The 60,948-nt window shown below is 41.5% G+C and overlaps 2 protein-coding genes across 2 annotated transcripts in view; both read left to right on the top strand.

Annotated features, from left to right (window-relative positions):
• The first annotated feature begins 852 nt into the window (after positions 1-852).
• Positions 853-54,983, top strand: fndc7b (fibronectin type III domain containing 7b). The gene is made up of 58 exons (XM_085775025.1): positions 853-915; positions 1,142-1,439; positions 1,967-2,230; positions 3,306-3,575; positions 3,965-4,228; positions 6,484-6,602; positions 7,771-7,912; positions 8,747-9,013; positions 9,636-9,896; positions 10,002-10,262; positions 10,977-11,231; positions 11,929-12,189; positions 12,980-13,243; positions 14,262-14,522; positions 15,140-15,400; positions 16,447-16,704; positions 16,810-17,073; positions 17,922-18,179; positions 18,268-18,528; positions 19,582-19,836; positions 20,336-20,599; positions 21,065-21,322; positions 21,423-21,686; positions 22,729-22,989; positions 23,082-23,342; positions 24,041-24,304; positions 25,244-25,504; positions 26,464-26,724; positions 27,517-27,780; positions 28,270-28,539; positions 29,574-29,834; positions 30,464-30,727; positions 31,249-31,512; positions 32,431-32,691; positions 33,788-34,048; positions 34,825-35,085; positions 35,672-35,932; positions 36,636-36,896; positions 37,544-37,801; positions 38,541-38,801; positions 39,300-39,349; positions 39,446-39,656; positions 40,429-40,689; positions 41,450-41,710; positions 42,734-42,994; positions 43,978-44,238; positions 44,529-44,789; positions 45,699-45,956; positions 46,629-46,892; positions 47,575-47,835; positions 48,328-48,588; positions 49,375-49,635; positions 50,253-50,510; positions 51,238-51,498; positions 51,998-52,285; positions 52,914-53,150; positions 53,417-53,482; positions 54,092-54,983. Exons 1-58 carry the CDS (start codon positions 853-855, stop codon positions 54,361-54,363), a joined length of 14,301 nt encoding a protein of 4,766 aa, XP_085631151.1. The 3' UTR covers positions 54,364-54,983.
• A 3,140-nt stretch (positions 54,984-58,123) lies between these two features.
• Positions 58,124-60,948, top strand: part of LOC146989078 (retinal Mueller cells isomerohydrolase-like) — an 8,206-nt gene continuing 5,381 nt past the window's right edge. The window contains exons 1-4 of the mRNA XM_085775024.1: positions 58,124-58,282; positions 58,827-58,909; positions 59,462-59,612; positions 60,290-60,397. Coding sequence (XP_085631150.1) covers positions 58,272-58,282; positions 58,827-58,909; positions 59,462-59,612; positions 60,290-60,397 — 353 coding nt within the window. The 5' untranslated portion in view covers positions 58,124-58,271. The remainder of the gene's footprint in view (positions 58,283-58,826; positions 58,910-59,461; positions 59,613-60,289; positions 60,398-60,948) is intronic.

The raw sequence follows: 60,948 nt of genomic DNA, 5'->3' as shown, positions 1-60,948 counted from the left end.
ATAATGTCTCAACTTACTGACTTGAAAGTTGAAAGGCCTGGAGATACTGTAGGCGGTGACTTAATTATGAGGGTTATACAAAATTATCTATAATTCTTCATTATTTTTGGTTAATCAAATTTTGATTGTTTCACCTCTTGACCTGTAAAGGACATGAGCAACATACAGCGTTTTGAAGGAATGGATAAACAATGACAAAGTAACAGAAATCTGAACTGAGATTATTGACACAAAGCACAGTGCGTGTTCTTTGGATATGGGTGACATAGAATAAAATAACTGACTGAAATCATCATAATAATGATGATAACAATATCATTATTTACTCTGTGAGAGCCAAAGTGACAAAATAAGATATAATTTTGTATAGTGGCCCTTTCGAAGAAGTTTTAAACTGATCGATCAATCAGAAGGATAGGAATAGGTTTAATAATGTTTTCTGAATTCTAATAGAAAGTTAAAAGTTATAAATAAGAGTAACACAGAAACATATTAGTGCTATTGTCAGGCAGACTGATCAGTGATGAGACAAAACGCTTTGATAGAGATGTAGACAGATGTATGAGAGAGAGAGAGAGAGAGAGAGAGAGAGAGAGAGAGAGAGAGAGAGAGATCATCTTCATCCTCAGGACAGGTAGATTCACCATCCATCCCTTCATCCCGCCTCCATCCCTCCCTCTTGTTGTGTTCTCAGGGCAGCTCTGATGCCCCGGGCTAGTGTGGGACAGCCTGCCCCCATTTGGGAAATACTGATTGGTTCCCACAGACGCTGGGCTGAAGCTAAAAAAAAACAAAGAGCACCTTTTGTATTTGAAACCCTTTTTTACTAAACTAAATGTAACCCTGCAGTCAATGTCAAAGATGGGATTGTTAGGAGCCATAGGCTTTTCTTTAGCACTAGTATCTCTAACGCAGGTAAATATCATCCTTGTGTGAAAACCTGTGATTCTGACTGGATTTAATGCAGTGTGTGTTGATTACATTATTATTATTTTTGTCATTTACAGATACCTAATGGTGCAGAGGGTGAGTATAGAGGATGTTATATTTCAGGCCTCATACAGGCTGGATTTACTTACTACTATTTTACTCATTATTTCATCAATATGTCAGTGTCAAAGTTTACTTCCTCGAGGCAAAGCTGCAGTTTTCAGCGCCATGTCTCTCCATCCTCTCAGGGTGCAGACTCCAGTCAGCCACCCCCTCAGGCCCCTCGTCCATTCTGGTGAAATGGGAAGAACACGTCGGTGCCACGAGTTACTTTTTGGATCTTCGGGTGAAAAACAATACAAACTTTGCACCGGTCGTGGTGACGCTGCCATCGACCGCGAGAGAGCGGGAGGTCAACGGCCTGAGACCGGGCACCGAGTACAGTGTGACTCTCAAAGTTTTCCAGTACTTCTTTGTGGTGTGTGCGGATACAATCACAGCGTCCACAGGTAAAGAAACACGAGTCAACACGACATCCACGCGAAATATTATTTTGGATTGTGCAGCATTATCACGTTATTTGTCTTCAGACGTCAAATTCTGACATTTATTAATATGTATTTAGTAAAACAGAGTATTAATTTATAGATATAACCATCTGCCATGCATTCGTGATGTTACTTGTATGAAGTTATTGTCGTTTCATTCTGAGCCTTCGTGCGTAAAAACGCGCCATTACGCACAGACACAGCAGCACTTCTCTGTGATATGTGCGGATACAATCACGTTGTTCACGGGTAAAGAAGACGAGTCAACACGACATGAAACGTGAAATATTATTTTGGTTTGTGCAGCATTATCACCTTATTTGTCCTCGGATTCAGAAATATAGATTTAACCAGCTGCCATGTATTCGTGATGTTACTTGTATGAAGTCACTGTCCATTCACTCTGAGCCTTTGTGCGTAAAATGCGCCATTACGCACAGACACAGCGCAGCTATGCAGCATCTCTAACCTCTGCTCTTTCCTCTCAGTCCCCGACACAGCGCAGATACTCCTCGGCCGGCCGCTGTCCAGCTCCTCCATCCTCATAGTATGGACCCCGGTGCCCTCGGCGGACTACTACCGCCTGCTGGTGCGCGTTCAGGCCACCGGAGAGACGCTCAATGTCACCACCACCACCAACAGCAGCGCGGTAGTGGGGAACTTGCAGCCCACCACCATCTACGACTGCTACGTGTACACGGTGAACCAGGCCGGGTCTGGGAGTCCCAGCAAAGTGCAGACCGTCACCACCCGTGAGTTAACAGTTAATCTGAGTCCGTGCTTGTGGAGGCTGAGAGTTTAAAGGATGTTACAGCTTCTTTAGACAGACAGGCTTTGTTGAATGAATCTGTGGTTGAACCAGCTCCATGTGGTCAGGTTACTAAATCAAAAACAAGTAAAGGTTTGTAAGTTTCATATTATATATGTTCAGAAAAGCTGATAACAGAAATGTAAAGTGCCACAATTTTGCATCCAGCTCTGTTGATTGAGATTAATGCTACTTGAACTTGGCAAAACTGCTCCACAACACATATAGGCTTTGATTTGAGCGTCATAAATATAATATATACATATTGATTTTATGCCACATATAGAGTCTCTCCTTATTTATCAAAAGGCCAGTAAAACAAATCAAATATAAACACATTATCTTTAGCTTCTATACATGTGTGTCTATAAGTGCAGTGTTTTGGATTAACTTTGGCGCTGGTACTGAGAGATATGTGGATGTCTGATTATGATAGCGGAATTTATATCCTTATAACAAATGAGTGGGATTATGTTGCTCAACAGACTGATAGAAACACATAAGTAAATTTAAGTAAGTAAGTAAATTTAATTTAGATATAGCACTTTTCATAGATAAAATCACAAAGTGCTTTACAACAAGGATAAAATGCAATAAAAGACAGAGATCACAACACAATACATATAACGGCACAAATACGGGTAACTTCACAGAGGCCCCACAACATCAGCATCAGTTGACATACGATAACAATATCCAAATCGATCTCTTATAGAGCTTCTAATGACTGTAGAACAAACTTTTTCTTGAGCTGTAATAATTCCTTAAAATGTAAATTGAAAGCAGCAGCTATTTCAAAACAACCAGCACATAAACCTAAAGCTGTAGTCTGATGCCTTCAGGGACACACTTCCTGCGTTTTTAGTTGAATGGATCCATATGATCGGATTTTCAAACTGGATTGTGACTTTTTCCTCAATGTTCCTCAACAGTAGTTAATTAAAAGTGAATCAGTAATGTTCATTGTTAGATTTTATGATATGATATATTATTTATGATACAATATGTTCTGCTTTTAGTGATGCAGCCTCCAAGCGACGTGACAGCAGAACAGATGAGCCGCAGCACATCCAGGGTGACGTGGCAGCCGGTGGAGGACGTCCTGATGTACCAGGTCGTCATCCAGAACCTGGACGAGCCCGGCGAAGCTCCCTTTGTGCGGAACATCTCGGAGCCCATGGTGGATATGGACGGCATCCTCCCCTGCTCCACCTATCTGATATCAGTGTCCTCATTCAACAAATTCCTTTTGCTGGGCGAATCCACAGACTACACATACTCCACCAACAGTGAGTCGGCAGAGCCAAACCAATATCAATAACTTTGTGATTAGGATCTAGGTCAGCTATTCTCTCTTCAGGCGTTCCTTTCAGACATGCAAGAATATGATCCTCAGGGGAAACTGGTTCGGATGCCCTGACAACCTACTTGTTGTGCAGGGCTGTCATGTAAACATAAACCTGGGAAAAGACAGAAATCAAAGGTGCTGTCAGGTCATTTTACAAGTGTTGGATGCGTTGTTACTTTACGACAGGATTTATAGTGTGCGTGTCCATTATGTCCCCAATAAGAGACAATGTGATACCTCTGAAAAACAACTTACAAGCCAAGTCAGTGCACTATGAATATAAAAAAAAAAAGAAGTAAACACCTAACGCACTGTGTCTGTCCCCTGCAGAGCTGACGCCAGTCTCCACAGTCATGGTGGACTACACCTGCACCAATCAGTCCGCCCAGGTGCGTTGGTCGCCCGTGTTCGGGGCCGACTCCTACAAGGCGACGGCGATGTGTGAAAACGGCACGGCGCTGACGTGCACCAGCCAGAGCACCAGCTGTGACATCATGGGACTGAGCTGCGGTCAGACGTACCTGGTGCACGTGACGCCCATGTCGGAGAACTGCAAGAACACGGTGAACAACACCTGGGCCAGCTTTCAGACAGGTGAGACAATAATAGAGCCACCGAGAGATTAATATTTATAAAAACACAGACACACACACACACACACACACAGACACAGGCATCCTTCCCACAGTCCACTCTGACCAAGCTTGTTCAATAGAGACAATGCGACCTTCTCATAACCAGCCAGCTCGGCCATTGTTGTACAGTCGACCCTTCTTCACAAAGAAGTGGATGTTGTTGTTTTTTTCCCCCGCAATGACTCAGCAAGATCTGTTCAGCTGCCTCTCTTCAACTCTTCCTGAGATCAGCTCAGTATCTAAAACAAGACATAAGAGACAGGAACAGCTGGAAACCGCTGGGTGATGCCGCTTCACTACATCAGAAAGCTTGGTACAGGCAAAATCAAAGCTATGACGATAAATCCTTCAACTTCCACATCACCACACAACATCATCTTTCATTGCACCATCATCGATCACATCTTTAAACCATCGCCCTTCTTTACATCGATCAGAGGGTTAATGTTATAAATGTGTCGTCTTCAAGCCCAAACACTACAAGTTACAACATCTGAGTTTTTGAGACACAGAAGACACTTTAACAGCTTTCACATATAAAAGGCAGATAAAGTTCATATGTAAAATCTGCTGTTCACCTTAAATCTGAGGTTGGCACATTACAAGACTCAACTCTTGATAAAGCTTTGGTAATTATTCTCTTTGATTGCAATGTATTACTCATGTAGAGGGAAAAACATACCAAAAATGTTGCTTCAGGTTTTACATTTACTTTAGGTTCCTCCAATTCAATCATCTTGTTTCTTAATTCTTCTCTTATACAATTTGATCATTCACAAGTAATATCTGACTAATTATCCACTACTTAAATGCCAGTTCTCTTCAAGTGAAGTCAGAAGAACAACTTATAATACCATAAGTGTGCAAAAACCTGGTCTATGCTCTCTGTAAACTAATAAATCCAACAATCACAGCCCCGAGTGCAAGTAAGTAAACTATACTGTAACTAAATGAAATTGGTCTACTAACACTGTGGTTGATGACCACGTCTTAACCGCTCCACCCTGACATCTATTTTGTGCAGGCAGTTAATCCTTTCATCTCACATATCACACATCTTTTCTGTTTGAGAGCCTGGTTGAGATTTTCTGTCCAACCACACACCCCCCAGGCGGTGGCGGCCGCATTGTGCACCGTTAAGCTGCTGTTTCCACTGCGACTTGAATGATGCTCAATATGATTTTATGACAAACAACCTTTGCACGTCAACGAACACTTAATATATGAGACTCAATCTGGTGATATAAAACCTTTTTGGGAAAAGGCCTGAAGGCAAAAGAAGGTGATTATGACGCGTCTGTGTAATAATACAGCTCCCATTGAACTTTTATAGTCTTGGAATGAAGTGTATGCCGATTACAATTACACAAAGCTGATTAAATGTCATTAAACATTAGGGCCAGGGGTTATAAAAATGGGTCATAAGGTCACACTCTTATGTCGCATTTCTTTTAATATATTCCACCTTGTTTTCTTTTACCTCGGGACAAGAATTACTGAGGTCATATCAATCTTAAATCATTTGGGAATAGCTGTTTACAACTCACCCCCCCACCGCTTTTGTTTGGCGTCTAAGTTCACACGTTTATTTGAGTGCATCGCCTTTGAAAACTGGGTCTCCTATTGAGCACTACTGTCTATATCATATTGTGTTGTGTTCAGGGACGCTCAGAATGAAACCTGTGTTTGTGTTAAACCTGAAACCTCATACAGTGAAAAGCCACAGTGGAGCGTAATCTTCAGTATCAGGGCGTTTTAAACCTGAAACGGGATTTGAGACGCTCACCTTTGATGTTGATATTTAACCCCATTTACTTGTTTTCTGTTGCCTCTCTTATCTCTTAAAGTACTATCTATCTATCTATCTATAGACTTGATTGACAATAAATAACTGATTTAGTTACGGAAAAAACGTATTGAACGGCCTTTAGTTTTGACTCAAATCCTATGAAATAAAAACAACACATCAGACATTGCATAACCACACAGCTGGAATATTTCAGCATTAGGCTCATGTAAATATGTAAAATCTTAAATATGTAAAGGACAAAATTACACTTTCAGAGTTATCTTAAGTGTTAGTACTAAAAAAAGGTGACATCTATCTATCTATCTATCTATCTATCTATCTATCTATCTATCTATCTATCTATCTATCTATCTATCTATCTATTGGGTAGTGTGTGAAATATAATGTGTTATTTTTCCTTCTAGTCCCCTGTCCTCCCAAGAACCTGGAGCTGGTGCGAGAATGTGCCAACGATGTTATCATCTTTTCTTGGGACCACACAAACAACACAGATTATTACCTGGCCAAAGCAGTGGACTCCAAGGTACTGACTGTATTATTTATTTTAATTAAATATATTGTTGTATGTTTTTAATTGTGTTTTCTCTATGACTCTATCTCAGTATTAAGAAACAGTTGTTTGTTGAGAGCTGGACCATGGATCATTGTATCTGTGTGTACAATTTAAAGCTACAACCAACCAATAGTTGGATTAGGTTAGAATATTTTTAGCATTACTGAAAGGGGAGTGGGGGGGTAAACACCATCCTGGCTCTTTAGAAAAGGTTAAAAACTTAACACACTTTAAATATTGCTCATTTAGAAGATTGATACCTTCATTTTATCCACAAAATGAGTATGAAGCTACAACCAGACTAGTAGCTAGATAGGCTAGCTTAGTTTAGTTTAGCTTAGCACAGAGACTGAAAATGGAGGGAAACATTTAGCTTGTCTGTGTGAAAAAGGTTTAAAATTGCACACTCTGAATATGAGAAGACTGATAATGATGAGAATAATGAGAAGATGGATACCATTATTGCGTCGGCAAAATGAGTATGAAGCCACAACCAGCATCTAGTTAGCTTAGCTTATTTTAGCTTAGCATTAAGGGAAAAAATGAGGGAAACACTAACCTGGCTCTGTAGAAAAGGTTAAAAACTGTACACTATGCTATATTGCTCATAATGAGAAGATTATACCATCATAAGTGAAGAATATCAAGCCACAACCAGCAGCTACTGTAGTTAGCTTAGCTTAACACTGAGACCTGAATGGAGGGAAACATTTAGCCTGTCTCTGTGAAAAACATCAGCTAGTTAGCTTAGCTTAGCATAAAGACTGGATACATCCTGTCAGTAAAAAAGGTTAAAACTTTACTCACTCTATTTAGCTTATTCAATCTGTACAAAACATTGTACAAGTGCTTATTGTTAGTGAGAATTTGAGGTGCTGCTTGGTTAGTTAGTGTTATATCTAACTTATCGCTCTGGTTAGTGCCAAAGGGATCTTAAACAAACATACAAAGTTAGCTGGAAAGCACAGCACAGAAAGGAAAAAGAAACAACTTAAGTAATTTCTCAGTTATTATCGCGCTGAGGATATCTTAGGGCTGAAATGCGTCCGTTTTGCTGCTGCTGTGTGAAATTAAAACAAGTAGCTATCTACACAGTCTTAAGTGCTGACTACTTTACTTGTGGTTTCTCTGTTCCCAGGGAACGGTGCGAGAATGTCTGACGGAGGACAACACCTGTTTCTTCACTCACACGGTGTGTGGACGACATTATTACTTCACCGTCGTGTCGCTGTCCGGGGAGTGCAGGAGCGAGGTCAGCTACACCGTGGACGTCCGCACAGGTATGACCACATAACCACAGTGCATCCTCTCTGTAGCTGTACTGTATCAAAACTTTATGTCTGACTGTACCAAGATGAATACTAAAGTTGACATCAAACAATATCTATACTGTACATTGAAGTTGCTGCAACCTTTTGTACAACACACTCTGGTGGAAGCTTTTATAGTCTTAACCAGGTGCTTTGAATCTGTATTTATCAAACAAAAGGTGAAACACCCTCACTGTGACTCCTATTCACAAAGAGTAAGACTAGGAATAAATTTAAGAATAAAAGCTACTTATTATAACATTTCCTATGATATGAAAATATCGTTCAACTAGCTGCAGAGTCTCTTTATGGTTAGATGAGCACAACTCCTGTAACAGGCGATGAATAATGACATGACTGGACGTGGGATAAAGCAACATGTTTAAGTCAGAACAGGGATGAAGTTTTACTGGAATTCCTATTTATCTGAGATATTGTGGATTTTACATAAATAAAATTGACCTTCAGTAGAATAAAACTACATTTGTTTTTGCAAATAAGACTTCACTAAGTAAAATTTAAGGATTTCAAAGAAATGACAGATGAGGGATAAAGCCTTGTTTCTTGATTTTTAATGTTCTGTAGAAATAAGTTGCTTCACAAATATGTTCTTCACTTTGAATTGTTTCAAATGTACAGGCCCAGTACTGACAAGATAGATTTTTGACAATGTGATGAAAGGCATCTTATATTTTCAGCAGCTTCTACAGTATAATTATACCTCTTTTGCCAACACTTTTGCAAACTGCAAATAAAAAAAACATTAAAGTAACACAATCTTTGGACTCGTCCGCCTCTCTCCAGCTCCCTGCATCCCTCAGAATCTACAGACATCGTCCGACTGTAAAACAGATTCTCTGCTCAGCAAGTGGGACCTGGCAGAGGGGGCGCTGCGCTACACTGTGGAGGCCTTTGGCAACAAGGGACACAACGCCTATTACAACTGCTCCTCGATGTCCAACAGCTGCTCTATAGAGGGCATCCACTGCGGAGAGTATCTGAGTGTCTACATCACAGCTTTTGACGATGAGTGCGCCAGTCCGAGGACGCTGGGGCCTGTGGCTGAAACAGGTGAGGTCACGCTGCTGGTGTCTGGTTATTAGATGAAGTATCCAAATCCTGGGAAAGTGTCTGTTCACTTCACACCAAGAGCTTTAAGGGGTTTTTATTTTGAAGCTGAAACAATGACTGTTTTCTTCATGAGCAGCTGTTAAAGAGGAACTATGCAAGATTTTTTACCTTAAATAAACAGCTTCAGAGTCATTGTGATGATTAAAAACTACACAAATATACACATTGTAACGAGTAGCCTATAACGTTATCCAGCGCTTCATGGATCACTTTCTTGCCGGCTTCTCTGAAAACAAATGCACATGGCCGGGAGGAGGGTTAGCAAAACAGCAGAAAAGCGACCAGACTTGCATAGTTCACCTTGAAAGTTTTATTTTTTAAACAAACTTGCTTGTGAAATGTGAGGGATTTGCTGCTTTTGACTCTTTTATATTAATATTATGTATCTATCTTCCTGTTGTTTGGATAAAACAGAAAATATAAATGATGATGATGATGATACAGAAAATTGGCAGATAAAGAGAATTAATATAATTTTACTTTAAGGAGAATCAGGTTGATTGTGAGTGTTAACCACTAAATAAACTGTCAAAATGTTTTTGATTGGTCTCGTCTCTTTCAGTCCCGTGTGCTCCTCGTAACGTATCGGCGGTGAAGGAATGTGGAGCAGACTCCATCACCGCCACCTGGGGGCTGTCCGGTGGTGCAGCTTTCTTCGTCGCCATGGCGAGGGACAGCGACGGCGTCGTTCACAGCTGCAACTCCATGCTTCTGACTTGTAGGATCGAGGGCTTGAAGTGCAGCACCAACTACACAGTCTACGTCATTGCCTCCAACTTCATGTGCAACAGCACTGAGAGTGATGCGGTCACCATAGAGACAGGTACTGAAAAGGATGCTTGTTCTCCTTTTGGGTTAATATCGCTGTAAGGCTTTTAACGACAAAATAACAAGTTTAATATTTTGTTTTTGGTTCTGTTGCTTGCAGCTGCTTGCCCTCCGGACAACATCAGCGCCCTCCTGGACTGTGCTGCCAACGAGGCTCTGATTTCATGGCGCGGTCAGCCGCAAATGAACTCCTACACCGCCACCATCGTGGACGAAGACCAGGGGCTGCTCAGCTGCAGCTCCACTAACACAAGCTGCAGGGTACAAAACCTGAAATGTGGCATGCTCTACACCATCACTGTCTGCCACCACGACGGCATCTGCCCCAGCATGCCCTCTGACGCCATCTACTTGGACTCTGGTAAGAACGTATTCTGCTCTAAATACATCTTACACCGTTACTTTCATGTCACTGTAGCTTTAATTGCCATAATTGCCATAATACTATCTCTCATTTACTGAATAAAATAAAATTATGAGCAGTTTTAGGTCAACGTTCAAACAAATCGCAATACATGAAATATACGTGTACGGTACTAGACACCAAGAAAAAACTAATTACGTAAAGAGTTTATGTGTAGAGTTAAGATCAAACTACTAGAGCTAAAATCATTAAGACCGAGCCCTGCATCATCATCCAGTCTCTCTATTGCCTGTATAAAAATTCAGTTTGTTGCAGCAGGAGTTAACAAAGTGCAGCTCTGATGAAAAATGGTCCTGAAATAGATAAGATAGATCCCATTACTGCAACAATATGTCCTTTCCTTGGGCGCCACCCTCAGGCCGAAATGCTAATTAATCACAACAGTGGAGGTGAGGATCTAACAACTGCAATGATCTGCAGGTATTTTTACATCCATACTGTGTTTTCTAATTCATGTGTAAGGACCATTAAATCCTGGATACATGCAGCCCTGCACTAAAGGAACTTGACTTCACATCTCTGCATGTCCCTATTTTTTCAGTACAATGTCTGGAAGATCAAACTGCAAAATTAGACTCTAAAATGCCATTTTTCATGGTACAATAATAACCAACGAATTCATTTTGTTCCACCTTTCTTCCTGATGACCAGTTCCCTGTGGGCCGGACAACGTGCAGGCCGATGTGAACTGTGTGTCAGGTGGAGTGACCATCGGCTGGAACGCATCCAGAAACGCAGAGGGCTACATGACCATGATCTCAGACGGCAGCACGTACACGTCTCACAACACCACACAGCCGATGCTGAGCCTCAACACGCTGGGGTGTGGGATGGATTACACAGTGAAGGTGATGTCCTTCAACCGCACCTGTGTCAGTTTCCCCTCAGTCATACCTGTCCAAGAAGGTAAGAGAAGTTCAGTCCTGTATGTTGTCAGTAAAATGGGTAATATAGTTCAACATCCTGGCATATTGGCCCATTGCCATAATCCCTCTAGTTTTAAGAGTAGATTTGTTACCTTTAATTGTCGGTGCAAACTATTTTTAGATTTCTTAGTTTCCCTCATCAAACTCATCAAATACACAATCCAACAACTCCAAAACGTTCTGGTGGACAAGTTGTGACCTGCACATTCACCAATAACAGAACGTTAAGAGACAGAGTTGTTTTCGAGGTAAATTCATGCAAAACCGCTGATGCATGTTCCCGTCGGGGGCAGTTTTTCGGCAAGCAGTCTCTGTATTTACCTCAAACACAACTCTGTCTGGTAACGTTCTGTTATTATCTCATAGCGTGGTGAATGTGCAGGTCACAACTTGTCCACCAGAGAGTTTTGGAGTTGTTGGATTGTGTATTTGATGAGTTTGATGAGAGAAACCAAGAAATCCCATGAGCCTCCGTAGCGTAGCCCTGAGCAGCTCACGGCTCTGCTCTTAAAAATAGCATGCACCGACAATTAAAGGTAACAAACCTACTCCTAAGACTATAGGGATTATGGCAATGGGCCAATTTGCCAAAATGTTGAACCATCCCTTTAAGAGGCAATATGTCTACTCGGATGCAAGTAAGTGTATTGACTAAAGTGATTTTTCCGTTCTCCCAGCACCATGTGTGCCTACTAATGTGATGGCGAAGAAAAACTGTGGCCAGAGTTTCATGGAAGTGACGTGGCAGGCGAGTCGTGGCGCCAAAAACTACACTGCAGTCGCCGTGGGTAGAAATGCCAGTCGCTTGGAGTGTGTATCCAACGGGACGTCGTGCAGGCTGCAGGGCGTGATGTGTGGTCAACTCTATAACATCACTGTGGTTGCTGTGAGTGAGACCTGCACCAGCGCACCAAGCCTTGTGGTGGAGGGGCCGACAGGTAAAGATCAGCAGAAAAAATCTGCGTTTTGAAACTCTGAAATACGCAGAGATGGACAGAGTACTCGACCCCGGTACTTGAGTAAGAGTACAAATACTACTGGTCAAAATTTACTCCGTTACAAGTAAAAGTAGCTCAGTCGACATGTTACTCGAGTAAGAGTAAAAAAGTACTTGCTTTTAAAGGTACTTAAGTGTCCAAAAGTACATGCTTTTAAATTTACTTTAAGTAAAAGTAAAAGTAAGAGTAAATTTCTTATTTTTCACATCAATAAATTACTATAATTTTTTCTAAATGAATTTAAGGACCTTTTAACTCTTGTTTCTGAGAATTAACTCTTTGAAACCAGCTGCACTGATGTGCTGCTTTTAGGGGTTAGGGTTTCCTTCTTTGACAAACACAGCTTGTTCAATAGTATTTTAGAAAAAAAAAAAGAGCAGACCTGAAAGTACTTTTCAGCCTTGCTAGAAATTAACTCAAGTAAAAGTAAAAATATTTGTCTTTGGAAATGTATTCAAGTAAGAGTAATAAGTACCAAAGAAATCTAATACTCAAGTAAAGTACAAATCCTCTCTGGATAGTACTTAAGTACAGTACTCAAGTAGTTGTTGAAGTCGTTTATTTATAGTAGGATAAGCCCCTTGAGTTGTAACAACTCGTTTACGAGAGAAAGTAAGTGAAAGTAAAGAAAGTAGAGAAAGTAAATTTACTCCGTTACTGTCCACCACTGGAAATACGTAATATAACGGTCTAACGGACGTCATCCATGTTGTTTCGTATCCTTCCTCAGCACCGTGCCCTCCCACGCAGCTCAGCGTCTCCGTGAACTGCACCACCGACTCTGCAATGTTGTACTGGAACAGGAGCCCCAATGCCGTGTCCTACACCGGCAAGGCTGTGTGCAGAGACGGGCGTAATGTGACTTGTGATGCAGGAGCGGGGCTCAGCTGCCAGCTGGACGGTCTGCAGTGTGGCAGAGAGTACAGCTTCACTGTGTCATCCTCAGACGGCGACTGTCAGAGTCCCGACAGCGAGCCCGTCATACGCACAACTGGTGAGAGGAAGTGCCACCTCTGCTCTCTCTCCATTTACTCTCATCCTGTCACTCACTGTCCTGTTTTTACCCTCTGTTTCCTTTTTCCTGAACCTGACTTAAGAAGATTTAAAAACACATTCCTCTTCCTCAAACACCCCAATAAAAAAAAAACAACATTTGACAAAAAGCAGTATGATCCATGTAGTTCCTGCTCCTGAGCATCCATCTGCTGATTGGGAAGATCATCTAGACATTGTTTTATATGTATTGTTTTGTCAAGCTGCTGGTTCCAAAGTCAAGATTATTCATTATTACATTTATTTATATATTAATTTCCTGTACTGTTGGAAAAAAGACAAGACACTTGACCTAAAACTGACTTATCTGGAAACCTGACAGGATGTTATAACAAATAAACATAGAGAAGAGCATTTATTTTATATTTTATCTCCATTATGTGGTGCATACTTATTTTACAGTTGAGTAAGTCTGATCTTTTTATTTATTTATTTATTTATTTGATTAGGACAACGCACATTAATCAACATATCAGCAAAAGCATCAATATAAATATGCTGGAGTTAGCACAATTGCTAAATTCCATCTGTTGTCCTAAGGCAGGTATCATAAAAAACATACAGACAATACACCATGACAAATTCATAAAACATGTAGAAATCTTACAGAAAAAATAAGTCCCGATTCACATCAAGGATATATTTATTATCCCCTTAGGGCAATTCGTTTTACAGCTAGCAGCAAAGACAACAACAATAACAGAGACAACAGCGATAACAACAACAAATAAAAAGTGCAAAACGAAGAGAAGTGCCGTTCATGAGTCCAATAGCAACAAGACCAAATGATTTTTTCGCTGCTGTCACTGTGTGTGTATGAGTGTGTTGTGGTATTCTTCTGCCCTCAAGTGGCCAATAATCAAAATCAGTTATTGCAGTTTTTCAATTCAACAACTTCAGTTCGTTTCATACAATGCTAATCAAACTACCACTGACTTTAACTCTGCGTCCTGTGTCAGCTCCGTGTGCCGTGGAGGATGTGGTCACCGCCCTGAACTGCAGCACCAACGTGTTAACCATCAGCTGGACTCCCGGATCAGAGCCGGTGAACTACACCGCCACCGCCGTGGATAGGAACGGAAACACACTCAGCTGCACCACAGAGGGATCCAGCTGCATGCTGACAGAGTTAGTGTGTGGAGAGCAGTACACGGTGACGGTCCGAGGCGTGAGCAGCACGTGTGAAGGACACAGCAGCGTCCCACAGATCGTCGATGCTGGTGAGTTTGTTCAGTTGAATCCAGCAGAACAAAGTGTTACGTGGTGCAAAATACAAAACAAAATCTCTCTGGGATCTAGTCAAATTTAAAACTGCACAAATTATGAGAACCAATTCACTTCCGGGCAATATTCAGAAAATGTTTTATGACAGGGAGGGGGGTTATAACTTAAGAGGAAAATGTAATTTAAAAAAACATTGTGTTCGTTCAAAAAGGAAAAATCTATTTAAAAAACGATCCAAAAAAGAAATCTGTTTGTTTTGTTAGATTATTAATTATTATATAATTAATAATTATTATTAATTATTACTAATATTCACTGGGGATATTAGGATTGTAAATAATTTATATATTTTAATTTGGGTTGTAAATAAATTAGGGACAGTTGTAAATTGATTTATGAAGCTGGTGTTTTTTATATAAGTAAGAACGGGGTAGGGTCATATAAGTTTTACGTCTACCTGCTCCTTTTCGGACACTGCTCTTTTGTTTGTATTCTTTTTTTCGTTTTTAAATTTTATTTTTTTATGTTCAAAATAAATGTATTCATTCATTCAATCATTCTTTCTGGACAAACAAATCTCAGCTTTTCTCTTCCTTCCTCTTTTCCCTCTCAGTTCCCTGTGTTCCTATGAGCGTCGAGGGCATGGTCGACTGCTCCACCAACTCTTTGCAGGTGTCCTGGGACTCGGCTCCGGGCGCGTGGTCCTACGTCTCCACGCTGAAGGGGGCGGGAGGTTTCTCTGCTTCCTGTGCTACGCGGACTCAGAGCTGCCTCTTCTCCGACCTGCAGTGCGCTCAGACGTACATGTTCTGTGTGATGTCTCTCAGCGACATGTGCAACAGCTCCAAGAGCGCCATGATGTCCGCGAGAACTGGTAAGACTAGACTCTTATTCAGGACACGGATCACACCAAGAAGTCCAAAACCAGAAATAAAGTTTTTTTTTTTTTAACATAACTGATGTATCTCAAGCTCCAGTGTTTAATTAGGGGTCTGAGTCTATTTTGTTTTTGAATACTTTTGATTTGGCTTTTATATACCACATAAAATGTTTAACATGCCCATCCTTGGTATCTTTTTTTTTCAACACAACTTTCTATATGATCTGTGATATGATAGTTATTTTTTCCACTTTAACCTATTTTGTTAACATTATTATTATCCACATCAGATATCTCTGGTATATTCTAAAGCTGCAACAATTAATCGATTAATCGAACAAAAATCGATTATTAAATTAATCGTCAACTATTTTGATAATTGAAAAATCAGTTTGAGTAGTTTTTTAAAGAAAAAAGTCAAAATTCTCTGATTTCAGCTTCTTTAATGTTGAATATTTCTGGTTTCTTTGTTCCTTTATGACAATAAACTGAGAATCTCTTTGGTTTGTGGACAAAACAAGACATTTGAGGACGTCGTCTTGTGGTTTGGGAAACACTGATTGATATTTTTCAACATTTTTTAACATTTTATTGACCAAACAACTAATCGATTAATCGTTTAAATAATCGACAGATTAATCGATAATGAAAATAATCATTAGTTGCAGCCCTAGTATATATCAGCTGTTTCGACCACTTTGTCCCAAATATATGAAAAAAATGCAACGCCTGCCCCTCCCATCCCATCACATGTTTTTTGTACTATCAAATTAAAACAATAATATTTCCATTTTTATGATGTCTATAAAAGTTTTAAAAAAAACTGAGTTTCAAAACTGCACTTTCAACTGCGCTCTAGTTTCGTTTTTTTTTATGGTGCTTCGAAGACATCCTGATCATAGACCCCAGAGGGTTAAAACTGTTTTAAACATATTCACAAACTATGGAGTTGCAATCCGACCAGAAATGTACAAATATAAAACATATGTTTCAGTATCATCATAATACTCATGATGCTCATCTCCTCCATCCTCCTCCAGCTCCCTGCACTCCTACGAACGTGACCGCCGCCCTGGACTGCCTCACTGATGTGGTGACGGTGACATGGCGGACCAGCGCCGGAGCCGATTTCTACACAGTCCTGGCCGAGGCCGACGGACACGTTGACTCCTGCAACTCCACCGGCACGACCTGCGAACTGACGCAGCTGCAGTGTGGGAAGGATTACACTGTGACTGTACTGGCCGGGGACGGGAAATGCAACAGCTCCACGCTCGCCAAAACGAATGTAACTACAGGTAAAGAAAGACGAGCGCTCCTCTGTTTGTTTGCACGGAAACGATTAGTAAAAATGATCCCACAGGACAAATTAATAACTAATGAGTGATAATCCGCATGTCCAGCTCCCTGCGCTCCGGTGATCCAGGACCACTCCCTGGACTGCGTCTCCAACCACGCCACGGTCACCTGGGCCGAGGACGACGATGCCTTGAGCGTCACCGTCAATGCGACTTCCAACCTGGGACACTCGGCATCCTGCAGCTCGTCCACCAACAGCAGCTGCGTCCTGGTTGAACTGCAGTGTGGACAAAACTACACGGTCCAGGCTGTCGCACAAGGAGTCCAGTGTCCGAGCAAACCGAGCACAGCTTTTAACATCGTCACAGGTAACTTGTATTTAAGCTTGTATGTAACTTGTATGTAACCCTTTAAAGGAGACATATTATGCCCCCTTTCCACAAATTAAAATAGTTCCCAGGTGTCCTAAAGACATGTCTGTGACATGCTTTGGTCAAAATACCCCAAGGATCAAACATCACAGCTCTTCCTCTCAAAACAGCCCTGTTCAGAACGGCTGGTTTCAGTGCCTGTCCCTTTAAAAGCAAATGAACCGCTGCTTGCTCCGCCCCTTCTACTGGTCCCAGGTTGGGGTGGTATTATGCAAATTCAAATCCTAGTTACATCACTGGAAGACATCTGAGGGAACAGCTTGTAAAACCACTTGGATTTCAACCTAGGGAGCCTGAACATTACAGATTTTTTTGTCAATTCTCACATTTTGGGGGTCGGAAGGCAAAACAAACACCCAAATATATGTTAAAGAGCCTTCAAAAAGTGATATTTCCATAATATGCCCCCTTTAATTTACAGGCCACTAATTGCGTCATAATGTCTAGAAATAGCCTAGAAATAACGGTCAATTTCATAGTAATGTTGAGAAATAATAGTCAAGAAATAACAATTGATTGCATAGAAATAGCTCAGAAATAACTGATTGTAATTGACAAGGACTTGCAAGGACTTGGTAGAGAAAAATTCTGGCCTTTCTCAGAAAATGCAAAGCATGAAAAGCATTTTGCCTTTATGAAAAATATGACATGCAAAACATGAAACTGACTGTTATTTCTTGGCTATTTCTTGACATTATCACGTACGTATTTATTAAAGCGTTACCAAGATGGGAAGTCAAAGCTGGTTAGTTCAGTTAAGTATCGACTGTTCTCCTCTCCCTCAGCTCCTTGTACCCCTGCAAACGTGGAGGATAGATATTCATGTGAGACTGGCATCGCCTTCCTGAGCTGGGACGAGACTTTGGGCAGGAAGAGTTTCTACGCCCACGCCCACTCTGGAGACGACATGGCCTCGTGCAGCACCACCCAGACCTCCTGCTCCCTGACCTCACTGCTCTGTGGTCGCGTTTACGACGTAGAAGTGATCGCTGTGGCTGACCACTGCAACAGCAGCATGCCTGGAGTTACACAGATAGAGACAGGTAAGAGAGTAAAGATGATAGTTAAGAGTTTACACAACCTCCTTTGATTTCCATGCATGATGTTTTCTCCACTTTGCTTTCCCATCAGCCCCCTGTTCTCCCATGAACGTGAGCGCCGCCCTGGTGTGTGACAACAACACGGCGGCGGTGAGCTGGCAGCCCAGTGCCGGAGCACTGTTCTACACGGTGATGGCACTCGGCAGAGACGGCGATATGAAAAACTGCACCACAAATGAGACGAGTTGTGACCTACCCAACATGCACTGCGCCGAGACCTACGTCATCACTGTCAGTCCGTTCTCCAGTCAGTGCAAGGGCAGCGACAGCTCCCCATACACCTACATGGCAGGTGAGGAACGCCACATAACAGACTTTTGCAATATTTGCCCAAAATTTCAATATTATTGTAGTAAACGCTGCACATTTTAAAGGGATACTTCACCCAAAATCGATAATTCACCAATTTTCTACTCACCGTCTTGCCGAGGAAGGGTTTGGAGAACTTTAGGAGTCATCAAAACGCTTTAGGAGTTCCAGGGGGGGGTCCGGCTGGCAATGGATTTTCATATAATGGTGGCGGATAGAGTTCCCTTTTGAATCGTCCAGAACACACACTATGAAACATCCAGATACCTCCATACTGCTCGTCCGTACTGACCCAAGTGTCCTGAAGCCACCACATGAAAAGGTTGTTCGGAAAAAATTAATTTGATCTCTGTTTTTAGCCTTTTGTAGTAATAGCTCCCAGTGGCTTTGTTGATGTTTATGCGCATACGCGAGATTTGCTGCGAGTTGTTCTTCCGTGTTTACATCATACAACCAATGGTTTACAACTCCATTACCCTTGGAACTTCAAAAGTGTTTTGATGACTCCGAAAGTTCTCCAAACCCTTCCTTGGCATGACGGTCAATAGAAAATTGGTGAATTTCGGGTGAAGTATCCCTTTAATGTTGACATTTAACACACTGATTAAAAGTATTAAAAAAAACCTGACCAGATAAACTGGCTATGAGGATAGTTTTTATTTACTCCTATGGGAAAACTGTACAAAATACTGCTCTCTTTGATTTTTTGATTTATCATGGAAATCAGATATGTGGTTAATCTGATTTTCTTTCACACCCTCAAGCAAATTCACATAAATCAGCCCGACCATGAACACATGAAAAGACTGTGAGACTCATGTTGAAAGCTTCTACACCAGCCTTAGATGACCAAACCAAACCAAACAAACACACACTGACACACACACATCATAGTTTGACTTGTATCAAAGCATCCAAGTTGTTATTTCAAGAACTGGCAGAACTGGCACATTAATAATCGTTGCTAATCATTTCACACATTGATTTTAATTTTAAACTAACTCAACACTGCTCTCTCCAACTCCTCCCCCACCAGGCCCCTGCCCGCCCACCGATGTTAGTTTGTCCGTGCAGTGTGTTGGTAACCTGGGCCACGTCGCCTGGACCCCCGCCCTGAAGGCAGACCTGTACCTGGCCACGGCTTTGGACGCTCACGTACACAACTGCTCCTCCAACGGAACCAGCTGCCTCCTCACAGACCTCGAGTGCGGCGAGACGTTCGTCCTCACCGTGGTCACCATCGAGAGGGGCTGCAAGAGCGAGCCCAGCCCGCCTATCACCTTCGATTCAGGTGAGGGTCGAGAGTCGAGATATATTGCATATATTAAGAATTTTAAATATAATACTTGTAATATTTTAAGTGTTAAAGCAGAAGTAAGCGGAATGTTGTGTTAATATAAGTCTTAAATAGTTATATCTTCCGACAGCAATCACTTATATAGAGTGTTTGGTCCGAACACGGGTCTGTCAGTCACTCTGCTCTGCTGTAAGCCGAGGAGAAAACTTTCCTTGTGTCCTACAACCTTTATCCAATGAGGAGAGAGAACGGCATAAAGGGGCGGTCCTCTCTGTGTGTGCAGCCAAGGGATGCGCGTGAATGTGGTGACGTAGGGACGAGGGCGGGGACTGCTAACTCCATCGGCTGACAAGAAGTTAGCCAAAACGACCGGATCGCTTACTTCTGCTTTAAGTTAATACAAACCAGTGTTGCATTTTTTTATGATTTGCTATTGTTTTGTTTTCAGTATTTTAAAAAAAAGTCTCTCTCTCCACCCCTCTCTTGTTTCCAGTCGTCTGCCCTCCCACCACCGTGACTGCAGCGACCGACTGCTCCAACAGTGACATCACAGTAAGCTGGGATCCCAGTCCTGAACGTGGCGTCAGCTACATCCTCCACTCCCAAGACCATGACGGCGCCAGTGCCAACTACTCTACAACCCAGACGTCCCACGTCATCACTGGGCTGCAGTGTAGTGAGATGTTTACGTTCACAGTCGCTACCAAGGACTCTGAGTGCACCAGCGTCTTCAGCAATCCCATACAAGCTGATACAGGTTAGTATCTGAATACATCTTAGGTCTTTCATCCTCAGAAAGCAACTACTAATTGATGTTTCATGTGATTAATCAAATGCAGAAATAGAGGAAGGCTCTAGACTAACTTGTTTTACTAGGAGCACAGCGGCCCCTACTGTAACTCAAGTAGCACAAGCAGAAAACCACACTGTAAATCGACCTTCACAGCAGATATTCACATTTCCTTTTCATTCATGATCCTCACACACATTGGCCCTGACACCTGTAATGACAGTTTCCTGATTCTCTGAGTCGCCCTTTCCACATTTAACCCGTGTTGGCAAATTTACTGCAAGTAGATGAAATATTTACTTGCACTGCCTCAAATTTTAGGGGAAAAATGCCTCCATTTTGGGGCAGTCTGGAGCCCTGCATATGATTTTCATAACAGGATTGGATGATTTGGATGTAACCATCCTTGTTCCTTACTTTATTCCTTTCTAGTTCCGTGTGCACCAACCAACCTGACCGCCACTGCTGAATGTGGCACCAATATGGGAGTCCTGTCCTGGGCCCCGAGTGCCCACGCCGTCTCTTACACGGCTACAGTGACCGGTACCCACGGCCATGTAGTTTCCTGTTCCTCCAACACAACAACTTGCTCCGTGAAGCTGGACTGTGGACATGAGTACACCGCAGTCGTTATTGCCTCCAGCGCATCTTGCAACAGCAGCACAGGGCCGACTCTGACATTCAACTCAGGTAAGTGAAAGCTGCTTCTTCTCTTTACAACTGTCTGATTTGCTGTCATTTGTTTTGAACCTCAACACCAGTGACTTGAATATTTTTCCCTGTCCCACAGCTCCCTGTTTGCCCGACAGGGTGGAAGCAGAGCTGGACTGCACCGCCAACTCCTTTGCAGTGCAGTGGAGGGCGAGCCTCGGCGATGTCGGCTCTTACACCGCGATCGCCATCGGCAGCGACGGCACACGTGCAACTTGTGACTCTGCAAACTTCAACTGCACCATCACCAACCTGCAGTGCGGCCTCACCTACCACCTCGTCGTCACTACGTCATCAGTCGACTGTGGAATTATCAAGGGCTCCGACTACACGCTGCAGTCAGGTAGCAAGAGCTTCACTGTCTTTTGAAATACAGCATTATTAAAGGGATAGTTCAGCATTTTGGCAAATTGGCCCATTGCCATAATCCCTATAGTCATAGCAGTAGGTTCGTTACCTTTAATTGTCTGTGCAAGCTATTTTTAGAACGGCGGAGCAGAGCCATGAGCTGCTCAGAGCTACATTACGGAGGCTAATGGGATTTCTTGGTTTCCCTCATCAAACTCATTAAAAACACAATCCAACAACTCCAAAACGCTCTGGTGGACAAGTTGTGACCTGCACATTCACCACGCTATGAGATAATAACGGAGCGTTACCAGACGGAGTTGTCAAATTCATGCAAAACCGCTAATGCACGTTCCCGTAGGGGGCAGTTTTTCAGCAAGCAGCCTCTACATTTACGTCTAAAACAACTCTGTCTCGTAACGTTCTGTTATTATCTCATAGCGTGGTGAATGTGCAGGTCACAACTTGTCCACCAGAGCATTTTTGAGTTGTTGGATTGTGTTTTTAATGAGTTATTTTCGTTTGATCCCACTGCAGCAAAAATCAGTAGTCTTGTGTTTTCATGATTCAAGATTGTCTTGCGCTTCATTACTTTTCTGATAAAGACACCTACACTAAAAGTATCTTGCAGAGAGATAGATGAGAAGATAAAAAACAGTTCTTTACTTAAACTGTAAATATGAAGCTTCAGCCAGCAGCTATTTACTTTAGCACTTAAGACTGGAAATGGGGGAAAAAGTTAATCAACTCTGCCAACTAGTTCCTCTGTATATGCATCTTCTTTGTTTATTATTCTATATAACACTTTATGATTATATGACTTTTGTTCTGCATGTTATCAAAATGTTCCGTAACAAGTCTTTGAAATAGATTTAAATTAGAAACAGGTTGAATTCAGGCTGCATATGGCTGATAACTTTTGTTTTTGATATAGTATGTCTCTAAACTAGACACTTATACACTCCTCACTCTTATTATTTCCCCATTTCTTTAATTAAATCTCATGCTCTAACCCTCCTCCTTCTCTAAATCACCAGCTCCCTGTAAACCAGACGACGTGTTGGTGAATCCACAGTGCAGCTCTAGCATGGCCTTGGTGACCTGGGGAAACTCTGGCCCAGATCAGACTCAGGTTGTTTCGGCAGCCGACGGCAGAGGAAGAGTCACCACCTGCAACTCCACCGGCTCCAACTGCACCTTCGACCAGCTGATCTGTGGCGAGAGCTACGACATCAGCGTGATCGGCCACACAAATTCATGCAGCAGTGACCCAGCTGTTGCTCAAAGACACACAATGGGTAAATAATCTGCAAATCCAGTCGGTGTAGCTTCATTCATACCAGTGTGACTGGACAAAACAAAACAAAATCTTCTTTATCTCCTCCTCCAGCTCCGTGCGTCCCCACCCACCTCACTGCACGAGTGGACTGCAACACCGGTATCACTGTGGTCACCTGGGACTCTGCACGCGGCGCCACCTCTTACACCGTCTACGCTCGGGGCAGCCTCGGCCACAACGCTGAATGTAACCCCTCAGACACCAACTGTGACTTCCCCAACCTGGCATGTGGGCAGGACTACAACTTCACAGTGGTGGCTCGTCGTGGCTCCTGCGTCAGTTTGGTCAGCGAGACCTACACTACCGCCACAGGTAAGACGACACAAGCAGAGCAGCAAATAAAACAGATGCAGATTATTTAAAGTCTGCAGATGATCCTGAGAATAACTGATGTCAATTTCCTCCAGAAAAGTCTTGAGTTCCTGTTACCATTTAAAATCCAACACTTACATATTTAGACTTTATTTTACATAAAGCATATCCACATGAGTGGTGTGCATCTTCACTGGATTCACGATTCAATTCGATTACGATTCATCAGTCTACGATTCGGTTCGATTAGATTATACGATGCATCACATCCTCAATTTTCTATGTTGCCACGCATGGCTTTTTCATTATTTAACATACACAGATAAATATGATAACTTTTTATTTACATAAAATAAAATAGAAAATAATAAAAATATAATTTCAATGCATTTCCACAACACAGCAGCATCCTTGGAGTCTGAACACACAAAGAAAAAGAAAAGGCCTTTAGCCTACTTAAAGGTGCACTTGTTAATTTCTCAAAAACAAAACATAAATCTTGGCATTGTGCTTTAAAATGAAATGAATTACTGTCTCTGTATGTGAACAACATCATCAAAAATCGATTATATGACAAAACTGCATTGATTCAGAATCGTCCCATAAAGAATCTCGATGCGTCTTTGAAACAATTATTTTCGGCGGCGCTAATCCACATGATCCTCCATTAACATGTTTACTTTTCCATCTACGTCCAGGTCCTTGTCCCCACAGTAGTCTAAAGACAGCACTGGACTGCAAGACCAACACAGCTGTCGTTTCCTGGACGCCCGGCAGCGGCATGCAGTACTACAACGCCTCGGCCGATGCGTTCGACATCGTAGACCTGCAGACCTGCTCCGCCGACGGCCCCTCCTGCAACATCAGCTCTCTGCGCTGCGGGGAGAGCTACAGGGTGAGCGTCAGCGGGCAGGGACGCAACTGCCCGAGCCCGGCGCAGGACTGGAACAGAATCATCACAGGTAACTTGAATTTCCCTTTGGGGACAATGAAGTTGAAAGTCTTATACTGAATATGCTAATTAGGTAGGAGTAGGTTAAGACCTAAACTAACTTTGCTGCCAGATCGTTAGCTCAAGTTCCCTTCATGGACACAACCTGCCATGCTCCAGTCAGATGTGTTAATGTCAGTGATTTTTCAGAGGAAGTTAAAGGGATAGTTCAACATTTTGGCAAATTGGTCCATTGCCATAATCGCTATAGTCATAGCAGTAGGTTTGTTATCTTTCATTGTCGGTGCAAGCTATTTTTAGAACGGCGGAGCAGAGCCGCGGGCTGCTCAGAGCTACGCTACAGAGGCTAATGGTTTTTCTGGGTTTCCCTCATCAAACTCATCAAAAACACAATCCAACAACTCCAAAACGCTCTGGTGAACAAGTTGTGACCTGCACATTCACCACGCTATGAGATAATAACAGAACGTTACGAGATGCGTAGCTCTGAGGCTGAGCAGCTCGCGGCTCTGCTCTGCCGTTCTAAAAATTTGCCAAAATGTTGAACTATCCCTTTAAATAGCACACAGGTGGCAAAGGAAAGTATTCACGTTCCCTTCCATTTTTCACCATTTGTTATTTTGCAGCTTTATGTAAAAAAAACAAAAAAAAAAAACAAAAACATTTTTTTCCTCATCAACCATCTCAAAGATGAATAAAACAAATTAACGGCACTTGAATGACATACACAAGTGTCAGAGCAAAGGGTGTGAATACTGTTCATGTGATATTTCAGTTTTTCTTTTTAATTAATTTGCAAAAAATTCTGGGTTTGTGTGAATACTTTCTGTACTGTATATTGTTCAATTCCTTTCAATACAACTGAATTATCAATAACTTAACATCTGTACTTTTACTTGATTTTAAATGGGTAAATTACGTTACTGACGATTCTTCTCTCATTCCTCAGCTCCCTGCCCTCCCACCGACCTCAGGGTCAACTCTTCCTGCAAATCAAACAATATCTCGGTGTCGTGGCAACCCTCGCAGGGCTCGGTCTCCTACGTAGCCATGGCTGTGAACGCGGAGGGATACAAGTGGTCCTGCAACACCAGCAGCACCAGCTGCCAGATATCTGGGCTGCTCTGTGGGCAGCAGTACCAGGTCTATGCTGTTGGTGTTGATGAAAATTGTGCTGGAGCCAAAAGTAACATTGAGATGATCAGGACGGGTAAGTATTTCCTCCTAACGTACCCACTGTATGAATATTTATTTATTTAGTTATCATGGCATGTATTATTTGTAGTGTGCTGCTTTTATTCTGTATGTGCGTTGACTTGGGTGTTGTGTGAGTATTGACCACTGTTGCAGAGACAGTCAACCACTCTTGCAAAGAATGATTGAATTGAATTGTGTTTAAACCTATACACATCAATCACACTCAAAAGCAATATTCAAATTAGTTTTATTTCACATTTTCTGTGTTCATAACTTAAAGCAGAAGTTAGCAGAATGTTTGTGTTAATATAAGTCTTAAATAGTTATATCTTCCGACAGCAATCACTTAAATAGAGTGTTTGGTCTGAAACACAGGTCTGTCAGTCACTCTGCTCTGCTGTAAGCCGAGGAGAAAACTTTCCTTGTATCCTACAACCTTTATCCAATGAGGAGAGAGAATGGCATAAAGGGGCAGTCCTCTCTGTGTGTGCAGCCAAGGGTTGCACGTGAATATGGTGACGTAGGGACGAGGGCGGGGACTGCTAACTCCATCGGCTGACAGAAAGTTAGCCTTACTTATGCTTTAATGACATGATATTCTAAACTAATCTAATCTGCTATAATAACAGAAAAGTAATTTAAAAAGCTTCCACTATTTTAGAAAATAAACTCATTGAATTTTATGTTTATTCACATTTATTCACACAAGTGACTAGAACAGCTCTGTGGTTCTATGCTATTAATGACTGGGAGGCATTGATTTAATATTATTGCTCCTCTGTAACATGTACATGTCTTTTCTAAGTAGCATTTACTGCAGCCTACTATTACTGCTGATCATGCAGGTCTCTCTGTATATGGCACTCAGTACAAAACCTTCTTAATGGACTCACACAAGGAGCAAGATCAAACTTGTGAACATTCAGTGACAGGATGTTTTCTCTCTCTTCTTTCTTTACTCTCTCTCTCCAGCTCCATGTGTGCCACAGAACATACAGAACAACCTCGACTGTCTGGCCGGCGTCCTCAACGTCACCTGGCAGTCGATGGGTTACTTTGAACGGTTCCACGCCTCCGTGATGAGCAGCGAAGGTCACGTCAGCGGCTGCAGGACGGACCAGCATCACTGCGTGGTCGGGGACATACAGTGCAATCTGACCTACAGCGTTACGGTGACGGCAGAAGACATGAAATGCAACAGCTCCCAGAGCCCCACAGAGGAGGTGCTTGCAGGTAGGTGACGCTCCAGGTTTCAGTCTATCTCATTAGAAACAAGTGGGCATCAATTAAAGGTCTGATTTTTAAATGGATAGTTCAACATTTTGCCTATTGCCTTAATCCCTATAGTCAAAGCAGTAGGTTCATTACCTTTAATTGTCGGTGCAAGCTGTTTTGAGATCGGCGGGGCAGAGACGTGAGCTGCTCAGTACAGGTCCCCTGTCCCTCATCAAACTCATCAAATACACAATCCAACAACTCCAAAACGCTCTGGTGGACAAGTTGTGACCTGCACATTCACCACACTATGAGATAATAAGTTGTTTTCGAGGCAAATGCAGCCGGAACTATATTCCAGACACGGCTGCTGGGCGGAGGGATTTCAAAAGCGCAAAAATAGTTCTGAGTATTTGCTTCATGTGTCGTAATGTTACATAATTATATACATGATTATCTCATAGTGTGGTGAATGTGCAGGTCACAACTTGTCCACCAGAGTGTTTTGGAGTTGTTGGATTGTGTATTTGATGAGTTTGATGAGGGACAGGGGACCTGTACCGTTCACCTCCATTGTGTTCACTGAGCAGCTCACGTCTCTGTCCCGCCGATCTCAAAACAACATGCACCGATAATTAAAGGTGATGAACCTACTGCTATGACTATAGGGATTATGGCAATAGGAGAATTTGCCAAAATGTTGAACTATCCCTTTGAAAAGTTGCTTCAGCGTGAAAACTTTGTCTCTTTTGTCCCAACCTGAACTTCTCCTCCTTTCTCCTCTTCTGTTTCCACTCTCATCCTGCTCAGCTCCCTGCCCTCTGCCGTCCTTCCTTCCCACCGTGAACTGTAGCACCGGACTTGTATCTGTGACCTGGAACAACAGCGTGGCGGGAGTCTCGTACACCGTGTCTGCGGTTGACAAAACAGGGCAACGACACAACTGCACCGGCACAGACGACGACGGCTGTGATCTTAGCATGCTGGAGTGCGGCACCAAGTACAACGTCAGCATCACGCCATCCAGGGACGGATGCGTGGGCAGGGACAGTCCCACGAAACTGATCAGAACAGGTAATAACATCAATAACATATTGGTTTTACTTAATTTACAGGCCGCTAATTACGTGATATTGGAAGAACAAACAAGAAGAAATTGCAATTAATTGCATAATAATGCCAAGAAATAGCCTAGAAATAACATTCAATTTCATAGTAATGTCATGCTTTTCATAAAGGCAAAAGATTACACATGCTTTTCATGCTTTTTCTCCATCAAGTCCTTGCAATTGTCAATTACAATCAGTTATTTCTGGGCTATTTCTACACAATCAATCGTTATTTCTTGGCTATGTTTCTCGACATTACTATGCAATTGACCGTTATTTCTAGGCTATTTCTAGACATTATGACGCAATTACTTGTTATTTCTTGACATTATCATTTCATTTGTGGCCTGTAAATTAAAGGGTTACCAACATAATACTTTATACTGTACAGACACATGTAAAATCTATGAATGTGTGAACTACGACACAGCTAATTCTCTGGTTTTACCTCCAGTTCCCTGCACACCTGAGCTGACGGACGTGGAGATCGACTGCCTGACGAACTCGGCCTGGCTGATATTTAATGAGTCTGCAGGGGCTGAAGGCTACATCGCCATAGTGACAGACAGCATGGGAGACGTCCAGATGTTTGACTGTAACACCACGTCGGAGGGCGTCTGCGGTCTGCCACAGCTGAAGTGCAGCGAGAACCTCACGTTCAGCCTGAAGGCCACTGACCAGCAGTGTCCGAGTCCACCCAGCAACACTATCACCACTGAGATGGGTAAATGGAAAACACAATAAGACTATAAACAAGAATCAAAATTTAAAAAACTAAATATTATCATTAGACAATTCATATATATTAACACTTATTTTTTTTATAAGATTTCTACATGTTTTATCTAACTGTCATGGTGTAATGCTTGTATGTTTTTTTTATGATACCTGCTTTAGGACAACGGATGAAATTTAGCAACTGTGCTAACTCCGGCATATTTATATTGATGCTTCTCGCTGATATTTTGATTAATGTGCATTGTCCTAATCAAATAAATGAATGAATAAATAAATAAATACATAAAAACATAGGCATAGCAAGGTGAGGCCAAGAGGAGCACAGACAGAGATGCAGTAGCTTCGAAGCTAAAAAGTCTCTGAATTTCAATGTTTTCAAGCTAAGTAGCTTTAACGAGCGTTTTAAAATCAGAATCAGAATCACATTTATTTGCCAAGTATGTGCAGACATACAATGAATTTGACTCCAGTTTACTCGCTTGTTCACACATATATTTAAAAAGACGTACAGAATGAGGACAGCAACAACTGAGCAATAACATAAAACAACAGAGAACATGTACAAGGACAAACATAATTAAGTAAAGTGGCAGGTGGATTAAGTTGGTCAGTTTATAGTGAAAATAAACAATGAAGTATTAGAGATAAATAATACTGGATAATTATATATATATATATGTATATGTTATTTACAGCAGGGTTGTATTGCAATATTTACAGTAGGAAGGATATGGCAGTGACAGTGGGACATGAAATTATTCAGTGATGAGGAAGTGGGTGGTATGATACAGTATGACAGATTCAAATGAATTGTGTTCTTGTTGACTTATTCTTAAGTACGGCTCCAGTTTTTTACATTTGTCACTTTTGTAAGTTATTCCTGACTGCATGTTGATACGGGCTCCTAATAATTCTGCTTTTCTAGTTTGACATGTCATTTCTTTTACGATTTGTACAGAGATAAATAGTCAGGACGTTCATTTTGAAATTCCACCTCAAAGTGTTTTTACTCTCCCTCAGCTCCCTGTGCTCCAGAGGATGTAGAGAATTTAGTGGACTGCGACAACGCCACCATCAGCATCGCCTGGTCCCCCGTTCCCGGTGCGGTGAGGTACATGGCCACGCTGGAGGAGATCGACGGAGGCACCACCTGCTGCACCACACCGGGCACCGGCTGTCAGGTCACCGACCTGCCGTGTGGTCAGACCTACATCCTGCACGTCACGGCGGAGGGACGAACCTGCAACAGCTCCCAGAGCGAAGGGGACATCACCAGGACTGGTACGGTGGCATACACACACACACACACACACACACATTCATCTGAGAAACACTGTTGGTAGAAATGATTATTCCATTTGTCAGGATTTATGAAATAAGCACTGTAGCGCCACATTATGTAATAGCGCCGCATTATGTAATTATATGCCACATTTTGTAGTAAAATTCTTGCACGCAATATGTAATAAACTTTGCTGTACTTTGTACTAAGTTGCTACATATTTCATCAGTTATTACGATATGCAGGTGTTGCACTTTTTTTTAATGAAGAAAATTTAATAATTTGGTGCATTATGTAACAACTTATTACAAAATGCGACAAAGTTTATTACATATTGCGTTGACGAACATATTGCCACATGTTGTTACAAAATGTGGCAGATTACAACAGAATGCATTATTACATCATGAGGTGAAAATTTATTACATTATATATGGTGCTACAAGTACAGTACATTTAAAGAAGTTGAGGCATTTTATCCTACTTTCTGCGCTTCTCACTCTATTCAAAACCTTATTTGAACCTCATTTCAATTACTGTAATGTAATAATTGTGTGAAAATCAATCAATCAAAAAATGAAAAAATGCAGTTGTAAATTTGCATATTTATTTTCCTCTCCCCCATTAGTTCCCTGCACTCCACAGAACCTCAGAGAGAGTATGAACTGCAGAGACAACGTGGTCTCCATGTCGTGGGACAGGAGCAGAGGAGGGCAGCTTTACCGAGTTACAGCAGTGGCCGCCGATGACGGCCACATGCACGAGTGCGTCTCCCCTGACAACCGGTGTGACCTGACAGACTTGCACTGCGGACAGTACTACACAGCTACTGTGACGGCAGAAGACATGGACTGTGTGAGCAAACCAAGTGACAGTGTGATGATCAAGACAGGTATGTACCGTCGTTACTAAAGTCTGAAATACTGGTATTAACAAAATGTGCAAGTTTTCACCTGTAAAAAGTTATTCACAGCTGCATACAACAAATTATCACAGACTATGAATGCAAATAAAGTTTTCATATATAGTCTGTCTTTCTCTTTCTGTGTATACAATATATCATCTTAAGCTATTTTATCAGGAGGAATAACAGTAACAGTTTCATGACATTTGATAAATAACCTTTGTTCATAAGGAAAACTGAAATTTTAGGGATTTAGTTTCTTCTTTCTTGCTGAGTTATATAAGAGTATGTGTGGTAAATGTAACTCTATAATATAACTTTATAGTTTGTTCAGTCTGTAAAACTGAGATTTACAAAGTCTCAAAACAAGTTGTGGTTAAAATCTCTCTGTAACCATACCAGAGATAATCTTCAAAATAAAATTCAAATTATATTCACTTAAAAACTCTTTAAGGTGACAGAAAAGACTTTTAAGTTCCCCTCTGAGTCTCTCCATCTCTTCTCACCAGTGCCGTGTACACCTGCGAACGCCTCCGCTGAGATGGACTGTGAGCTCAACACTATGGTCGTGTCCTGGTCCGAGAGCGCAGGCGCCGACTCCTACGTCGCCACGCTGCAGGGCAGCGACGGACAGACCACGACCTGTCAGGCCACGACCGAGGGCTCCTGCAACGTGACGGGAGTCGGCTGCAGTCTGATCTACTCCGTCTCCGTTGTCTCCTCCGATGGATACTGCGACAGCCCGCCCACTCCTATGGTGGACACTCCCACTGGTATGCTTAAAATAAACAGATTCATTATTGTTATATTAAAAAATAGAGCTATTCTCTGTATATTATGGTCTAATTGCACCAGTTGTCAGTGCATTAAAGGGATAGTTAAACATTTTGGCAAACTGGCCCATTGCCATAATCTCTATAGTCATATCAGTATGTTCGTTACCTTTAATTGTCTGTGCAAGCTATTTTTAGAACGGCGGAGCAGAGCCGCGAGCTGCTCAGAGCTACACTACGGAGGCTCATGGGATTTCTTGGTTTCCCTCATCAAACTCATCAAATACACAATCCAACAACTCCAAAACGCTCTGGTGGACAAGTTGTGACCTGCACATTCACCACACTATGAGATAATAACAAAACGTTAAGAGACAGAGTTGTTTTAGAGGTAAATACGTGCAAAACTGCTGATGCGCGTTTCGGTCGGGGACAGTTTTTCAGCAAGCAGTCTCTGCATTTACCTCTAAAACAACTTGAATGTTACATTATTTTTTCATAGTGTGGTGAATGTGCAGGTCACAACTTGTCCACCAGAGCGTTTTGGAGTTGGATTGTGTATTTGATGAGTTTGATGAGAGAAACCAAGAAATCCCATTAGCCTCCGTAGCTTAGCTCTGAGCAGCTTGCGGCTCTGCTCTGCCGATCTAAAAATAGCTTGCACCGACAATTAAAGGTAACGAACCTACTCCTAAAACTATAGGGATTATGGCAATGGGCCAGTTTACCAAAATGTTGAACTATCCCTTTAAATATATTGAAATATATTGCATCCCTATTGTTGTCACTCTCTAATTTTACCTTTTAATGATCATATAATTTACACTTAGTTTTATGATGATCGACAAGTTTGTTTTTTTGTTTGAAATATATTTGACTCATATTGACGTCTTTTCTGTCATCTTGTCCCTCCATCAGTCCCGTGTGAGCCACGACACATCCAGGCCGTGTTCGACTGCTTCACGGAGTCGGCCCTGGTGACGTGGTACCCAAGCGACGGAGCCGTGTCGTACGTGTTGACGGCCGCCCATGCATCGGGCAGCAACATGACCTGTGAGACCAACGCCACCGGCTGTGAACTGGAGGGGCTGAGCTGTGGTCAGAGCTACTCTGTGTCTGTTGAAGCTGTGGGCACGAGCTGCAGCAGCGTCGCTCACATGATGGGACCACTGATCACAGGTGAGCAGCAACACGTGGGCTTATCAGTGGTGCTGCATGCATACATTAATGTTTATATATAATATATATATAACGGTAACACTTTACAATAAGGGTCCCTTAATTAACGTTAGTTAGTACATTATTAAGCATTAATATATAAACTAATGTGTTAATTAATGCTGAGTAATGCATACATAATGATAACTAATTACATTATTCAACTTTTTAATTTAATTTACTAACTTTGAGTAGTAAACATTAATTAACTGCTTACTAATAGGCTACATTAATTAATGTGTTTCCTAATCCTAAGTAATACATAATAATGATTGTTAATATATCTGTAAACAGTTAATTAATGCTTAATAATGTACTAACTAACGTTAATTAAGGGACCCTTATTGTAAAGTGTTACCCATAAAACTTGTATTGCTCAACTTAACTGTTTCTTTGTGTGGAGTTAAAAAAGACTGTAGAGCTCCTCAGTTGCAGATGCCCCCAAAAGATATCCACCACCAATATAAACTGCAAAAACATGCAGTTTATTAAGTATTTTTCTCTATAAATTCAAATAAACTTGTGTGAGAAATCAGTTAATTAAGCGTCATTGTTTTGATACAAAACTAGAACAAAGAAAAAGAAAAAAAATTGGAAAAACAACACAGTTTGTGGTGGAAATACCTTAAAATGATCTCATTGTATTGATATCATTGTTTCCACTTGCTCTAATAAAACACAGCTACCAAAGAAATTAAAAGAATCTGAGAGTGATTTTATTCATCGTTAAACTAATGTACTGGTACATTTCTTCTCTGTGAGACACATTTGGACAAAGAACTGTATATATTATACTGAGGATTTTAGAAATCAAAATATCTAAGTCTAATAAATAAATGAACAACAAGTCTTTATTCACTGTCTGTTTTACATTAGGAAGTGATTCCTTCCTCCAAGTGTTAAAAACTAAAATCCATACCACTTACTCATGATTACTTCTGTATTTTCAGAAGTAATATTCTTCTTATATCTGTATTTTATCAATGCATCTTTGATATTCATCCCATCTTTGTTTTGTTAACCCCTCCTCCACGCTTTCCTCCATCCTCTCCTCCAGCTCCATGCATCCCTGAACACATCAACACTCAGTACAGCCTGTCGATCGGCCAGGTGCTGTGGGACATGGCTGCGGGCGCTGATGACTACACGGTGGAGGGGGAAACGGAGCAGGGTCTCAGCGTCTCCTGCGCCACTAACGACACCTACTGCGTCTTGTATAATCTAAAATGTGGCCAGATGTACAACGTCAGTGTCACGGCAAACAACCACGTGTGCCGAGACGTGTCCATGTCGACTGAACCTGCTATGATCGTAACAGGTGAGAAAACCCAAACAGGATATCTCAAACTGTCTCTGATGAGTCTGCTGTGATTGTGTCACTAAACCTTATAGCTTAATAACTCCTTGACTACAACTGTACCAAAGCTGATGAGAATATCACAAAGCATATAGATTATATAAAGGTTTTCAAGGTATTTTAATATATTTTTTATATATATTTTTTTGGTGCTCTTTTATAGCTACGATCTCCTGGAAATTATTTGGTGACATAATGGCATACAAATTCAGAATAAGGAAAATCAATAAATAGAATTAAATAAAGTTAATTGCATAATTTATTTACATGATACACATCTAATTACTCAAATGTCACAAATTATTTAAAAAGTTTTTTACAGAGAAGTCTGGAAATTAGGGTCTGGAAAAAGTATGAAAGGTTAAGTTAGTTTAGTTTTTTATTTGCACATTATATAATCTGCATAAACAATTAAAATAGTAAAATGAAACATTGTGTAGGAGAGGTAGAAGCCAAAAAAGGCTTATAAAAATACCTGCCCTGTGTATAAAACAACAACAACAGCGGTGGTCTTCAAAGTAAGAAGATAATACAGAAATTCATAACATAAAAAAGAAAAAAGAAAGAAAGACAAATTAACATAGAAAAATGAGTTAAAAAATGTAGGAGGCATTTTTAATGTCATGTTTACAGTATCTGTAGATGCAGATGTTATGTTTAAAAATAAAATATGTCGATTTATAGATAACATAAATGTGTATGTGTTTCATCCGTGCATCGTTTTGTTCTGCCCACAGAGCCTTGCCCACCCAACAACGTGGAGGCGAACGTCGACTGTCGGAGCGACATGGGCACCGTGTCGTGGGAGGCCAGTGTTGGCGCCGTGGGCTACGTGGCTCATCTCGCCGGGCGCGACGGCCACTCTCTGTCCTGCTACTCCAACGACACGTTCTGCTCCGTGGACGGTCTCCACTGTGGAATCGTCTACTACACCAACGTCGTCGCCATCGGGGAGACGTACAACAGCAGCGCCTCCACCACTGTTCTGCTGGCCACAGGTATGAGTTTACTTCCCTTTTCTGGTGCTTTTTACCTGCAGGTTCTCCGTTATGTAAATCCATTTGACAGGCACTGTAATGATAAATATTACAAAAACACATGTATGGACAACGCATCCTCTACATCTCTCTGTTTTAGTTCAGGAAAACACACAAGGTAAATTTTCATGTTTAGAAAAAGAACCACCAGTGGGGGCGTTAATAGAGAAGTGAGACTAATCTTTACTAACTAAGCTCAGAAATAGACGACACGTGTTTAAAATGGCTTTGTAAATGCTTTAGGTAGGAAACAAAAGCAAACAAAGCCTAATGGTGACACCTTGTTGGTGTAGAAGAAGCATTCACAGTCTACATTTAAATTCTGGTGGATACAGATGTATGGACACATGGCATAGAAATGCTCTGTCCCATCTGATTTTAAGAGCTTAGAGTGTGTCTTTACAGAAAGTATCCCTTCAACACCCGAATTTTGTAATTTAATTGAAATTTCCCCAAAGTAAACTCTGATTTGGACCATAATGTAAAGATAAGTGCAGCTTAATTAATGAGTGTTATTGGTGACATTGTATCCATGTCCTGTCTGTAGCTCCCTGTCCAGTTGCAAACGTGTCGGCTGACTTTGACTGCGACAACGACACAGCCGTGGTCTCCTGGAGCTTGGCCGGTGGAGCCGATTCCTACAAGGTGATGGCCCAAGCAGCCGACGGCGACCGAGCCTCATGCGAGACCGAAGAGAACCGGTGTGAGCTGATGGAGCTGCAGTGTGGTCAGACGTACACCGTCTGCCTAACGTCCATTAACGACCAGTGCAAGATTGAGATGCACACTAATGTGACCTTCAGCACACGTGAGTGGAGCAACGTCTCAAGCTGCTGATCCTTTTTGCCAAACTGGCCCATTGCCATAATCCCTATAGTGTTACCTTTAATTGTCGGTGCAAGCTATTTTTAGAACGGTGGAGCAGAGCCGTGAGCTGCTTAGAGCTACGCTATGGAGGCTAATGGGATTTCTTGGTTTTCCTCATCAAACTCATCAAATACACAATCCAACAACTCCAAAACGCTCTGGTGGACAAGTTGTGACCTGCACATTCACCACGCTATGAGATAATAACAGAACGTTACCAGACAGAGTTGTTTTCGAGGTAAATGCAGAGACTGTTGCTGAAAAAACTGTCTTTGACGGGAACGCGCATCAGCGGTTTAGCATGAATTTACCTCAAAAACAACGTTCCGTTATTATCTCATAGCGTGGTGGATGTGCAGGTCACAACTTGTCCACCAGAGCGTTTTGGAGTTGTTGGATTGTGTATTTGATGAGTTTGATGATGGAAACCAAGAAATCCCATTAGCCTCCATAGCGTAGCTCTGAGCAGCTCACGACTCTTCTCCGCCATTTTAAAAATAGCTTGCACCGACAATTAAAGGTAACGAACCTACTGCTATGACTATGGGGATTATGGCAATGGGCCAATTTGCCAAAATGTTGAACTATCCCTTTAAAACCAGAACCAAACATTTCTCCTCAATCATACAAAACCTTTTGTCCAGGTCCCTGTAAACCTGAGCGTGTGGGCGTGGACCTGCAGTGTGGGACCGGCACGGCCAACCTGCACTGGGAGGAAGACGAGGGAGTGGAGCTGTACCTGGCCACCGCCACCTGCAGCATGGGGGCGACTCTGCGGTGCAACTCCACCAACTCCACCTGCAGCTTCCCCAACCTGAACTGTGGGGAAACCTACGAGTTCTCCGTAACCGCTTATGCCAACATGTGTTACAGCGACGCCAGCAGCACCGTGGAGATCCAGACAGGTACAGGGCATCATCATCAACAATCAATTAACTAGTTATGGGCTTGATTGATTACCTGTAGTTTTTAATTGCTGAGACACACCCACATACAATATCAGTGCTGAGGACGGCTGTTAGCCAAAACGCGTCTGCTTATCTGTACTGCTGCTGTGCACCTTATATTAAAAAAAAGTGCAATCACTTAAAGGGATAGTTCAACATTTTGGCAAATTGGCCCTTTGCCATAATCGCTATAGTCATAGCAGTAGGTTCATTACCTTAACTTATCGGTGTAAGCTATTTTTAGAACGGCAGGCTGCTCAAGAATGGATGGAATTTCTTGGTTTCCCTCATCAAACTCATCAAATACATAATCCAACAACAGCGTTTTGGAGTTGTTGGATTGTGTATTTGATGAGTTTGATGAAGGAAACCAAGAAATCATATTAGCCTCCGCAGCGTAGCTCTGAACAGCCTGCCACTCCGCTCCGCCATTCTAAAAACAGCTTGCACCGACAATTAAAGATAACAAACCTACTGCTATGACTATAGGGATTATGGCCAGTTTGCCAAAATGTTGAACTATCGCTTTAACTAAGAGTGCTGTCGATTCTCTGCACAGTTTTGTGTTGTAACTTGACATTTGTGTCCAACTCTCCCGTCACCAGAACCGTGCCAGCCAACAGGCCTCACAGTCGAAGGGTCGTGTTACAATGACACGGTGTTGCTGGACTGGGCGGCAGCTAAAGGAGCAACAGGTTACATGGTGACCGCTGAAGGAGACCTGGGATACGGCACGTCGCTCCAAACCAACGACACGACGGTGGAGGTCGAGCTGCTTTGTGGACAGTTGTTCACCTTCACTGTGAAAGCCCGGGATGATCGGTGTGACAGCGCCGTGAGTCTGCCTGAACAATTCAAGACAGGTACAGGGACTCTTTTATATTTATGTCTCATGAAATAATGTGGGTTTATTGTTTTGTTTATTGTATTCTTTGGATCCCCATTAGTCTTCATAAAGATGAAGACTATTCTTCCTGGGGTCCACATTAAATCAAACAATTATTCCAACAATACAGTGTTTATACAAAGAATTACATAAAATCATTTATCCTGAATATAAACATGAGTATAGAAATGCATATTAAATAGTACAATGTAAATATAACATGATCAAGAGGAATAATATAGTTTTTTACATGATTATACAATAATTACATGATTATAGAAGAGTATACATGAACCCTGATAACCTGAAGCATTAATGTACCAAGTTGTTCAACGCAGATGTATTAACATGATTGAATTCAACTTAACATAATTTAATAGTAGTCTATTGCCACACAATATTATGACGAAACACAGCTCTCAGTTTCATTTTAAAACTTGACATTCCCGTGGTTGTAATCAAGTGGTTGTATACAACTGACCTTTTGAGTGCATTGGTTCTAGGTAAAGGCAAGGTGAAGTTGTTTCCTGAGGCCTGTCTAGTACTATAACTATGTTTCACATTTGGCGGTTGAAGTTGTAAAAACCAAAAAAACAGGTTTATGTGAGGTATAAGTCTTTCTCAAAAAACATTATAAGACTATAAGCCAGTCTCTCCTCCACCAGCATCCATGTGTTTGGATTCATGATGATTCAACATCTCACCCTCATCCTCAGGTCCCTGCGTCCCTATCCACGTCCAGAGCTACACACCCTGTGAGACCAGTCAGGGCTCGGTCAGCTGGGCCATGAGCGATGGGGCCGAATCCTATTTGGCCATCGCGACGGGACAGGACGGACACACCCACGAGTGCGCCACAAACACCACCGGCTGCACCTGGGACGATCTGCACTGTGGAGAGATCTACACCGTTAACGTCGTGGCCATCGACTACATGTGCAGCAGCATGCCGAGCAACAGCACCATGATACGGATGGGTAAACATGACTTTATTGGTGCAAATGTCGAGAAATCAGATTATTTTATTTATTATTATTTAATGGGAACAGGCAATGACATACACAATTTGTAAACTGACAATACACTGACCAATAACAGACAAAGAAAACAAAAGCTGACAACATAAAACAAGCAGGACCAAACAGGACTGAAAAGTAAAAAGTAAAAAATAAAAACAAATAAAAAAGGTCTTTGACATTTTTAGGGTGTTTTGACATATCACACATAAAATGATTAAACACACTGTAAAATGCCATAGAACATCCTAAATGATCTTAAAGGTCAGAAACAAAGAAATTAGCAAATAAATCAGATTTGTTTTGCTCCGTTGTAACAGAAATTTGTTTCCTGACATTTAATAAAACAAATGATGCATAGATTAGTTAGTGAGATAATGATCCGGAGATGAATCGATTATGAATACAGCTGTGTTTACCATCCTAATCACAACTAAACATTTTGTTTCCTACTTTTAGCGCCATGTGCACCAGTGGACTTGATATCCTCTCTGAACTGCTCTATAAAGGTGAATATTTACCCTGCAATGTGTGACTTTTGTTTTGAAACCAATTTAATTATCATTATGTTATAAACTAAATGTAAAATGTGCTGTGTTTCTAAGGTGGCCTCGCTGAGCTGGAACGCCACTGAAAATGTAGACTATTACATTGTGACCGCGGAGACCAACAGTGGTCACAAAGTGCAGCTCAGCACCAACGACACCTGGACGTACATCTCCGAGCTCCAGTGTGGCGAAGAGTACTTCCTGTCTGTCGAGGCCGTTGACCCAGAGTGCACGAGCCAGCCCAGTCGGCCTGTGAAGATGAAGTCCGGTTGGTTTTTACTTCTTAACCCCGACCTTTTTGTTTCTCATTATCACTTTTAAAGAAACGGGCAGCACATAAAACAAGCGCACCTACTGTACAGGGATTAGCGTCATTAATTTTAAGGTTTAGAATAGAATAGAATAGAAACTTTTATTTGTCTGACACCAAAGGGAACAGAAGTTTGTCTTTGACAGCTAGCTTTTTTTTACTCAGAAACTACAGTTCATATAGCGTATACAGTGTGTATATATATGTATGTATGTATATATATATATATATATATATATATATATATATATATACAGTACAGTATATATGTATGTATAGTTGTAACTATAGTCTATAGAGAAAGGGGGAGTGGGAAAAGAGGACAAAAAAAGGGGAGAAGGGAAGTGAAATGAAGGAAAAGGGGAAAAAAGAGAAAGGTTTGTTCTGTTTTAATTATTTTACTCTTTGGCTGCTGATGTTTATTTTTTCAGCTTCTCTTGTTTTGCTCTTTCTTTCTTTTTCTCAATTCATTTATTTTTTGGCTGCTGTGTTGCGGTGTTAGGTCCTTCCTGTCTTTATGTTTATCACTTGAATTGAACAATAAAAATAAAAAAATACTGTATATATATAACATGGAATCTGGAAAAAAAAGAAACTATAGTCGACAACAACTATATTATATTTATGATTCATTATCACATTTATTTACATATCCAAAATTACAATTCGTCCCAGATACAGGTCACATATTCCCTGTGATGTCTCGGTCTAACCTCCCTGTGTCCCTCAGAGCCCTGCCCCCCCACCGGTGTCTCCAGCTACATGAACTGCCTCGCTAACATCGCCGTGGTGTCGTGGACCGGTTCGGCTGGGGCGGATTACTACACTGCCACGGTGACGCAGGACAGCGGCCAATGGAGATCCTGCTCGTCCGACGGCGACCAGTGCGGCTTGCCGAGCATCGACTGTGGACAGAGCTACACCGTCACCGTGGTCGCCTCCAACGAGATGTGTGACTCTGACCCCAGCGAGGCCGACATGCTGCAGTCAGGTGAATTACATACAGTGATGATGGTTCATTAAACTAATGACTATGTAGTACCGAACTATAATTAATAACAGTTTGAAGCGTTTCAAGAAGAAGTCAAACCAGACAAAGCCATAAAATGAATGAAATTATTGAATAAGCTCAAATGAATATGAATATAAAGACCAACATTTCCAAGCTTTAACAAAGAGGAAGCGATTTAAGGGTGACTTAAAGTGAAAGACAGTTATTGCAATTTCTCTTTTAAACAATATGTATAAATATTAGGTCAAAGATTTAAGTGGCTTTAAATGTTTGAACTGATGAAGTGACCTATCACTCTCTCTCAACCAGACGGTCAGCTGATCCTTCTAATTTAGAATAAAATTTTTTTTTTTAAAGGTTTCTCACCCCACACGTTTCCTTATTTTTACAATATAGTGAGTATAGCTTTGTATTTCTTAGAATATACTACACTGTGAAGGAAGAGAAACATAAGCATATTATTTTCAAGTAAAGTTTGAAAATTATATATATAAAATAAAATAAAATAAAACTCCAACGCTGTTGTTTAATTTATTGCCATCTGCAAGGAAATTATTATCACTGGTGAAAATGTGACACAATAAATATTTTAGAGCATTTGATGAATGCAAGAAAGTGGGTGATGAGCAATGTAAATGAAAACTTTTTTTTATGATGAGTTAAGTGAATATTTTGTGAGCAGATATCGCTGAAGATCAGATGTTCACTGTCCGTTTCCTCCTGTCCTGTCTGTGTCCAGTGCCGTGTGTCCCGACCGATGTGGAGGTGACGGTCAACTGCTCCGCGAACGAAGCCTCGGTGTCCTGGAGCGCCAGCGACGGCGCTCTGTCCTACCAAGCGCGGGCTCAGAGCACACGGGGAGACGTCTCCACCTGCGACACCACAGGTCTGATGTGCACGTTGACCAACCTGACCTGCGGCCGGTCTTACTTTGTCCAGGTGGTGGCGCAAGACGACGTCTGCTCCAGTCTGCCCAGCCCAGCCACACAGTTCTTATCAGGTAGAATAACTGAAGTCACAGCATTTCACTTGGACTGTCTTAACCCTCAATCTCAACCCTTTATCTTAGTATCCCTCAAAACCAAGTGTTTAGGGCTATTTTATGACTTGGTTTATTATTTTTTTATATTTACACTGTTAACCCTTCCAGTTTAGATGAGAAACAACGCACACCATAGGTTGTGGAGGTGCTGGCGATGGATAAAATTGAAGAAAGAAAAAGAGGAACGCCGCACACTCAGCTCCAGTTGCAGAGAGTTTTTTTAGACAACGTTTCGGCCTGTTCGGCCTTTGTCAAGTCTAAGCCACAAACACAGCTATCATCGACGGGTCCATCAGGTCTATGTTTTTGAAATTGTTGTGGACTATCCTTCAGTTATTACTTTGGTTATTAGTTTTTTTGTAGCCTACAAGTTAGTTGAGTTGGTTATAAATTGATATTCAAACAAATAATCTGTATAAATACCACAACCACGGACATATTCAGCTGAAAGTCACCGCATACCATGGCTTATTGAAAGGTAAACACCAGCTGTAACTATCGTTAGATAACTCTGCGGCTACGGGAGATGACATTAACCCAGTCATCTTATAACATTATCGGTGGAAGCATTTTACGTAGTAGGCTGTATCTTGATAAAACAACTTAACGACTACATTACCACCGAGAAAAATGACAATTTTGTAACTAAACGATCGCAACATGGCTTGTCTCCACCGGCCGGCTATTGACAAAAGATCGTAAAATAAAGAATAATTGTTATGGAACAATGAGGTAAATAATCCATAAAATCTCCTAATCCTACTGCATTCTGAGTAGCCCTTGCTCCCAAGGGTGGTGTCGGAGAATCTCAATATTGAGGCTATACAGCCCTTAACCTTGTCCCTCAACTTAACCTTCTGAGAATCGAGCACTAGCACTTTGAGGGAGTGCACATTTTTGAGATTGAGGGTTAAGATAGGAACTGGACTTCGCCCTACATCTCCTCTAGTCACTGACTTAATGCCGTTCTCCCTCCGTCAGTCCCCTGCACGCCCGCTCCCGGCTCAGTGATTCTCGACTGCTACACCAAAACGGCGCTGTTGGACTGGCACTACGCCGAAGGAGCCGTGGACTACAACGCAACAGCGCGCTCCTCTGACGGCCTCGTGTCCTCCTGCAACACCAACTACACCAACTGCGAGCTGATGAACCTGCAGTGCGGTCAGATCTACGATGTGGTGATTGTGGCCTCAAATGAGATGTGCAGCAGCCCTCAGAGCTACAGCTTACAGGTGGAATCAGGTGAGCTCTCGATCAATCAAACTTTATTTGTAGAGCACTTTTCATACAGGAAGCAGCTCAAAGTGCTTTACATGATAAAAAAAGAATAATAATAAAAAGAGAGAGGACATTTACACACATACACATACCAGGGATGTACCCGAACCCAAATACGTTATTCGGAAGTACACAAATAATGTTTTGATCCCGAATAGTTTTTCTGTCCGAAGTTTAATTATCAGTGACGGAGTTGTTTTCGAGGTAAATGCAGAGACTAACTGAAACGAAAAACTGCCCCAGACGGGAACGCGCATCAGCGGTTTTGGTTTTCATGAATTTACCTCTAAAACAACTCTGTCTCGTAACGTTCTGTTATTATCTCATAGCGTGGTGAATGTGCAGGTCACAACTTGTCCACCAGAGCGTTTTGGAGTTGTTGGATTGTGTATTTGATGAGTTTGATGAGGGAAAGCAAGAAACCCCATTAGCCTCTGTAGCGTAGCTCTGAGCAGCTCGCGGCTCTGCTCCGCCGATCTAAAAACAGCTTGCACCAACAATTAAAGGTAACGAACCTACTGCTATGACTATAGGGATTATGGCAATGAGCCAATTTTCCAAAATGTTGAACTATCCCTTTAAAAAGCTGTACCAGAGAGGCCGACCAGGGTATGAAGTCTGTCCAGGAGAATTGCATGGTCAGCTGTATCAAATGCTGCTCTCGGGTCAAGTAAAACAAGAACAGATGGTGGAACAGATGAAGATCTCTAATGTGAAAAACAAAAGACTTCAGCTCAAATGATCTGCTCCTTATAAAAAGATTGTGTAATTCATGATGAATTTGAATACAAAACTAAATATTGGGTCGTACATATAAACAGTAGACTTGAAACTAACAGTAATAGTCAGAGGGGTCATTGGAGTCATGTCTCAGTTTTCAGATGAGTTTTTACCTCTGTTTCATTGGCTCAGTGACCTCACCTCTCTCCTCTCACTTTCTCCTCCAGTGCCTTGTCCTCCTCAGGACGTTGTGTCTGTCGTGGACTGCGACAATAACACAGCCGAGGTCGTGTGGCAGCCGAGCAGTGGGGCCGACTCCTACATCGTCCAAGCGTTCGGCGCGGAAGGACACGAATCCGCCTGCGAGACGACGTCACAGTCCTGCGTCCTCCCAGACCTGGTCTGCGGCTTCACGTACAACGTCAGTGTCATTGCCGTTAACGACGTGTGCAATGTGTCACAGAGCAACATCACCCAGCTACAAGCAGGTACAGTGATAGATGTCATTACTGCGCATCATTTAAAATCATATTTGGAAATATCTGAAATATAAAAGTGTTTTATTTGACTTAAAAAGTGAAATAAATAACAATTTTTGGTGGTTTTACAGATTCCATATTTGTGATTTTAGACACTAAATGCATGAAACTGATTTGAGCAAAGTAGTTGTGTCGTGTTTTCTTTTTTTTTTATCAGTGTTGGTTATTTCCTTATATGGATGATTATTGGACAAATATTGACCCTGGATCGTTAAACAAGGTTCCTATTTCTCTCTCAGTGCCCTGTGTCCCACAGCGGGTGGAGGCCCGGGTGGATTGCCAATCTGGAGACGTGGCCGTGTCGTGGGAGCCGAGCAGAGGGGCGACATCGTACACCACGGTCGCCCAGGGCAACGGCGGTTATGCTTCGACGTGCAACAGCAGCGTCTCAACGTGCCTGTTCACCGACTTGATGTGCAGCCACAACTACTCCATCAGTGTCAGTGCTTCAGACGGGATGTGCAGCAGCGCTGGAAGCTCGGCTGTCGACATCAGCACATGTAAGATCAAGATTTAATTCTTTTACACCTTTATTAAAGGGATACGCCAACATTTTTTTTTTTACGTGTCTTGCCTCACTCCCGAGTCCATGACCAACAGATAGACACCATCCTTTCGACTGTGCGTGCAGTAACGAGGGAGACAGAGCCCGTATCGCCCGTAATTAGCTTAGCTCAAACGCTGGAAGTGTATAGGTAGTGTTAGCCTGCCTCCACCTAAAGTCATCAGAAACACTCTTCAGCAACTCTAAACGGACCGATCTTCGTCTCAGAGCTGTAAGGCATCTTAAGCGGTCAAATGCCGCTAATGGGACAAGATCAGTCAAAACGGAGGGTTCAAGCAAAGACGGTTTATTTTGGTTCAAGCTAGCTACATCGAGGGTAGGTTAGCTTCCTATTTCAAAGTAAAAGCACTTCTTTATGTAAAGGGCAACAGGTGTTTTATTTTGTGAAAGTAACCGGAAGTGCGTTGGTCACAACGGCTAGCTTGAGTAGCGCCGAATTCGTCCGAACAAAATTGTAAACAGCTGGTATTTAGACAAATTAACGACACACTGCTAATCTAAACTGCTACTTTCTCGCCTAAAAATGTTTGAAATGTCGATAAAGTGATATATTTACAGAGTTTAGAGCTAAAATGAAATCAGCTTCTGACTGCTGATTTTGGCTCAGGTAGGAGGCAGGCTAACACTACCTATACACTTCCAGCGTTTGAGCTAAGCTAATTACGGGCGATACGGCTCTATCTCCCTTGTTACTGCACGCACAGTCGAAAGGATGGTGTCTATCTGCTGGTCATCGACTCGGGAGTGAGGCAAGACACGAAAAAAAATGTTGCCGTATCCCTTTAAAAATCTGTAAAGCATATTGCATGTTATATTAAAGCCCTGTTTGTCTGTCTGTCTGCAGTGCCGTGTGTACCACAGGGGGTCACCGCGGAGATGATCTGCAGCAACGACACAGGTGTGGTGTCGTGGGAGGAAGACGAGAGCGCCGCCTCCTACACGGTTCAGGCCTTCGGGCCCGATGGCCACAAGGCCGAGTGCATGAGCAACGAAACCAGTTGTCAGCTTCCCAACCTGCACTGTGGTCAGCTCTATAACCTGACGCTGACGGCTCTGGATGGAGAGTGTGACAACAGCCGCGCCCAACTCAACCTGCAGTCTGGTAATTATTTTAGTATGAAAAAGGGCAGTTTGTCCATGAGTTGAGTTTTTTTGTTTGAGCTTATTCTGTCTCTGTTTTTACACATTTACAGCTGAGTTCACAGAATGATATAAAAGTATAGTACTGTCCAGAATAACGGTTCATCACTCCTCTCTCTACTTTGCATTTTGGCCAGATGCTGGCAAATAAATTATTGCTTTCCTTTCTCTAGATGAAGTTAAATGAAGTTCAGTTTAGTGTTTATTTGTGAAGATTATCCTGCAGAACAAAAATATGTCAGCGTTGTATCAACCAAAGTACTTCAAGTGTGATATATGTCATTCACATGAAATAAAGCCTTCATTCATTCATTCATTCAAGTTTATTTTCTGCAGTAATCCAAAAGCTGATGCAAACAACCTATCGGTGTTATAGAGAATAAGGTTGATGCTGCCTTCCAGGTTGCCCTACATCACCTCTATTACCAAGTTGGATAATACCGATCTTTGCCCTTGTTTCCTCTCAGGCTCTCAGACTTTTATATGCAAAACCTTATTATGTGTATTACAACCACAAACAACACCTTTTGTCACTGTTTTAATTTAGACTTCAGAAAGGATTCGATGTGTTCTCTTCTTTCTAAAGGATGATTATCTAACACCTTCCTCCTCCGTCCCCTCTTCTCTCCCCCAGTGCCGTGCACACCCACCAACGTGAAGGCGTCTCTGCGGTGCCGCTCGAACTCTGCCGCTGTGACGTGGGAGCGAGCCAGTGGTGCAGTGTCGTATCTGGCGGTGGGTGTCACAGCAGACGGTCGTCACCGGACTGAGTGTAACAACACGGTGACCTTCTGCGACCTGACGGACCTGCAGTGTGGACAGACCTACAACGTGAGCGTGTTCGGCCAGGATGAGTCCTGTTCCAGCAAGGAGAGCGACAAGGCTTTTGTGCGGACAGGTACTGTAAATAAATCTTATTATCGTTAGATTGGCAGAGTCTAAAAGTTGTCTTACCTCAGTGTGACTTAAAGGGATATTTCCGCCTTTTTGGACTGGGGTTGTATGAGGTACAAATGGCCATTAAAGGGACAACGAGGAGTTTTGGAAAAGCGAAGCGTTTTCACACTACATTTATGAGCCTCCACGCGCACCATTAAATTCTTTGACCGGCGCAAGACGGACTCATGTTTTCATACATCAATAATTAAAGTCAGAGGTTGGAAGACGATCACATACCGTCGTAGTTCTGACCATAAACGGCGATTCGGCGGCATTGTTCTCATGACTCGCCACGAAACCGAAAGTAAAGAAATGCTGGTCGGCTCGACCAGCATCTCCGCCACCACTAATAATAACAAAATAACGATAGAGACAAAACAATATATTTATCGAAAATGGGCCCATTAACAAGTGTGGGTAACGTAGATTCATCCACATTAACGTGAGACTTTTTTATAACCAAATAGAAACTCCTCGTTGTCCCTTTAAGTATAATACCTGCAGTAGAAAGGTCTCTGCTCCCCCCCACTGAGAAACATCGGTGCATCGCGCTACACTGAGCCACAGGCAGTACACTGTTGTCAAAAAAGCTGAACTATCCCTTTAACTTGCCAGTCTCTCCTCTCTTTTTCTCCCCTCAGCGCCTTGTGAACCCCAGAACGTGACTGTTGAATCACAGTGTGCAGAAGATGCCATCACCGTGTCCTGGTCTCCAAACCCTGACGCTCAGTACTTCCACGTGGCGGCGATAAGCAACACGATGGCGAGACTCTACTGTAACTCGACCGGCACCGCCTGCACCATCAACGACCTGCCGTGTGGACGGACGTACAACGTTACTGTGCTGTCTGTACGGGACGGCTGTGAGAGCAAGAAGAGTCCTGTGGTACAGACCTCCTCAGGTACTGTACACCCTTGGATCAATGCATCTGTTTGTTCAGATCCATTGATCATGCAGGTATAAATATGTAGTTTAACCTGCCTGAACGCAGTTGTGTTACGATTATGCCAATTAACACGTCTGAACAACTCATCTAACAACGTTTTTAACCAATAGGGTGTCAAGTGTAAGTTGAAACACAATGAAAGCGACCATCAAATATAAGATGAATAGCAAAGGAAAGAAACAGCAGCTACAGAGTACAAATGTTTAAACAGCATTTTTTTCTTTTTTATATCAGGTTTTATGAAAGTAACAGTTCAATATTTTGGAGATACACTTAATTTTTTTTAAAAACTTGATGAGGTTACACTTGTATTTGTTTATATCAAAAGAAATTAAATGTATTTCTACATAAGGTTCATTTTCTGGAATATGATCTTGATACAGTATATCTTTTTTCATTTGACTCGATCTATGTGCTCAGTCTTTTCCATTTCCCCCTCCTCCACAGTCCCATGTGTGCCCAGGAACGTCAACGGCTACCTGGACTGCGTGACGAACTCGGCTTGGGTGACGTGGGACGACGCAGAAGGAGCCCTCAGCTACTACGTTCACGCCCAGGGGGAGAACGGACACAACTCCAGCTCCGTCTCCGCCTCCTCTCCCTGTAACGTCCCCGATCTGAAGTGTGGGGCGCTCTACACTTTCCACGTCACTGCTCGCAACAAACACTGCAGCAGTAATCACAGCAGCACCTTCGACCTCGAAACAGGTATTCAACAGGATTATAGATACTAACTATGTGAAGAGTTTATTATCTTTGATTCCAAAATCATCCAGTTGGTGTTTTACCACACGACGCATCTGCATCAACCAAACTCTAAATCTTGTTGGGCACAAATCTCCTCGTTCTTGGCTCAACCCTTTGAAATGAAACACTGTTGAGCTGCAAAACTGTGATGCATTTCAAGATTCAAGTGTTTATTGTCACAAAAAGTACAAAAACAGAAAGACAACTAAAGAGTAACAATAATAATATAGTAATACAAAAATACAAAACTAAAAGTAACAGTTAGCAGTAGTAGAGGTGTTTTAAAAAAAAAAAAAAAACACTTTATTTGTAATTTTCCAATTATCATATAAAACAATCATATTCTGTTTTACAAATAACTGTAGAAAAACAGTCCCGACAAGAGGAACAACAACAACAAGTGCACCTAATACTTCTTATGTGCAATTTGCATGTGCAAACTGAAGGTGCTGTTACATATTAATGGTGTGGACTCTTGTTCATTTGAATATTTTTTAGGAATAAAACTTTTCAATACCTCGCAATAAGTAAAGATTAGAGTAAAAACGGCAGGTATTTGTGTAGGAAAACAAGCATTTAATAGGTTTAGTGTTACAGGACAGGGTGTAGAAGTTACTCTGAGCTCCTGTGTTGAGATATATGAGTAACTTCATGCATTTTAATGTACAAAGTTGTACAAGTCAGAGTCAGAATGAAAGTAACATCAGTGGAAATACAGCGTTGTCTCATTATCAACTCCTCTTCTAGGTCCTTGTGCTCTGACGTCCATCAGTGCAGTGACACAGTGCCACAGCGACACCATCCTGGTTGAGTGGGAGATCACTCTGGACACGCCCCTCTACCTGGTGACCGCCGAGGGTCACGACCAAAGCATAATTTCCTGCAACAGCTCCTCCAGTTTCTGTGAACTCCAGGACGCCAGCTGCGGCATGCAATACAGCATCATCGTATCAGCTTCCTCTGACAAGTGCAGCAGCCTCAGAAGTCCACCGAAGAAGATTAAAACAGGTACTTTTTTCTTGTTTGCATCTCATTAATGACAATTTTTTTTTAGCAAGATCAAAACTTTAAACCAAGGTTATTATAGTTTTAAAATTTTCATTAGTTTTTATTTTTATTTGGTTTTTTTAGTTTGCTTTTTTATTTCAGTTTAGTTTTAGTTAGTTCAACAAGTCATTAAACAGTTTTAGTTTAGTTTTTATCTTTGAGGAATTAACTCGTTTTTATTTCGTTGTAGTCTTAGTTTTAGTTTTTCAGGTTTTAGGAGAATGTCTCTTAGACCTCTGAAGATGACCTTCCAAATTTGTGGGATTTTTACCTTTAAGTTGCATCCCATAATGTTCCCATCAGTCCTACATTCACTCTTACCTACCTGTGGGTCGTACTGTACTCCAAGTCGTTCCATATTGAGCCGTGGCGTTTTCTTACTGCAACTTTAGACATATCTAAGAAAACTAAAACTGAGCTGATGTTATCTGCAATTCAGTTTAGTTTTAGTTAGTTTTGCATTTTTATTTTTATTTCAGTTTACTAAATTATTTTTTCACTGCTAGTTTTAGTTTTAGTCTTAGTTTTAGTTAACTATAATAACCCTGCCTTAAACTAATTGACTCTGCCTCCTCCAGCTCCCTGTGTACCAGACGACGTGACGGTGATGCAGCTCTGTGAGGAGCGCGGGGCGGCGGTGGCGTGGGCGCCCTCCGTCGTGGCCACGTCGTATCATCTGACGGCCACAGATATGGACGGGAGCGTCTCCAGCTTCAACACCTCGGTGAACAACCTCACCCTGGTCGATCTGCACTGCGGCCAGTGGTACAGCATCAGCATCACCGCCCGGGGAGACAACTGCACCAGCGAGGCCAGAACGTCGTCCTTCAGAACAGGTCGGGACACAATGAGACTTTATTTTTTCTGTGTTTGTTTCACTTTTCACTTCAGATCAGTTTGATCAAGTTTATTTTCACTGTTGCATCAGTTTTGATTTGATAAGTAAATGCAAATGATTATGAGTGATAAAGTTTAAAAGTAGTTAGTGGATTGAATAGAAGATCAACAACAATTGTTAAATCATTTTTGGTAATTTTTCAACCAAAAAATTATCAATACTTTGCTTTGATTCTCAGATGTTCTTGACTTTGTCTGAATCTTTAGGACTGGGGCCATTTTTTCAGACAAAACAAATGCAAGATGTGTGTTTTTCTGAATTATTCAACTTCCACTTCAACTTTATTCATTATGTCCCCCAGGGGGGCAAGTAGTTTTGCAGTAGACAAGAACATAAAAACATAAAAATGACAGATACCCTGTAACAGACACAAACCCCAGTATCAAGAACACAGGAATTATTATTATTATTTGACACTGAGTTGACAAAACAATCAGTTAATTGATAAAATGTGAAATTGTATCTTGTAAAGAGAAAGCTTTAATTTCATGCAATAATTCATTACTAATTATTGTTTGGCTGTTAAAAAAGTAGCGTTTCCTGTTTGTGTTGATTTTATTGATATACTATAACAGGCTGAGACAACATTGTCCTCAACATCTATAAACTGCAGCCCAGCTCCATGCCTGAGTCTCTGACAGGAGTTCCTCTCTCTTTCCCCTCAGTGCCCTGTGAGCCGTCTGTCCTCGCCGTGGATTTTGACTGCGAGACGAACTCCGCCGTCATGTCCTGGAACGCCACTGAGGGCGCCGTGGAGTATTTTGGCTGCGCTCGAGCGAAGGATGGAGAGATGCTCTACTGTAACAGCACCGAATCCCCCTGCACCCTCGAAGGCCTAGAGTGCGGCAAAAAGTACAATTTCTCCATAGAGGCCTCTGACGGCGTCTGCAACAGTTCGTTCAGTGAATCTCTGGAGGCGGGAGCAGGTAAATATATAATCTGAGTCATTGCATTGTGCAGTCTAGGGCTGCAACTAACGATTATTTTTCATCATCGATTAATCTGTTGAGTATTTAAACGATTAATCAATTAGTTGTTCGGTCAATAAAATGTAAAAAAAGGTTGAAAAATGTCAATCAGTGTTTCCCAAACCACAAGATGACGTCCTCAAATGTCTTGTTTTGTCCACAAACCAAAGAGATATTCAGTTTATTGTCATTAAGGAACAAAGAAACCAGAAATATTCACATTTAAGAAGCCGAAATCAGAGAATTTTGACTTTTTTTCTTAAAAAACTACCCAAACCGATTATTCGATTATCAAAATAGTTGACAATTAATGTAATAATTGCTTATTGTTCGATTAATCGATTAATTGTTGCAGCTCTAGTACAATCATAACAACACTTTTTGGGGCCTAAGAGAAACATGTAGTTTTCCTGCTGAAGAAATCCCTGTTATAAAAGTAAGTTTCCTTCCTCCTCAGGGCCGTGTCCACCGACTACTCTCAAAGTCAAGATGCAGAAGATCGGCCAAAATTACTGGGCCAGGACGTCATGGGACAGCGTCAATTGCTCTGATGTCGAGTACCTGGCAGAGGTAACCGGTCGAATCGATAACGACCCGCTGACCCAGATGCACGTCACTTCCTACTGGCTGCCCAGGAGATACTTTGAGTTCCCGATGCCTTGCAGCACAGCTTATAACCTCACTGTACGCGCCAGGAACTCGGTCGGGGTCAGCGCACCTTCCAGCGCCTACAGTGGAATCACAGGTAACTAACTTCATGATACTCATTCAGTGTTGTAATTAAAGCAGAAGTAAGCGATCCGGTCGTTTTGGCTAACTTCCTGTCAGCAGATGGAGTTAGCAGTCCCCGCCCTCGTCCCTACGTCACCACATTCACGCGCATCCCTTGGCTGCACACACAGAGAGGACCGCCCCTTTATGCCGTTCTCTCTCCTCATTGGATAAAGGTTGTAGGATACAAGGAAAGTTTTCTCCTCGGCTCAGAGCAGAGCAGAGTGACTGACAGACCCGTGTTTCAGACCAAACACTCTATAAAAGTGATTGCTGTCGGAAGATATAACTATTTAAGACTTAGATTAACACAAACATTCCGCTTACTTCTGCTTTAATGTGAAATTCCTATAACTTTATGTGTAGAAATTGAAATTTACAGTTTTTTAAGAAAACTGTTTTTCAGAAATTTCCATACACAAACAAGGCGTGTTTGGCCACAGACGTTGTTGCAAGATTAACTGACTCTCAGACCCTGTTTTTTTTTTTTTTTTTTCAAAGATCAAAAACAGAAGCAAATTCACCCAAAAAATTATAGTCTTATTAAAATAAAACACTTGTCTCTCTATTTGTTAACAGTATTTTCTCTGTTTCCCTCCCAGCCCCCTGTCCTCCACAGAATGTGATGTACAGTGGCAGCGAACGGTCTGCTTCGCTGTCCTGGGACGCGTCAGTGTTCGCCACCAGCTACACCGTCTACAGTACAGAAGGAGGAAGCCGCATGGAGCTCTGCAGCACCACCACGCTCTCCTGTCAGCTGACCGATTTCAACGCCAGTACAACTGAAGTGACGGCCAGTAACGATGTGGGAGAGAGCAACCCGAACAGAAATATTACAGGTCAGACTCACAGGACTCGCTCCGAAGTATAGGTTTTTAATGTGATGAGTTACTGACAACCTCATTGCTCTGGAAGTAATTGTAGTTTATTACTGTATGTAATCTAGAAAAGTCAAAAGTCACCAGAATAAACGCTGATAGCTCATGTTTTTACTAATGTCAAGATGGTATTTGACTTGTTTTCCCATTAAAGTAGAAATATATTAGTATTATATAGTGCTATGGTTTGAAATCCGTTTGTAAGATGTTGTTCTTATCTTCCTTAGGTCCAGTAAATGCTCGCAGAAGAAGAGATTTGAGGGCCACTCAAGTCTACGCCCATTTAGACAGAGGTAACTACAAATGTTATTATATATTACATATTGTATTACACATGTCACGATTATACATTTTCTTGGTACAATTATTGTCAGAGAAATAATCACAGTATTACGATTATTATGCATTAATTAATTTCACAACACTATGAGTGTGTAAAATCAAATATATTCAAAATATAATTACATTACTCATTGTTTAAACAAAATATTTCAAGTATTTATTATGTCATATAATATATGACCAATTATTAATCCCCTGAGGGGAAGTGTTTGAAATATTCAGGTCATAAATTGTTATTTATACCAAATGTTTACGTTTATTTTAATCGTTTTTTGTTTTGTTTTGTTTTTTTAAATTACAAATGACACGCTAACATTTAAATTCCTACCAATTCAATGTTACGTTAGTTAAATGGACCAGTATCTGTGCAATTACCTTTATTTTGGCGCACATCTGCAGCATAATAATCAAACATAACTTAAAATAATACCACGATTAATTGTGAAAACAAGTAATCGTAACATCCCTACGACACTATAGATGAGTGTTATACACATTAATCAATCAAATCCGACTGCATATTCATCACCGGTTCCTCTCTCTCTCTCTCTCTCTCTCAGAACTTGAAACGCCGAAGTTGCTGAGTGTAACAGTAAGTGAAGTTTCCCTGAGTATGAAGTGGACGACGGTGAGCGGTGCAACCGAGTACACAGTTGTCACCACGGAGGAAAAGGCTGCTGAGCCGCCGAGAGTGAGAACCGTGGAAGATGATTACTACGTAGAGACTGATCTCAAGCCCTGGACCACCTACTGCGTCAGGGTCGCAGCCAAGAACGCCATCAACCAAAGCGCCTTCTCCAAGCCGGAGTGCAAAACCACCGGTGTCTCCTAATGAAATAGCACAGATCCTCTTTTTTTTTTTTTTAATGTACACTGGACTCAGAAGAAATACCATCATATGAGTTGTGTGTTTCGTCTTCTCCACTCTTTAGCGTCCGTAACAGAACTGGTTTCAGTTCAGTCTCTAAGAACTGTAGGGGGAAAAGTGTGTAAAAAATAAAGTAATAATTACAACTTTAGAGCTATAACAGACTTCTTATGTTTTGGGGGCGTCTTACACGTCATGAATAAATTATGATCAAACCTTTAGATTTGGATGCTTATGAATCTTTGTTAGCAATAGCTTGTATACATTCTCCTAATTGTGGCTGGTGTCATACTGTAGCATCATGTGGCTTTATAGCTGTCTAACAAAGTGTTGCTGAAATAATATTTATCAGAAATGGATTTATTTTTGAGATAGTTATATTAGATTCTCTGGATGATTGTTTAAGTAGTGTAAACAAATAAACGGATATTTATCAAGCAATATTTTTAATACCATGCAGTATATTTTCTTTAAGATGTACTATATTTCTTTTCATTTTGTGTACACTTTGACAGATCTTTTTTTTTTTTTTTTTTTACCAATCCCAGAAATGAAGGAATAAAATAAAATCTGTCAAACATTAAAACACCACTTTGTGTAAAAATAACTGCTGGAAACCTTCCTTTTTTTAAAAAAGAAAAAGAAAAAAAAAGATCTTGACGTGTGTGTGACTGCTTGTTTAACTCATTGAGTCCCAGCCCTAAAATGGTCAGTGCTGTGTGCCAGCGTTTTGGGACATTTTGAGTAATATTTCAAGACCCACAGAATATTTTGTACTATGACTCTGAAAACACAAAATAGCTCAAAGGAAAGAGGAGACTCTCTATTTAACTAGGGAAAAAAACATTTGTTTGTACCTTGTTTCATTCTTGATATATCTTAAAGCAGAAGTAAGCGATATTTTTGTGTTAATATAAGTCTTATATAGTTATATCTTCCGACAGCAATCACTTACATAGAGTGTTTGGACCGAAACACGGGTCTGTCAGTCACTCTGCTCTGCTCTGAGCCGAGGAGAAAACTTTTCTCGTATCCTACAAGTTTTATCCAATGAGGAGAGAGAACGGCATGCAGGGCTGTGTGTGCAGCCAAGGGATGCGCCTGAATGTGGTGACGTAGGGACGAGGACGGGGGCTGCTAACTCCATCGGCTGACAAGACGTTATGGTGCGTTCAAGGCAACTCGTGTTTTTCCGACCTGTGAAGTCGTACCAGTTCGATCTGGTACGAGTTCACGGGTCGGAAGTTACGAGTGGCCGTTATAGTGACTTTCACAGGTAAAACAGGTCGGAAAAACACGAGTGGGTTGCCTGGAACGCTACAAAGTCGTAAGTCGTGACTTGAAGCTGTAATTTACGGTTTCAAAAGCCTGCCTGGAACGCAGCATTAGCCAAAACGACCGGACCACTTACTTCTGCTTTAAGTTGAATAGAGCCGGGTTGCACCAAAAAGACCACTTTTTTTCTAGAAAGCTGAGAAAAATGCATTTTTGTGAAAGAGAGTCTCTCAAGAAAAACAGTGATTTATCCATTTTAATTTTGGCTTCAAAAACATGTAAGACATCTGAAAATTTCATTTCACATGTTTTTTCATTGTACAAAAAAAAACACAACTAAAATACAACAAGTAGGACTCCTACTCTGGGAAACCAAGAAATCCCATGAGCCTCCGTAGCGTAGCTTTGAGCAGCTCGCGGCTCTGCCCAAAAAATAACAAAAAGTAACACTGACAATTAAAGGTAATGAACCTACTGCTATGACTATAGGGATTATGGCAATGGGCCAATTTTCCAAAATGTTGAACTATCCCTTTAATATCTTAACTGTTATTACATTAGTTATGTAGGTGTGCGCGTCTGTGAGGTTGTGTTTTACAACCTTCATACTTTATATGAATGTATGGGAGAATGAGTCTGAAATATCAGTGAAATAGTTGATAAATTGCAGAGAAATAGGAGAATTGAAGTTCAGAGGTTCTTTCTTTGATCCTCTTTACTTTTTTGAAATTAATAACAAACTAAACTAACCGTGCGTACTTATTATAAGGATGTAAATTACTGTTAATTCACCAACCACAACTGTGACTTTGTGTGAATATATTTTGCTTTGCTGTGGATTATTGTGAGTTTATTGTGCTGCTGTCACCAGAGAAGAAACATGTCAAACGCAGAGGAAGTTGACGACCTGAACTGCAAGACTCAGGTGAGGAAGACACGAAGGCATCACCAGCCTGCCGCTAAAACAAGTGTAAAGCTAAAGGAAACATGGCCTAGGGGCCATCCACACGAATACACGGTCAAGTTGTGTTTTGTTTTTGTATCGTCCACGTTTGTTGGCTAATCTATAGACATGTTGGGTAATATAAAGAGGAAATGAAAATCTTACCCCAATACCCACTTGTAAATCAGAAATGTAAACCAGTCAACAAAAAAATGTAATAAATATACAAAAGAGGTAGACATATTCTAGATGGGTGTGTCTTGAACAACAATGTTAAAACCCATGACAGGAACTTCAGAGGCACTATAGCACTAGATGCCGGGGAAGAATCGCTTGTCGACACAACACGTGAGCAGTGGCATTGGCCAAAATTGTAGTTTTACCACAAAAAATGACCCAAAAAGTAGTTGAAATACTTGACGCAGCACAAAATCTGAATGGAGTTTAACTACTAGTCTCCCCAACACTGTGAGTAAGTCATCAAATGTAGATAGGAAAAATAAACACAGGACAAGACTTTAGAAGAATTTAGTGCCATGGTCTTTGTCTACATGGGAGTTGTTGAGTCACACATTGTACAGACAGAGCTAAACAGTCATATACAGTAATCATCTCACTCTGTTTAACCGCTGACATGAAGAACTGTTTCGTTAAAGTACAATAAACTGACATATGATTCACATTCAGTACATTTTCTACATACTGTAACTACTCAATTAAATTAAATGACGTAGGCTGTTTCGTAAGCACAGTGGTTTCAGTTCTGTGTGGACCGTGATTGTAATTCAGTGTTTTTTGTTAGGCCGATTGTGTTTTTTGGTAGGCCGTAGATCAGCTAAAAAGGTTTTGAGTAGCATTTCAGACAGTTTGGCCTCCTACTGTTTGTTTTGTTTTGAAATCAGCATCAGTTGTCTCTGCAGCACCCAGACAGATCCGATGACAGATTACTTCATTTTTAAACCCACCCTTTCATCCTCTTATTCAGCATTCAACTTTCATTTGTCAAAATGACAGTGGACAAAAAGGTAGACACTGTTAATCATTCACTCTCCCCTTCTCCCTCCCTGCTGCCCCCCTCCCCTCCCCCTCCAGACTTAGCCAATTAAAATACTTGAAGCTGTGTTTCTAGAAGCTGTCTGGAACTAATTAGACTGGATTCTCTCTCTACATGCATATCCACATCCAAACAACACCAGCACGCTGCTTTTAAAAGCCGACTTTACTAGTTTGACCCACATCATCAGTAGGTGTGTGTGTGTGTGTGTTTGAGTTTCCCAGGTTGACAAAGAACTTGTTCTGGGGCCTGGAGAACATTTTGCATGAGGCTGAGGGCCAGACGGCTGAAAGGAGACGAGACAAAGCTGGCTTGTTCGGCTCGGGGTTAAGACCAGAGGAGGAGGAGGAGGAAGTGTAGAAGGGGAAAAGAAAAGAGGGAGCGGGGCAGCAAAAGGCATGAAAGCAGTGAACACAGACAGAGGGAGTGAGGAAGGATGGAAAAGGGGAGGAGAGACGGAGAGAAGGGGGTGGATGGGAGAGAGGAGGAGGGTTCAGTTTCCATCTCTCACCACAGGAAATATTTGTGTGGTTTAAATGCGAGCTGGAGCCTCTTTCACCAGCGACTTGAGAGCACAGAGTGTAAACAGCAAACAGAAGCATGGCCAGCCAGTGAGTACGACCCTCGCTCTCTCTTCTCGCCAATGATTTTACATTTTTGAGGATCAAAACTTCACTTTTTTTTAAAACAACTTCTTCACTGCTTGAATTTATTGGGTTCCTAGGAATGAAATAATAGGAAGCAGCTTGCAGACGCCACTATGTGACGCTGGTTGTTTCACTGTAAGGGACTCAAGTCCTAATGAGTCAGCTATGTAGGTTTCTGTTTCTGATGATGCATGATGAGTTTTACACAATCCCGGAAAAACAGAGTGAGTTTCAACATCAAATTCTGAGAAAGAAAGAAGCTGCTACGCACTGGAAAAAAAAAACTTGGTTAAGTAACTTCAGTCTCTGCTCTCCTCAAATGTCACTTTTATGTCATCAACTTTAAAGAGACCAGAGCAGCTGTGGTGTTTTATAATCATGTTTCATAAAGTCAAAATAAGGCAAATAATTGGCTTTTTTTCTTTTGTTTGTATACCCATAAACACAGTCTGACTGGACTATGTTGCAGAATTGTACCTTTAAACTAGTTTTTTGTTTTCCTCTCTAGTGTGGAGCATCCTGCTGCGGGCTATAAGAAGATCTTTGAGACAGTGGAGGAGCTGAATGAACCGATTCCTGCAGAGATCACAGGTAGACAGTTCAGACAACATTGTTTATCCCTCAAAGGGCAATTCATTTGTTGGTCTCCCAGTGCAAACAGTGCATTAATGCATACAATGGACAATGCAATAATTAATTAGTCAGCGTGACCGAAAACCTCCAAACAGAAAATCAGGAACAGATACATAGAAAGCACTTTAATATAATGAAATACTAATAATATATGTAATTTGTTTTTTGTTTTTTTGCCTCTGTATTTTTATACACTTCAATTTCCTTTTCACATTCTTTAAGTTTCTGCCATCGCAGGGTCATCACAAACATTGTGAATGTCGTGCTTTAAATTCACTTAAAAAACACTGGCAAGTTTGTAGTAGTTGTTAGGTATATTAGGATTAAAACGATGATGTGTATAAACCTTTTAGACTTGGTAACACATTTTCTTGATACATGATGAAATGTGTTTGTATTAGGATCAGAAAACGGACTGTTTTGTCATAAATTGCTTTGGTGTGTGTATGTGTGTGTGTGTGTGTGTGTGTGTGTGTGTGTGTGTGTGTGTGTGTGTGTGTGTGTGTGCAGGAGCTCTACCATCCTGGCTGGGCGGCAGTCTTCTCAGGATGGGTCCAGGTCTTTTCGAGGTGGGGGATGAACCTTTCTACCACCTCTTTGACGGACAGGCTCTGATTCACAAGTTTGACCTGAAGAACGGTCAGGTGACCTACTACAGGAAGTAAGAGTCCCAATTATGACCTTACACAATCAAACACACAATCTTCAGACATGTTTGTCTCATTCAGAAGTCATTCAAAATGATAATTCAAATTCACAGTCTTGATCTCTGTGAAACATTTTGTTTTTCCCTCATTCATTTTTATTTCCTGCAACTAACAAATTGCAGAGAAGCTGGTGTGTATATGTAAGTGTGTGCTAGTGTAATTGCTGTATCAGGTGTGATTATATGGACACAGACAGTTTCTGACACAGAGGTAAAACAGTCGTCTGGAGAGAAACAGATGAGCGAGGTTGTAGCCTATGGGAGCACTACAGCAGCCTCTTGTGGCCAAAATGAGTATTACAGTAAACAGCTGGGGGAAATAAATCACTGGCCTTTCAAAGCGTTTTGTGGATTTGTGAATATTTTCTGTATTTTCCCCTGACGACAAAAAACATCACAAGTGTTCCCTTATTTATCACTTTTCACCGAGGGCGGAGTTGATGATTAATTATTCTGAATTGGAGAGAGGAAACCAAAACAATAATCAGGCCTCAGAGAGAAAAGTTTTATTTTTTATTACTAAGCAGAATCAGTGTTGTGTTCCTCCGATTTCACATCTTTACTGGCTATGAAGGATTTCTTATGTGTGTGTTTTTTTAATAATTCATTACGTGTGTGATCTTTGTGCTCAGGTTCATCAGGACGGACGCATATGTCCGAGCCATGACTGAGAACAGAGTGGTCATCTCTGAGTTTGGAACAGTAGCCTACCCAGACCCCTGCAAAAACATCTTCTCCAGGTAAACCTGAGGCCCAGACGTTGAGAATGTGCTCAAGATCAAATAAAAAATAGTGATTTATACTATTTGGTGGTTATTTCTGCACTAACGTGTAAATTTCATTTCGATTTATTCCATTCATGGTTTACGTACATACTTCACATGATTGCACATATTTACATGATGAACACATAATCACCATAAATGAAAAGGAGCAGGATGAAGAAAAACTTATGGTACCTGCCCCTTTCTATATAACACCAATATTACACACTATTTCAAAAAGTTAAAGATGATGAAACATAATAATAACAACAAGAAAACAATCTATCTTTTCCCTTCTTTTTCTCTTTCTCCTTCTTTTTTGTAGGCACCTATTTTTTTCTTTTTTAAACATCTTCTTAAACTGAGATATACTTGAACAACTTTTCAGTTCCTTGCTTTGTGAATGCCATAGTTTTACACCTGCAACAGAAATCATGACAATAATTTATCTGTGATTAGAAGTAGTCATGATAAATGGTAACACGCTGTGCCTCCACTGTTTTATTTTACTGTGTCATTATTACTTT

This window comes from Trachurus japonicus, chromosome 4, assembly GCF_045865225.1.
Source record: "Trachurus japonicus isolate A0001 chromosome 4, Traja_1.0".
Classification (NCBI taxonomy): domain Eukaryota; kingdom Metazoa; phylum Chordata; class Actinopteri; order Carangiformes; family Carangidae; genus Trachurus; species Trachurus japonicus.
Note: the sequence above shows the minus strand (reverse complement) of the source record. Positions and strands in the feature narration are given on the sequence as shown.

Excerpts from the sequence above, each read along its gene's own strand:
- fndc7b (XM_085775025.1), top strand. The coding sequence starts at position 853 with ATGTCAAAGATGGGATTGTTAGGAGCCATAGGCTTTTCTTTAGCACTA. Across the intron at positions 4,229-6,483 it reads CTGGGCCAGCTTTCAGACAG|TCCCCTGTCCTCCCAAGAAC; the intron begins GTGAGACAATAA and ends TTTTCCTTCTAG. Across the intron at positions 44,239-44,528 it reads CATCACCCAGCTACAAGCAG|TGCCCTGTGTCCCACAGCGG; the intron begins GTACAGTGATAG and ends TTTCTCTCTCAG.